This window comes from Abramis brama (assembly GCF_963993115.1).
Source record: "Abramis brama genome assembly, chromosome: 14".
Lineage (NCBI taxonomy): Eukaryota > Metazoa > Chordata > Actinopteri > Cypriniformes > Leuciscidae > Abramis > Abramis brama.
The window spans coordinates 26,939,504-27,007,408 of record NC_139976.1 but is presented as its reverse complement, the minus strand read 5'-3'; the positions used below and the strand labels follow the sequence as shown (position 1 = coordinate 27,007,408).

At 41.3% G+C, this 67,905-nt stretch overlaps 1 protein-coding gene across 1 annotated transcript; it reads right to left on the bottom strand.

The window, feature by feature from the left end:
• Positions 1 to 13,435: 13,435 nt before the first annotated feature.
• Positions 13,436 to 53,250, bottom strand: sult1st6 (sulfotransferase family 1, cytosolic sulfotransferase 6). The gene is made up of 7 exons (XM_084135951.1): positions 52,615 to 53,250; positions 21,602 to 21,730; positions 21,377 to 21,474; positions 21,018 to 21,144; positions 20,671 to 20,765; positions 20,359 to 20,539; positions 13,436 to 14,284 (listed from the first exon to the last, which is right to left on the bottom strand). Exons 1-7 carry the CDS (start codon positions 52,796 to 52,798, stop codon positions 14,166 to 14,168), a joined length of 933 nt encoding a protein of 310 aa, XP_083992077.1. The 5' UTR covers positions 52,799 to 53,250; the 3' UTR covers positions 13,436 to 14,165.
• Between the last annotated feature and the right edge of the window lie 14,655 nt (positions 53,251 to 67,905).

Below are 67,905 nucleotides of genomic sequence, written 5' to 3'. Positions count from 1 at the left end.
AAACTGTGTCTATTCCTCGTTTAGTGAGATCAAATAATAAATCTACTGCAGGATCTAGAAAAAATCTAATTGTTATTAAACCAGAAAATGTTGCTATTAGTAATCAAAAACAATTTCTAAAGCTAGGTCTTCTAAACATTAGATCACTCACACCTAAGGCAGTTATTGTAAATGAAATAGTCACAGATAATAGCTTCGATGTACTTTGCCTTACTGAAACTTGGCTTAAACCTAATGATTATTTCGGTCTAAATGAGTCTACTCCATCTGGATACTCCTATAAGCACGAACCCCGTCTGATTGGTCGTGGCGGCGGTGTTGCAGCGGTCTATAGAGATATTCTCAATGTTACTCAGAAAACGGGTTATAAGTTTATTTCGTTTGAAATACTTGTACTAAATGTTACGCTCTTAGATGTTAGAAAAAAATCCATATTATCTCTAGCCTTGGCTACCGTATAGACCGCCTGGGCCTTACGCTGATTTCCTAAAAGAGTTTGCAGATTTTCTCTCAGATCTATTGGTCAATGTAGATAAAGCATTAATTGTTGGAGATTTTAACATACACGTAGATAATTCAAATGATGCGTTAGGGGCTGCGTTTATAGATTTATTAAATTCCTTTGGGGTCAAGCAAAACGTCACCGGACCAACTCATCGTCTTAATCACACACTCGATTTAATTATATCATATGGAACCGATCCAACCGATATAGATATCATTCCACAAAGTGATGATGTCACTGACCATTACTTGGTAACTTGCATATTACGTACTGCTGTAATATGTCATGCTGCGCCGCGTTATCGATCAGGCAGAACAATTCTTCCATCCACCATAGATAATTTCTCAAATTGCTTATCTAATCTGTCTCAGCTGCTGCCTGAACCCAAACAAACAGATGAACTAGAAGAACTAACTAGCACTATGAGCACCATTCTCTCTAGAACATTGGATGTTGTTGCACCCATTAGATTAAAAAAGGTCAGAGAGAAAATTAAAGCACCATGGTACAATAATACTACGCATGTTCTAAAGAGAGAAACCCGTAATTTAGAGCGTAAATGGAAACAAACTAATTTAGAGGTCTTTAGAATCGCGTGGAAAGACAGTATGTCACGTTATAAAAAGGCCCTAAAAGCGGCCAGGGCTGAGCACCTCCGCAAACTAATAGAAAACAACCAAAACAATCCTAGGTTTTTATTTAACACCGTGGCTAGACTAACAAATAAACAGACGTCACCCGAACAAAATATCCCGTTACAGTTTAGTAGTAATGATTTCATGAACTTCTTCACTGAGAAAATAGAAAACATCAGAACCACAATTGTAAACGTTCAATCCTCAATCGCACCTTATAATTCAGCCTCAATTATCCCCCCGCAAGAACAATTACAGTGCTTTACAACTATAGAACAAAAAGAGTTAAATAAACTTATCACTTCATCTAAAACAACAACATGTTTATTAGATCCTATACCAACTAAACTACTGAAGGAAGTGTTACCTGTAGTGGAAGAGCCTCTCCTCAATATTATTAACTCATCTTTATCTTTAGGTCATGTTCCAAGAACATTTAAACTGGCAGTTATAAAACCTCTCATTAAGAAACCACAATTAGATCATAATAATCTAGCAAATTATAGACCCATTTCAAATCTACCTTTTATGTCTAAAATACTAGAAAAAGTTGTGTCCACTCAACTGGGCTCTTTCTTGCAAGAAAATGATATCTATGAAAAGTTTCAGTCAGGATTCAGGCCGCATCATAGCACTGAAACTGTGCTCGTTAAAATCACAAATGATTTACTCTTAGCTTCTGACCAAGGCTGTATCTCAATACTAGTTTTACTTGATCTAAGTGCTGCGTTCGATACTATAGATCACACAATACTCTTAGATCGACTACTAAATTATACTGGTGTTCAAGGACAAGCATTAAGCTGGTTTAGATCATACTTATCTGACCGCTACCATTTTGTCTATTTAAATGGAGAAAAATCGATCATAACTCCAGTAAACTATGGAGTGCCGCAGGGATCTGTGTTGGGCCCTCTGTTATTCTCAATATATATGATGCCACTTGGAAATATTATAAGGAAACATGGAATTAGTTTCCATTGTTATGCTGATGACACTCAAATATATATTTCATCACGGCCGGATGAAAACGCTAAATTATCCAAATTGACAGAGTGTGTTAAAGATATAAAAGATTGGATGACGCGTAATTTTCTTTTATTAAATCCAGACAAGACAGAGGTAATACTTATCGGTTCAAAAAACCGCCCACAGAACCTCTCACAATACAACTTTGACATCGTAGGATGTCCTGTTACTTTATCCTCTACAGTAAAAGACCTGGGTGTTATACTCGATTGTAACCTGTCTTTTGAAAATCATATTTCGTATGTTACAAAAACTGCCTTTTTCCACCTTAGAAACATTGCTAAGCTACGTAATATGCTATCAGTTTCTGATGCAGAAAAGTTAGTTCATGCATTCATGACCTCGAGACTAGATTACTGTAATGCTTTATTAGCCGGTTGTCCTGCATCCTCAATAAACAAGCTACAGTTAGTCCAAAATGCAGCTGCTAGAGTTCTTACTAGATCAAGAAAATATGATCATATAACACCGATTTTATCATCACTACATTGGCTACCTATAAAGTTCCGTATTAATTATAAGGTATTGCTACTGACTTATAAAGCCCTAAACGGCTTAGCTCCAGTCTATTTAACGGATCTTCTATCACCCTATAATCCATCGCGCTCTTTAAGATCAATAAATTCAAGGCTTTTGGTCATACCTAGGATATCCAGATCAACCAAAGGAGGGAGAGCATTTTCACATTTGGCTCCAAAACTCTGGAATAGCCTTCCTGATACTGTTCGTTGCTCGGACTCGCTCTCCCAGTTTAAAACTAGATTAAAGACGCATCTTTTCAGCCAGGCATTCATATAATATTGTTAATCTCACAGTTTCAAACTACAATCCGGCCTCTAGTTCATAAATGCCAGAGGAGAACTGGCCCCCGACTGAGCCTGGGTTCTCCCAAGGTTTTTTTTTTTCTCCATTAGGTCACCTGATGGAGTTTTAGGACACCATTAGGTCACTTGATGGAGTTTTTTCGGTTCCTTGCCACTGTTGCCTTTGGCTTGCTCAGTTGGGGATATTTTGGGAATATTTAATTTTATTCTATCAATCAATAAATTCCACTAGAAACAAACTTTGTTGTATTATTTTATTTTAATACTGTGAAGCTGCTTTGATACAATCTGTATTGTGAAAAGCGCTATACAAATATACTTGATTTGATTTGATTTGATTTAATAACCTTACTAACAGTAAATGTTGTACTTTGCAGGGATCTCGGTAAGCTGAAATACAGGTTTGAACAAGAATAAAAATCCTCCTGTAGACCTGAAAATCACTGAAATGCCTGGACCATCCACCAGAACAGAGGAAAAACACACGGAAATCGAAGCTGCGGCACCTCTTCACTTTTCTAACTCTTTAAGTACCTCACACCAACTTGGTCCCATAGTGACATTTTTGACCACAAACGAAATTGCTGACCATGTAAATTCTTATTGAACATTCACAGAACAACAGATCATTTTACTGCACCTTAACTCTGTTATAATGGAAAATGTTTTCTGCTTGTTGTGACATAAGGAATACTGTTTCCGGGTATCTTGTTTCATGAGAATACTCAACAACCATTTATGAACACTGTTGATTCAAGTCACACATTTAAGCTTTTCAAAAGCCATAGTGTACATTACAGTCTCCAGTCTCACGGCATCCCAGACTTCAACATTTTATGATTCAAAATAGCTGAATAACCATCTAAGATTTTGGTATAGAGATAAAGGTTAGGATCATAATTTTCAAGAATATTACAGCACAATGAGTGTATATTAGCACTGTTTGTTTGTTTTTGGCATCTGATAGAGCTTTTGTACTTGGAAACAGTGATGTCAGACTTACCATCGGACTGAAACACAAATGTTTTAAAGTTAAGTAAAGATGGACAATTTTAATTAATCAAAATGTAATTTTTTTTACATTGATTTATTTCGTGGAACATGCGTTTCCATGCATTTTGTTGAGATGTATTTTCTTGTCTATCTATTGTATATACATGGTTGATTATTCATGTTGCTTATGTATTATACTATTTTTTGTGTATTCATTGATATTAATCTATAGTTAGCTTTTTTTTTTCCATGTGCATGGAAGTGTATGTATAAAAATGAATATCAAATATGTAATAAAAATTCTTATTTTGTATTTGGTTCAATTTGTTTATTATAATAGAAGTCAAAGGTAACCATAGTAACAACATGAAATTAAATATTTAAAAAAAATGAAATTTGGTTCCTGGAGGCACCCAAAGTGGTTCCACACAGTGCCTAATATAAGAGTTCCTCAGGAAACCTGTGTGGTTCTTCAGAGAACCTCCCCTTTTAAAGGGTGCCTAGAGGATCTACAGACGGTTCCGCCGGTGTGGCAAAGTGAAGAACCCCAAAAAGGTTCCTCCAGGCACCTTTTATTTTTACAGTGCAGGCAATCAAGAATAGATTTTTGGCTTACGTCTAGGAATGTTGACTTACATATCTCTGTTGAGATAATTCCAACCCCTCTTACTGACCACAAAGCAATTTTTATCAATATGCAGATATCCACTTATTACGGTCCTGCAAAATCATCTTATTGGAAACTCAATAATTCTTTACTGAAAATCGAATCAGTAAAAATAGAGATTACACGTCTCATTAAGTATTTTAAAAAAAAAGGCTAATACAGAAAAATTATATTGCACTAATTGGGAACTTTTTAAATTTGAGGCTTCAAAATATTTAAGGCATGTTGGCAGTCATCTTGCTAAAGTTAATAAAGAACAGGAAGATATAATTATATTTGGAATTACCTCACTCCTAAACAAAGGGTCTAATAACTTTTCAGATATAGATAAAACAAATATGGCAGAATTACAAAGCAAACTAGACAACATCAAACAAAAGGCTGAAGGAGCCTTTATAAGGTCTAGGAAAAGATGGCTGGCGGAAGGTGAACAGAATACCTCCTACTTCTTTAGATTAGAAAAGAATCACGCTACGTTAAATACTATTCATCAATTAAAAATTAATGATAAAATATCCAAGGACCCTAAAGAGATTTCAGAGTATTGCTCCACCTTCTACTGTAATCTATATGCGTCACAATATGATGCTAAAGCCTCAAATGACTTCTTAAATTCAGTGGAAGTGAATAAAAAAATAAATAATTTAGATAAGGCTGTGTGTGACCAACCTATTAGTTTAGAAGAAATAACCATTTCAATTCATAATTTAAAAAAATGATAAGTCTCCTGGAACTGATGGTCTAACCTCAGAATTTTATAAGTTATTTTGTGAAAGCTTATCTAAGTCCAGCCTCCCATCTACCATGACTCAGGGGCTAATTACTCTTATTCCTAAGCCTAAAAAAGATTTGACTATAATTGATAATTGGCGGCCAATTAGTCTTTTGAATAATGATTATAAATGAATTGCCTCTATATTTGCTAAAAGAATCAAGTATGTATTAGAATATATTATAGATGAAACTCAGTCAGGTTTTATGAAAAACAGGCACATTTCGAATATTGTAAGGTTGGTTTTAGATACATTAGATTATTCATATTTGATTGATGAAAATAGTTTTATTTTATTTTTAGATTTTCGCAAAGCTTTTGACACATCTTTTTTTTATTTTCTTCTTTAAAGGTTTTTGGGTTTGGTGAGGTTTTTTGTGCAGCTGTTGAAACCCTGTATAATAATGCAAATTGCTCAATCAAACTCAAGCATGGAACTACATCTAGATTTGATTTAAAAAGAGGTATTAGACAGGGTTGTCCTATTTCTCCGTATCTTTTCCTGCTTGTAACTCAGTTATTATCTATGCATGTTAAAAAAAAGTATTCTTAAAGGTATCTCAATTGCAAATAGAAATATTTTTATAAGCCAATTAGCCGATGATACAACCCTTTTTTAAAAAAAATAGTGATCAAATTCCAATTGCAATTAATGTTATTAATAAGTTTTCTTATGCCTCTGGTCTCTATCTCAATGTCAGTAAGTGTGAGCTAATGGCTGTTAAAGACTGTGATTTAACAAGTATTAGTTAACATTCCTGTCAAGGAGAGTGTTACATACTTGGGTATCATTATTGTTAAAGACCAGCTGAAAATATGTTCTTTGAATTTTAACCCCATAATAGATAAAACCAAAAAAAAAAAAAAAATTAACTTCTGGCTTCAAAGAGATCTCTCCTTAAAGGGAAGAGTTCTCCTTACGAAGGCTGAAGGTATAGCCTGACTAACATATGCCTCCTTATCTTTGTATCTTGATAACCTTACTAGTAAAAATATTGATAAAATGCTATTTGATTTCTTATGGAAAAATCGAACACACTATGTAAAAAAGACTAATTATGAACACATATGAGAATGGTAGCCTTAATTTTTTAGATTTCACCACAATGAACCATACCTTTAAGATTAATTGGATTAAGCATCACTTAAAAAAACCCACTTCTGTCTGGAATTTTATCCCTCACTATACTTTTTCAAATATTGGTGGTCTTAGTTTTGTTTTGTTGTGTAATTATAATATAGATAAAATTCCAGCTAAGTTATCTGCTTTCCACAAACAAGTGCTCCTATCTTGGTCATTAATATATAAGCACAATTTTTCTCTGCATCGCTGTTTCATCTGGAATGACAGAAACATTCTTTATAAACACAAATCTCTTTTTTTAAAGAACTGGTTTGACAACGATATTAAATTGGTTAGTCGGTTATATAATAAAGAAGGAACACTTTTTTTCTTATGATGAATTCCTTTCTTATTATAAAATACCAGTCACTCAAAATGAATTTGCAATGGTTTTTGGTTCAATCCCTTCTGGTACACAAATGCTATTTAGAGGTATTGATAAAGACCATTCTCCCGGTTCAGTGTCTTTTGATGTTACTAAAATTTGTTTTTCATCATACCTCAAGAGTAATAATAGAGCTATTCATACTCTTTTCCAAAGAGAAATTGTTACTGTGCCTTATATCTTGTCTCACTGGGCCTCCTTATTAAATGGAAAATTGATTTGCTGGAGGAAATTTGCTGTGGTTGTTACCACAAAAATATCATCTTTGAAATAAGATTAAAGAAGTTTCTTATAAACGTATTCACAGATTTTATCCAGCAAGTCATTACTTACAAAAATTTAAAAAAGGAATAAATGTAAATTGTACTTTTTGTAATGAATATGAGGAAACTGCCTTGCACTTATTTTGGCACTGTACATACTCAGTTACACTATGGGGTAAGGTCCAAAAGTTTATTAGGGAGAATATTCAGTGTTTAAAACATTTTTCACTCTTATGGGAAAATGTACTTTTTGGCTTAACTGACTATCCTGACCAAAAAGAACAATACTTTTACTTAATTAATTTACTTATTCTGTTGACCAAATTTCACATTCATAAGTGTAAATTTAGCAATAAAAAAACCCAATTTTATGGTTTTGTTAACTAAAATATGTATTTATATTGACAGTATCAGAGACTCTGTGAATAAGAAAGCTGTAAGAACTTTGAAAATTTGTAAATTTTACAATTTATTTATTTGATTTTCTATATGCGTGTATAATACTTTACTCCCCCTGGCAATTGTTTTGTTTGTTGTAATTTGTATTTCCATCTTTTTCTGTTTCTTTTTTTACTTTTTTGTTTCTTGATAACATGTTGTATGTTATAGTTCTTCGGAAAAAAAAAAAAACTTTAATGTCCTCAAACGCTCGTTTTTTGGGGTCGACAGCTTATGAAAACTTATTTCTGGGTTTCTTGCTTTGTTTGCTGTACACCTTGTCACATAGCAGCTTTTAGGCATTATTCTGTCTTTTGTTAGAAGCAAGAAATGACAAGGAGGCAGCCTCTCGCAATGCAAAGTCAATGGAGACTGGACTGTTAGACTGTTTTCCCCCCGGTGGGCGTGGTCTTCAGATTATGACGCGTTGCGCTCTGTCTCTATTGACGATTTTTCAACCTAGAGGTCCAGTGGGGTTAGCGGAAGGGGCGGGACTTACCAGCTCTATAGGCTGTATCAATGTATTTTATTTACAAGTGCCATATGTGATATTAATTTGTCATGAATGACATTCTATTTATACAAGCTGCACTGCAGAGATATTCAAAAAGATTTTCTTCATTCAGTTGAAACAAAATTATAGCTATAATTAAATTGTAGGCTAAAAATTATTTTCATTATTTTATTTTAATTTAAGTGTCATGTTTCTGATTTTTATTAGTTAAGTAGACGATTGATTTATATTTAAATATTCAGAAACTGGTATACCATTTTTGTTCAACTTTCATTGTAGATTAAAATAAAAGACTGAGAAATCAATGTCACCATTATGTTCAGTTCATAGACTTTCAGTTGTTTTCATTCATCACCTGTGTTGGTGTTTCCCTGTCGGTTTCCCGCCACCAATCTGTTACCATGGTCACTGATCCTTCCTCACAGCTTGTTGTTTGTGTTCATCACCACTGTGTATTTAGTTCCTGCCTGTATTCAGTTCAGTGTCCGGTATTGTTTGTCTATGTCTCACCCGATCTCCTGTTCCTGAGTTTATATTATTAAAGCATTTGAGATTATCTTCTTCTTCTTCGCGACGAGCCGTGACAGCCTATTCCAAATGCTGAATGCATGTTTCACGTTTTTCAGTGTTAAATAAAATGATTTTTACGCACTATTTTAATGGAGTGAGCGAAGTACACTAAAAAAATCTGTTGGATTAAAAAAAAAGTACATCGGTTGCACATTTATTTTATGGTTTCTCAACATAATTTGTCTATGTTCTTGTTGCCTAATTTATGTAGGGCCTATGTCCAATGAACATGTTTTTTATGTTGTTTTTATGCTTTTTGTCACGTGACCTTGTGTTAATTTAACATGACTTATGTTTAAATGAAAGCTTTATCCAGTAAAGTGGTGTTTCAATAAATAAAATCATAATAAAATAATCCTGATAAAATAAAAAAATAAAAAAAATAAATAAAAACATTGACAAAAACCTGATAAAATCAATCCCAGATCAAATTAATTTTCCTAGTTTGGGAAACCATAAGCTGACTGATATACACACACACAAACACACACACACACACACACACACACACACACACACATATATATATATATATATATATATATATATATATATATATATATATATATATACATTTTTAGCAACATTAAAATGGTAGGTTTAAAGGTTAAAACCAGTAAGGCAATAAATTGCAAATAAAGAGAAGCAAGTTACACACATATCTTATTTGTCTGAAATGCATAATTATGTAAAAAAAATAATAATAATAATTTTTACCACAATCCAATATAAAAGCAAAAATCTAAGAATAAAGGCCAAAGTATACTTCAGGTTTTACATGTAGCCTATACTTTGGCCTTAATAGATTATCTCCAAAATAGAACCCCATTTACATGTACACTATAACATTCACTAGACTGGAAGAGAAAAATTACACTTTTTTAAAAAACATTTGCAACAACATTTGCAAGAGGATGAAAAGGAGGAGGAGGAACACGTTAGTTGGACATAATTTTATCATACCTCGTACCTTTCTCCTACCAAAAAGCAATAAACCTGACTACAATATGGTACATTTTATTTTTCAGCTTCCAGTTTGCAAAGATCTAATGTGAATATATAGATACTATCCTCCTACCCTTACCTCAGAAGACCCTGCCCTCCGCTGGTGGGGTAAGAAAGACACTCTTCCTCTTCTCTCACAACTCTCCACCATCTCCCTCTGCCTCCTCAACACTAAGATAGTTTTTTACACAGCTGAAGACACAGTCAGAAATGAGAGATCTCAAATTGTTCCTGCAAAGTCATCATGCTCATTTTCTTGAACAATGTTGATGTATTTTCAGGTGGGCCAAATCATACAGGAGATATGCTAGAAATCGATATATTGTTCTTTTTACATATCTTTACTCTTTATGAACATTATTTTTTTTATTTGTAAGCTTCTGAGAAGCTCAAGGACTATATATCTTGTACAAGCCTTGTACTGGCTTTTTCAATAGTAAAGTTTACAATAAACAGTCTACAGTACAGATAGATATCAGTGATTTTTTTGTGTGCATTGTCAAAGCTAAAGCCTAGCCTGTCCCGACTAAATTATGTGACACATTCCGTTAGATCCCCTAACTTTGCTTTTAAAACAATGTTGCGCGATATGACTAGTACATACAAAGTTTACCTTAGTGAAAATGTACACATTTAAATGGGCTATTCTCTACTCTCTTTGCATTTTAGTTATACGTTTTAATTACCTTCACTGTGTAGAGCTCCAGATCCTGTCCACAGCGAGAAACAAAATGGCGATTGCAGCGGTTGAGTTTATCAAAAGGAATTTATTTAATTAATCTGTTACTTCTTTTAGGTAAATTTAGTATTTGTAAATGTAAATTATGGAGAAATAAGATTTTGTTATTACTTTTAAAGACAGAAGTTCATCAATACCTAAAAGCAATATATGTTTGAAAAATAAGAAAGCTTAAAATGTGTTTCTATTTGTAAACATAAATTTTTATGTTTTTGTTTAACTTGATTTCTATCTTTGTCACTGTTTGTCACTGTTTTATTTATTTATTTGTTTTATTTCCTGTTTATTCAATTTACCACAGGCTGTATTTGTAATTCTTTAAAGCTGCAGTCCGTAGTTTTTCCTCTTTGTCGCTAGCCTAGAAATCTAGACACACCCTAGCGGCAGCAAAATTAATTTTGCTTCCAGGGTAGTCTAGCAACTCTCCGTTGACTTTCGAGCTGGAAAAACCAAACTCTGGTCAGGCCAATCACATCATGTATAGAGGAGGTGGGAGGGCTTAACATAATGACGACAGAGTTGTGACGGTTCCGTGTGAATTCCCTGCTACTTGAAAACAAAGAATGGCTGATGACGAACAGCGGCTTTGGCCGCGACTCTGGAGGACTTGGAATTAAGCTTTTCTTTGAGAAAAGAACAAAGAACGGCACTTAAGTCATTCTTAAAAAAGTAAGATGTGTTCGTAGTTTTGCCGGCCAGATATGGCAAAAGTTGAATCTATCAACTAACGTTAGCTCCGTTGTTGGGAAAATGCTCTGGTTGGTTGAAGCGCTGTCCTATTGCGTGCAGAGGGAATTTGAAAGACAGCCGTTTATCCCGCCCCTCGGATTGAGCCGTGTCTATGGTGAGTTGCCAGGCTACTTTGTCGCCATCTCTGTTCGAAATCTGCAATTGCAGTTATTCGCGGAATTATCAACTTTTCGTGGGTTGTGCCTCGGCATGGCACAGCGCGGATAAATCCAATTGTAACCCCTTTGAATTGTACATTAATATTTTATTTTTTATTCTTAGTCCTAAAGTAAATTTATTTGGAACTACTTTTGATTCGTTTACCACAAAGAAACTCCTATATTTTTGGTGTAGTACTATGACTATTTTTTTTTTTTTTGAATGCTGATTCTGTTTGAGTGATCCACCCTTGATCCACCCTTGAACGGCGAGCCAGACCCTTGATCTACGATTTAAAAGAATCATAGTGATTCAACACGGATTTGAACTGAGAGCTAAGCACATACACACTACCCGGGTAGAAAACACAAAAATTACAGTAAATTCAACATTGACGTCCAGGAACTGCAGGAAAAGCAGTAGATTACCGAACATACTCTCCATCTGCTGTTAGTCGACCTCACCAGCGGGTGGTGCAACAGCGCGTGTTGTAGACGAAGACATTCATTCATAAAATGAAAATGATTATCTGTGTCAGTATATGCGGAAAAGATGATAAACACACAAAAGCTGTGTTTATGTTTCATTCAATAACTTCATTGTTACTTTCCCTGTGTAGCCTACATGTCAGCAGCTTTCTCTACCATGAACAGGATTATAATCGGTTTCCCTCAATACCTCATACTCAAGGATTCCCCTTCCGTTGGGACAAAAAGCTTAATGGACTAATACAGTGATATGAAAGACCAATCTTGCACCTTATTATGGAAGTAGGCTGTAGGCTACTATATAGGCTACAGGCAAGAAGATGGACTCAGAATATGAACTTAACGCGCAAAGTTTCATGCTGAGCGTTCCGTGATATACTGGCATAAAATCAACACTTGATCAATTAATACTAACTCTCTCTCTCTCTCTCTCTCTCTCTCTCTCTCTCTTTCTCTCTCTCTCTCTCTATATATAGTATGCCTACATGTATTGCATTAGCTTAAACTGTCATAGCACTTGCATATTGTTGTCCTCCTATTGTTAGTCCTATTGTAAATCGCTTTGGATAAAAGCGTCTGCTAAATGACTAAATGTAAAATTGGCTTGACATTGGACATTCGCACATTTAGGGACCGTCTCTAAAGTTGCATACAACATTGGCATACACGTTTCTAACTTCAATAGCAAACTTAAATTTATTTGAATAAATATCAAAAATCCAAAGGGTGCGCATTATGCCTGACACTACATGAACACTTTACAGTTGGTTTTATGACTGTAAGTCGTTCTATTCAAATGCTATCGGAGTTAGAAACGTGTATACCAATGTCGTATACACTTTAGAGACGGTCCCTAAATGTGCGAATGTCCTACGTCAAACCATCTTTATGCCAGTCTATCACTGGGAAACGCTCAGCATTAAGGTTTGCGCGTTATTCTGAGTCCATCTGCTTGCCTGCGAGTTTGGTCTTTTACATCACTGTAGTCCATTAAGCTACGTTAAGTGTTTTATATGTCCAGCAGGGGAATCCTGAAGTATTGAGGGAAACCCTAATAGACTGCATGCAGCAAATCGCCACAATATAAAGTTAAGGCAACTAAACAACCAAGAGAAATATATGTCAACCTCAAAAATGTAACATTGGATCTGGATCCGCATCGGGGGAATAACATTATAATCTCGTTCACGGTAGAGAAAGATGTATGTAGGCTACACAGGAAAAGTAACAGTGAAGACACTGAATTTAACATAAAACCGCCGTCATAATAATCACAAATACACTTACATTGCTGTAAATGAGTTTTATGAATGAATGACTTGCTCTAATTTTGCTGGTCTTCGTCTACAACACGCGCTGTTGCACCACCCGCTGGTGAGGTCGACTAACAGCAGATGGAGAGTATGTTCGGTAATCTACTGCTTTTCCTGCAGTTCCTGGACGTCAATGTTGAATTTACTGTCGAATTTGAACCACTGAATTTGTGGAAGCGAATTTGCAAAGCGAAATAAAATGGACCGAAAATTGCCTGTTGAATATTATAGGTTGTATTTTTAAACAGTTTGAATATTTTGGAAGTGAAATATGAAAGGTGAATATGGATTATTGAATTTTTAATAATGAAACGGTGTTTGAAATGTTTTTAATTGAAATATTCACAGCTTAAATATTCAACCATGTTGAATTTCAGCCCATAAAAATGCAAGCCCTAAAAATACAATGCATTAAAATGCAAGCATGGTTAATGCAATGCCTATTTTTTTTCAAGTAGTGCAATTCAACAGGCTTTTTATTTCAAAAACATTTGACATTATTTTACTTCCATAATCATCCTCCAAAAAGCAATATCATTTTCAGAGAGGAAAACAACATAACAAACATTAATGGATTTGATTATTTATGTGAAGTTTAATATTGGTTTGTGTAAATTTAAAACTTTACATCCAGTTAGTTAACAATACAGAGTATCTGCATGATAATATCAACATTTCAAAAATGGTTATAAAGAAAATCTAAATAACCTTAGATTGGACACCATCATGTCCTCCATTTGTCAGTCCCTCACTGAACAATGCATGCTAACGTTAGCTCTTTATTTCCATCCTGTTAATTGTCTTGACCTTAACTGTAAATTAATCAAGCTATAAATTATAACGTTTAAGTTTCTAAGTCTGATATAGGTCTAAACTTTTATAGAAATGCTGAAATTTAATTTGCTCTGAGAAAAAAGAAAAAAGAAAAAAAAGGTTATTTTCTGTAATACATTATTGTAATTAGAAGAGATCAGTTGAATAGCATGTGATATTATATATTTAATGTTGCACAAATTATAAATGGATGCTAAAGCGGAAAGGAATGTCTGCATCTTTCATTTGGTTTGCATAGTCTTCATCAAACATCTTGGATTGAGCTGGGGTGAAATGGTTAACCCAGTCACCGACCTCTCCTGTGAAAACAAACATACTTATTCATTAATTTTGAACACAATATGCTTTATATCATTTCTTATTGCATGAGCCTCAGAATAATTGATTGCTCAACTGCCATGAGTGGTTTCTAATGACAGCTAAACTATATTTCACTGTTGTATTGTAATGTATTATAGCTATGGCTCTGGTGTGTTTTTAAATGGAAGTTGTTCAATCTTTTTTTTTTTAATACAGACACATTGTCTATTTTTTTTTTTATAAAAATGACATCACATAACCCATATAGAGATCGCACTCTCAGAGAGTTTGGGAATATTCACACATAATTTATACACATAAAACATGATATCAGAGTTTTAAAATCAAACATTTGAAAAGAGATCAATAGGCCTATATCACAGTTGTTTAAACCAATGAGCATTAAGCTGTGTCGTCAGCAAGTCGTTTCCCATCGTGCTTTTGATCAGCGCAGTCGGTGGAGATGATCAACTGCGCGCGACTGCAGAATCCGACAAGTCCACCTTGCGTCGCAAGAGTTTTTTGACATGTCAGCATGACATCTGAGCAAGTTGGACCTCGCTCGGACACATTTATAACCGGGGCTGCGTTCCAGTCCAAAATTGTCATGCCCTTCACTCGCTAACTTCCTTCCGTCTCGTTCACTCGGATGTACATTTTTGCTTACGTTGAGTGCCCACAGAGATACCCATGAGTGCCTACTACTGGCGGAACCTTTGTAATAGGCTGAATTGGAACGTTTGCTCACTTAGAATCCACTATGGGGTTGATTTTTTTTTTTCTTGTTTAATGCAGCATTCTATATGTATAGGTGTGTTTGAGTTTACATTTACATTTACATAAATAAATATATATATATCAGAGTTGTTTATGGTGGGGTAAATTAAACGCTGTGGCGAGGGGGGTGTGGTTCAGCGCGGTCTGTAATGGGAGAGAGAGTAGTAGTAGTAGTAGTAGTAGGTCAAGTGCAAATGACGAACACCTGTGTCTTATTACAGTAATTGGCTTGGAGAGACTGCTTATAAGCCGTGCTGGAACGAGAGAGAGAGAGAGAGAGATGGACTGAGGACTCGTACGAGACTGAAGAGAAAATTGGACGCAGAGAAAGAAAACCGGTGGATCCGAGCTCTCATTTTTGAACTGTTTTGTGCCGTGGCGGTTGCCACGGTGAATGCGCATTGTGCGCGACTTTTGTTTGTTTTGTTTTATTTGAATAAAGTATGAGTCCCAGTCACGCCGACCCCTGTCTTCTTCCTTCCTGACTCTTGAACCTCATCACACTGGTGCCGAAACCCGGGAAGGAAGAAGGGCACACCGCCGCCATGCAATCCCCGCCAGGAACGCCATTTGCAGACATCATCCAGTCGCTCGCGGCTCTTCACCAGGACCAACATCAAGCCCTGCTGGGCATAAAGGAGGAACAGGAGCGTCGGTTCGAGGCGCTCCTCCGAGCCCAGCAGGAAGACCGCAAGCTGTTCCAGAGCTGGATAGACCGGGAGGTTCGGGCCGCCCAAACCCCACCTACTTCAGCCACGCCCTCAGTCCCGCCGGTGCCTCTCAACAAGATGGGTCCCCGAGGCGTTCCTCGACCTCTTTGAGAGGTCGGCTGAGGCTTGGGGCGGCCCGCCCTCGGACTGGTCAATGCGGCTCATACTCTTGCTCTCCGGAGAGGCACAGGTGGCCACACAACAACTACCAGTCCAGAACCTCCTGGTCTATGAAGACCTGAAACGCGCCATCCTTCAGCGGGTCAGCCGGAGCCCTGAACAACATCGCCAGAGGTTCAGATCGCTGGACCTCGGGGAATCCGGCCGACCCTTCGTCATGGCCCAACAGCTCCGGGACTCCTGCCGCAAATGGCTGATGGCCGGGGGAAGCGACGTCGAGGGGATTATCGACAAAGTGATGCTGGAGCAGTTTGTGGCGCGGCTTCCGAAGAAGACCGTGCAGTGGGTCCAGTGCCACCGCCCGACGTCGCTGAACCAGGCCAGCCAACTGGCGGAGGACCAGATGGTGGCGTGCCCAGGGGTCGGCGAAACACTACCAGCTGCTTCTCTCTCTCTCTCTCTCTCTCTCTCAGCCCCTGCCCTTGTCTCCTCTTCTTCTTCCTCTAAACCTGTCCCACTCCCCAGGTCCCGAGAGGGATTCACGCCCAAACCGACCCCCAGATGGAAGACTGGGGCCACTGCAGAGCCAACCGCTGCGACCAGAGTGCCACCCCGGGGGGTGGGCTCGAATGCAGATAGCACCGCAGCATCTCCAGCACTGCTCTCTCCATGGCAATTCCTTGACCAGCTTCCTGCCACTAGGGAGCAAGCTGGCCTGTACCAGATACCAGTGAGTATTAAGGGGGGTACATATCGTGCTTTGGTGGATTCAGGATGTAACCAAACCTCCATTCATCAAAGCCTGATTCAACCGGGGGCATTGGATAATAGCTGCATGGTTAAGGTACGGTGCGTACATGGGGAGGTGATGAACTATCCTTTAATGTCGGTAGCTATTCAATTTCGGGGACAAAAGCATAATGTAGAGGTGGCAGTTAGTCCGCACCTCCGACATCCGCTAATTTTGGGGACAAATTGGCCAGGGTTTAGTATATTAATGGGCTATTTATGTGCGGATGTCTCTTGGACAAAAAGGGGGCGGGGAAGGGGGGCGGTCTCTCAGGTGGAAGAAGCTGAGCCGGGACCTCTGGGAGCTGAGCCAGGGGATCGGAGTGCTCTTGAAAGGAGGATCCTTACAGAGCGCAATGACTTTTCCCTGGAACAGTCCCAGGACGAAACGCTCAAAAATGCTTTTGAACAGGTCCGTTCTATCGACGGACAGCTTCTCCAACCAGGTTGACTGCTCTCATATCCTTATTTTGCCATTTTAAAAGATAAGTTGTATCGGGTGACCCAAGACATCCAGTCAAAACAAGATACAACTCAGTTGTTGATACCAAAAAGCCATCGGGAAATGCTTTTCCAGGCGGCTCACTGTAATCCTATGGCTGGGCATTTAGGACAAGCAGCAACACTTAATCGTCTAATGACCCGATTTTTTTGGCCAGGCATTCACGATAACGTGCGCAGCTGGTGCAAGTCTTGTCGTGAATGTCAGTTGGTGAATCCACCGGCCAATCCAAAAGCACCATTGTGCCCACTTCCCCTCATGCAGGTCCCCTTTCGAACGAATTGGCATGGACCTCATCGGGCCATTAGAACGATCTGCACGGGGGCATCACTTTGCATTAGTCCTGGTGGATTATGCAACGCGATACCCAGAGGCAGTGCCGCTCGGACAATTTGCGAGCTTTACGAATTATTGGGCATTAAATCGATCCGCACCAGCGTCTATCACCCAAAAACAGACGGTCTGGTGGAACGATTTAATCGCACATTAAAAACCATGATTCGGAAGTTTGTGCAGGAAGACGCCAAAAATTGGGATAAGTGGCTAGAACCCCTCTTGTTCGCTGTGCGCGAGGTCCCCCAAGCCTCCACGAGGTTTTCCCTCTTTGAGCTTCTCTATGGGCGCCAACCCCGCGGTGTGTTGGATGTCCTTAGAGAGACTTGGGAGAAGGGATCTTCGAACAGTAAGAACGAAATTCAGTATGTCCTGGACCTGAGAACAAAACTCCACACCTTGGGGCGGCTCTCTATGAAGAAAGTGTTACAGGCTCAGGACAAACAAAGCCGGCTGTACAACAAGGGAACTAGGTTACGTGAATTTGCACCGGGAGTTGAAGTGCTTGAATTGCTCCCAACTTCTAGCTCTAAATTACTCGCTAAGTGGCAAGGACCCTTCGAGGTCACACGGCGAGTTGGGGATCTCAATTATGAGGTAGTTCGAACAGACAGGAACAGACAGGCACATCAAATTTACCACCTCAACCTCCTTAAAAGGTGGAGGGAGGTGGAGTCAGTGATGCTGGCGACGGTGGTGAGCGGAGAGGAGGATCTCGGACCAGAGGCGAATGCAAAAGCTCAATCACTCGCGCTGGCACCGGGAGGAGACCACCTCTCGCCCTCCCAGCTCACTGACGTGGCCAATTTACAAGCAGAATTTGCTGATGTGTTCTCGTCCCTGCCTGGTCGAACGGACCTTATTCAGCACCACATTGAGACTAAACCGGGCGTAGTCAGATGGCTCCCCGGCCTGAGTCGGGCGGTGGGGGTATGTGGTGAGGGGGGCGTGGTTCAGCGCGCTCTGTAACGGGAGAGAAACGAGATGAGCGGACGTAAGTAGGTCAAGTGCAAATGACGAACACCTGTGTCTTATTGCAGTAATTGGCGTGGAGAGACCGCTTATAAGCCGCTCTGGAGAGAGAGAGAGAGATGGACTGAGGACTTGTACGAGAGACTGGAGAGATAATTGGACGCAGAGAAAGAAAACCGGTGGATCCGAGCTCTCATTTTTGAACTGTTTTGTGCCGTCGCGGTTGCGGTCGGTCAAAATCAAGGGAGCAAGGGTCTGTCCATATAAACTTCCCTCGTCCACTTCATAAAGTGGAACGCTCTTCAAAATGGCGGCAAGGATTCCCTCAAAGGGAAGTGCTTAGGGAAGTTTGCAAGTGCGCATCTAAAAGTGGACCCGGCATGCATCTTGCGGTGATCACCGGTGATCGGTTCTGCGCAGATTTTGCTCATCTCAAACAAGCCTAATTCCTTTCAATGGAATATGACGTTGTGGGTGGAGCTTGTCAGCTGTTGTGAATTTCCTTTTGCTTCCCTAATACTGAATGATTAAATAAGCTTAAAGGAGTAGTTCACTTTAAAATGAAAATTATCCCATGATTTACTCACCCTCAAGCCATCCTAGGTGTATATGACTTTCTTCTTTCATACGAATACAATCAGAGTTATATTAAAAAATTATCCTGGCTCTTCCAAGTATTATAATGGCAGTGGATTGCAACCAACAGATTGAAGCTCAAAAACGTGCATCCATCCAACATAAACGAACTCCACCCGGCTCCTGTGGGTTAATAAAGGCCTTCTGAAGCAAAACAATGAGTTTGTGCAAGAAAAATATTAATATTTAAAACTTTATAAAGTAAAACAACTAGCTTCCAGCCAAACAAACATACGGATTCCACTTAAGTGTAAAGCGCAACTTATGCAAGTAATGCGACGTACTGCTGATATTTACGCTACGCCATGACGCACTATGCTTCTGATGTCATATATTTCGTAAGTTGCACATTAGGGGCAAGTAGACTGTGTATGTTTGTTTGTCCAGAAGCTAGAATTTTACTTTGTAACATGTTAAATATTAATATTTTTCTTACACAAACTCATCGTTTTGCTTCAGAAGGCCTTATTAGAAGCCGTTTGGAGTTCATTTACGATGGATGCACATTTTTGAGCTTCAATCTGTTAGTTGCAATCCACTGCCATTATCAAGCTCGGAAGAGCCAGGACATTTATTAATATAACTCCAATTGTATTCGTCTGAAAGAAGAAAGTCATACACCTAGGATGGCTTGAGGGTGAGTAAATCATGGGATAATTTTCATTTTAAAGTGAACTACTCCTTTAATATGGAGATGTTTTTAAAATGTTCATGTATTGTCTGTTATATACCCTGAGGAAGGCTCTCAAGAACAAAACACATCAGTATTTTTTTTTAATGAATAATCTAATCTAATAATCTAATAATCTTCTCAGGCAGCCATTTAGGGGGTACATCAGTCTTATTTTTTGGGCAATATTAGGTCCTGCTCCTCATTCTATAACTAAAAACATTTAAACATTTAAATAACTAAGAATAGATATCATCTAATAAGTAGGAGTGTGATGAGATCTCGCGAGGTGAAAAGCTGTCTCGCGATATCAGCATGACGGAGTTGAGTTTGTAGCAAAACCTTTTACAGTGCGTGCATTATATTGTTTTGTCTTTTACAGCATATTATAATTCATACATAATTTCATTTCTTTCATCATTGAAGATTTCTTTAAAAATAACGTTAAAATATTGTCTCGTCTCATTCTGGTGAACCCAATATCATTTATCATCTCATCTCATGAGCTAAGTGCATTGTCACACCCCTAATACTAAGGAATTTCTAGTATGGTTTTATATTAACCTTTTCTCATGAAGGCAGAAATGGAATGATCAAACACAGGTTTTGGGATGTAGGAGTAGTTAGCCATTGGATTGTCTTTCATGACTTGGAAGGATGTCAACTGCACAATCCTTTCTATGACATCCTCCGAAACAGACAGGTCCAGATAGTGCATGATTCTCTTAATCTCCCTAAGAGGATTCTTGGTGAGAGGAAAAGAGAAAAACAGATACAAGAGAGTCAATAAAAAAAAGAAGGGATATAAAATAAAAGATAAATCAGATTTTAGCAAAATGACAGGACTTGAAAGGATATGCTGGACTAAAACTATACCTCCTTCATGTCCTCATAGAGCATGTAGAGAATATTCTTTTCCTTGCATTCCTTCCAGTAACCTTTGACATGCTCATACCAAGAGCCCCAACCTACTGTAAAAACAGTACAGAGTAACCAAAGATTCTAGATTATATTGCATTCTACATGATCGTAAAGGGATAGTTCACCACAAAAATGGAACACTGTCAGTTGAAATGGTTGAAACATTTGTCAAAATATTTTCTTTATTGTTGTTTGCAGAAAACAAAAAGTCACAGGAATGGAACAAAATGAAGAGGATTGGATGATGACAGGATATTCATTTTTGGGTGAATTATTTATTTAAATAAGTAGTTTTGTCTCACATTGCCCCCTCATGAACTTGTGAATGTATCCATCCCAAGGTCCTGGCTCTGGCTGGGTAAGATTCATACGATCAAAGTGGAAGTAGCTTACAAGATTGTCCTTAGCATTTCGGGCCATATAGATGACCTGGGGAAAAGCAGGCAGGGCAGCTAGTGGACATGATTTGTGGTACTCTGTGGTCAGAGGCAGATCAATGGGTTTTCACATTATATTGCTGAGTGCCTATTACCAGTACACTCTATAGACATGTCATTTTGTTATCTTTTGCTTTGGATAGGAAGAATGAAACTAAACAAAAATTTGATCTTGTATTTGAAATGATCAAAAGTATACTTTATTGTTCTAATTACATTATTACCTTGCATTTCTTTTCCCAGAATCCTTTAGGCACTAGTTGAATGGGCAAGTGAGTTTTGATTACTCTCGGTGGTTTCATCTGTCTGAGTAAGTCAAGCCCTATATGAAGCATAAAAGATAAATATGTTCAAGACATGTGTGGTGTAGACACAGGTGCACTGACACATTCTTCATATAACAAAAACCTTGTGATAAGTATAGATGAAGCATGCACAGAAATGTGTACCTGATGGTATAGGTGGAGGAGCACAAATTTCCAGAAATGGAATACGGACAGCTGTCGGCGCTCTCTTGCACACCTCAGCATCTCCGTTGTGCAGCAGAAGATCCACTATCTCTTGAGTCCAGGTTGTGCCTCAACACAGAGACAAACATTAGACAACTTGTTCTCAACCAGGGAGCTGGAGCCCACAAGGGGGCCTCAGCAAATTTCTGTGGGCCACAAGATGACTGTAATAATATGCAGCTCAGAGAGCACGACGGGAGAACAGTTATACACAAGTTAATTGATGCAGCAGAGAGAGAGTCAAAACAGACAGGTATCAGAATCAAACAGAGCACTGAGCGATGATGATATGGAGGCTGAAAGTAACAGTCTTTTCTTGAATATAGCTGAGTGGGTAATAAACGAAGGGAATGGATGGTATGCACACACCTCAGTTGCCGCTGATAGGAGAGAATCCACAGAGACGGGAAGTGCACGGAGATTAAGGAGGGAGACGATAGAGTGGAGGATTGTGGAACGCTGGAGTAGAAATTGGAATCTTCTTAGATAAATCATCCACAGATAAGTAGAGCATAGAGCGTTAGTCTTGTATCCGCTTGGGAGAACAGACAATGAATGTGACTGAGGTTTGTGTTTAAGTAGTCCATGGCTGATGAGTGACAGGTGCAGGTGATTAGTACTCAGGTGACAGTGATCGTTGTGAGGGAGTGACAGTGGAACCTGGTGTATCCGTGACAGTACCCCTCCGCCCCCCTCCACTGCCCGCTCAAGAGGGCCGAGCACCTTTGACGATGAGGCGGCCGGCCTCACCACGGGGGGCTGGACGATCTGGATGTGAGGTATGGAAAGAGGTGAGTAGATTGGGATCTAGAATGTCTTCTTTATGTACCCAGGAACGTTTTTCTGGTCCATAGTAGGAAAAAAATGCTATGGAAGTCAGTGGGTGCCATCAACTGTGTGGTTACCAACATTCTTTAAAATAGCTTCTTTTGTGTTCAACAGAAGAAAGAAACTAATACAGGTTTGGAACAACATGAGAATGAGTAAATTATGACAATTTTTCATTTTTGGGTGAACTATCCCTTTAAGTGATCAAACATAACTGTAACAAATTTCAAGTTCAGGGAAGAAGGAGGCAAACATTAAACATAACTTTAGTTGTAAAATAATATGCATAAACAACAAAATGAAAGGAACGGCAGCGGCCGACTGGCATTATGCATAATAAAAACAGAGAGGTTTACAAATTTCAATCGATTTTCTTTAAGCCCTGAGTTTGCAAGTTAGGGGTATGTCAGTGAGAAACATGGTGGAAAACGTACTCGGTTACTATCGTAACCTCGGTTCCCTGAGAGTTAGGAAACGAGTATTGCGTAGCTATACGCAGTGGGGGAAAGTCCTTTTCCTCAAAGTTCTGAAGCCTAAAATGTAAAACGCATTTTGCAGCTGCACAGCTAGCACAGTGAGTGTCTGGCTCACTGGCTGTGCTGCGGCAACTGCACATCCAATGGCGCGGGCGCCTCTGACATGTGCGCCAATGAGCTAGCATCACGCCATTACACGTCAGAGCCCGCCAAGGGGGCCTGGCCCGAGCCTATATTAGCCCCCAAAACAGCAATTATAGCAGGTTACATCGACTGAAGCGACATACTGCCATGTTACTCAGTGCGGCTGGCTACGCAATACTCGTTCCCTAACTCTCAGGGAACCGAGGTTACGATAGTAACGGAGTACGTTCCCTTTCGAGAACGGTCACTTCATATTGCGTAGCTATACGCAGTGGGGATGCCATGTAAAACGCTGCACTAACTGTTTGCTACTGCGGCTCGAGAACTCTGAGCCCACAGAAACAAGCCAGAACCCAATATATATTGAAAAAAACCGGACACCGTCGGGCCTGATAATAAATATATATATATATATGTAATGCCCATACATCCATACTCAACCTAATACACCAGTAAGACCAGACACTGTCGGGTCTTTTATGTATAAGGGATATCACAACCGGCCAGAGGCAGGTTTTATAATGAAATGAATGTCTGCTTATGACATTGACATAACATGTAGATAAGACCAGACACCTGTCAGGTATAAATCATACAGAAAGGACCTTTGCCTGCAGGGAAGGTACCTCCATATTATAGAATTTCATAAATGTAGAAGACGAGGACCAGCCGGCCGCCGCACAAATATCCTGAAAAGGAAACCCATAAGACCAAGCCCAAGACGAGGCCATGCCTCTAGTCGAATGAGCTCTAGTACCAATAGGGCAAGCCTGACCCACTGAGGTATATGCCAAAGAAATGGCATCTACTATTCATCTGGATAGCCTTTGCTTCGTGACAGGGGACCCCTTGGATCGACCACCAAAGCAGACAAAGAGCTGTTCTGAATGTCTTAAACGACACAGAACGCTCCAGATATATTCTCAGTGCTCTGACAGGATAGAGTAGATTAGCCTCCCCAACCTCCGTGAAAGGGGGAAGAGCTAATAATGTGATAACCTGTGCTCTAAACGGCGTTGAAAGCACTTTAGGCACATAACCGTGTCTGGGTTTGAGGATGACCTTCGAGTCACCGACACCAAACTCCAAACAGGAGGGGCTCACAGAGAGCGCCTGCAGATCTCCCACTCGCTTGATAGATGCCAGTGCCAGCAGGAGAGCAGTCTACAGCGAGAGTAGTTTGAGATCAACCGACTGGAGCGGTTCAAATGGTGGACCCTTCAGGGCCCGAAGGACCGTGGAGAGGTCCCATGACGGCACAGACGGAGGTCTGGAGGGGTTAATCCTCCTGGCTCCCTTCAGAAACCGTACCACCAAGTCATTTCTTCCTAACGATTGGCCAGCCACCAGAGCATGATAAGCTGCAATGGCTGCCACATATACTTTGAGCGTGGACGGGGTCCTGCCCACGTCCAGCAGCTCCTGTAGGAAGGAGAGCACCACTGGTACCTCGCATGACATGGGTTCAAAGTGTTTGTCCAAGCACCAGCTGGAGAACACTGACCACTTCAAAGCATACAGGCGCCTAGTAGAAGGGGCCCTGGCCTCAGTGAGCGTGTTTAGGACCTTGTCAGGAAGGTCCCTGGGTACCCGTTGAGGGGCCACACATGGAGTGCCCATAAATCGGTTCGCGGATGCCATATCGTCCTGTTCGCCTGCGTGAGGAGATCTTTCCTCAATGGAACAGGCCAGGGAACCTCGCCCGTCATTTGAACCAGCTCTGGAAACCACGGTCTAGATTTCCAGAGGGGTGCTATTAGGAGGACTGGGCATCTGCTCTTCCTCCCCGTTCGATGACCTGGGGAATCATTGAAACAGGGGGAAATGCATAAAGGGGGAGGCTGGGCCAGTGATGGGCGAGCACATCCCTGTCCTTCGAGAAGAACACTGCGCAGTGAGTGTTTTCCCTTGAGGCAAAAAGGTCGATCTCGGCCTTGCCAAACATCCTCCATATCAGACGCACCGTCTGAGGGTTCAGGGACCACTCGCCTAGGGGAGTGTTGCCCCGTGACAGCATATCCGCATCCGTGATCTGAATGCCAGGGATATGTGCTGCTCTCAGAGAGCTCAGGTTGGCTTGCGCCCACATGAGGAGGTCCCTCGCCAGGGTGTACAGGCTGCCCGACCTGACACTGCCCTGGAGGTTTATGTATGACACCACTGACGTGTTGTCTGTACGGACTAACACCTGGTGCCTCCTGACGTTTGGCAGAAACGCTTTGAGGGCCAAACACACTGCTTTCATTTCCAGGCAGTTGACATGTAAGCTCTGATCCATGCTCGACCAGAGGCCGGAGACAGGCTTGCCTTCGTGCAACGCTCCCCAACCTTGGTTGACGCCTCCAAAAAAAAAAAACACTGTGAAAACCACTTTCCATGTGGAAATCACCCCCATGCTCACGCCCTCGAGGTACCAGTCTTGAGCCTGCCAGGGAATCAGGGTCCGCAAACAACCGTGATTCACCATGACTCGCAGGCTGCCTGACCGCCATGCACGGGCTGGCACACGGAGCTTGAGCCAGTGTTGCAGTGGGCGCATACACAGTAGTCCCATATGGAGAACTGAAGAAGCAGCTGCCATGACACCGAGAAGTTTCTGAAACTTTTTCAGGCGTGAGCACTCGCCTGCCTTGAAGGAGACTGCCAGCTGTTGAATAAGAGAGCGCGCGCTATGGTGTGAGCCGCGCTTTCATATTCATATAGTCGATAACTGTGCACAGAAAGAACACACTCTGGCTGGGACTCAGTTTGCTCTTGGATAAATTGATTTTGAGACCCAGGCATTGCAGATGGCTGAGAATCAAAGCTCTGTGTCATAATAGTTTGGCTCTCGACTGTGCCAGAATCAGCCAATCGTCGAGATAGTTCAGCACGCGCACTCCCTGATGACTCAGAGGAGAAAGCGCCGCGTCCATGCACTTCGTAAATGTACGGGGTGCTAGAGACAGGCCGAACGGCAGAACTGTGTACTGACAAGCCTGCCCCTCGAAGGCGAATCTCAAGAATGGCCTGTGACGAGGGGCTACCTGAATGTGAAAGTAAGCGTCTTTCAGATCCACAGTAAAAAAAAAAAATCCCCCGGGCGAACTTGCGCAAGGATTTGTTTGGTAGTCAACATTGTGAATGGCCGTCTCGTGAGAGCCCTGTTCAAATGTCTTAGATCTTAGATCTGATACCGCCGTCTTTTTCCGGAACTAGAAAATAGCGGCTGTAAATAGCGGGGTGGGGGGGGTAGGGGGTACTAATTCTATCGCCCCTTTTGCTAACTCAAATCTTGCTCTATAGAGCTGTTGTAGGAGCAGTGACTATCTGTGGTGGCGCACGCTTCGTAGCGGGCGCAATGACTGCAGTGATAGTGTGCAGTATGAGTGGCGCGTGCTTGTAAATGGCCTAATGACTGATTTGAGAACGTTCCCAGCCACCTGTGAGCGGGGGCTGTGGGGGAACATTTATTTCTCACTCTGCTTGAGCTGCTGTGAGAACAGCGATAGTTTGCAGCGGTGCGCGGTTTACAGCGGGCCCCAAGACTGCAGCTATAACTCTGTTAGAATCGTTATTTAACATGACTAGCTGGCCATGCTTCGTCCAGTTGCACTCATGCTGGGTTTAGATGGGGGGGCGGGGTCAAACGTTTAGCCCGACCAACCCCTTTTTCGTACGTTGCCAAAGAGAGCGAGTCAGGCGGGGGCGGGGCCGGCGTGAGCATGTTCGCTTTGGTGAAAAGATTCAGCAGAGCCGAGATTCGAACTTGAGCATAGCTGCTTGTCCTCTTCAGAACCGTGCAACTGAGGGGAATAGCGGCCCGGCATCCTCCTGTCAGCGGCGTCACGTATGATTCTCCATTCCGGAACGCGGGTCTGGCGACTCACATCTTGGACTGCGCGGGAATCCCTCCACGCTTATTCCTGGACCCACGAGAACACCAGTGTTGCATGCATGGGAAAGAGACCGATCGAGAGGCGGCGTGATATCTCTGCGCCCAAGTAGCAGTGCTTCGCCTAAGCAGCAGTGCTTCGCCTGTGCTTCCCCCTAATATAGTCCCAAGTCAATATCTGCCTAGGAAATCGCCTAGTGTTAATCTGCATCGCTATTTGTACTCGTTGTGAATACGCAGGCCACAAGAAGTAATTAGGTGTTTTTTTTTGTTTTTTTTATCACTTTTACTCAGGACATGCTAGCTGGAAACAAAGGATTCCATTCATTAAGCTAAGTTAAGCTAGCGCCGACCCTGTCAAACTAAAACAATGCATGCACTGAGACAAAAATGCATTTGCCCACCTAAATGTAGGAAAGAAGGTGAATAAGCTCTATTTCAAAAAACGGTGGAGTGTTCCTTTAAATTTGCAACTGTTTGATATAACCATTTTTGTACACTGTATCAGGGTTTTTCCTGCCCTGAAAATATTTTGGCCAACACCAAAATGAATCTTTGTCCCCCCAAAGATTAATTTGATAATTTATTGAGATGATACCAACTGTTCTGCAGTACCGCTACCCGCTTATAGCCAGCTGCTTTAAAATGCACCCATGAGTCATGGTGAGTATAGTGCTCTGTGAAGAGCATCAAAGGTGTCTATTTACAATGTGTTGTTGCAGTTTTGAGCTTTGTATCCAATCCCAGACATATCTGTTGAGCGTGTGAACACAATGGCCAATCAGATGTGCTTAAGTTTAGTCAGAATCTACTCAACACTGCTCAAAAGGACAGAGTTTTTGTTCAGCATGAGCATAGCCGCGGGAAATGTTTTTATCAGGGGGGTGCTGGGGACGGTGCTTGACATTGCGGTGCGGTGCTGTGTTTTGATTTTAAACAAAATCCTAATACATCTCTAACAACACTTACAGATCACCATACAAATAAACAAGGACAGAGTTATGTGAGAACGTTCAGAACTCATGATTAAATAAATGTTAAAAACAACACTGCACATTTCACTACATGGTGGCAGCACACAAATCTGCATCTTACCTAATGATACTCGAATGTAGTTTGGCCCTCAGAAGTTAGAGCCAGTTCAAACAGAAAGCTAAAACGTTCAAAGCAAAAATGCAAGACGCAGGCAGTGGAATGGGGAAAAAACGTAAGGTCTTCTAAACTTCTTTCGAAGTTGTACTTATTTTAACTTGAGCACCGCATTTTTAGAATGCTGTGTCATCCGTGAGGTGCTGCAAAAACACGAGCACAACGGTTAAACATGTCCGTCTAGCCCGTTTACATAGGAAAACAATGGAAAAGTAGCACAGTGGAATGGAAAAATACATTCTGTGTGAACAGCCCCAAATGCCAATGAATGCTTTAATCAAGACCTCAATATTTAGTTTTTTCACCGATGTCTGCGTGAACATGCGTTAGTGTCGAATAAGTTCTGAGACATGCTGATCCTTAACCAGCATACTCCCAGAGCTGGTTGGAGCTGCTCTTCAGGAGACACTGGGCGCACCACTCTTTCCCGCAGAGGTGGGCAGGGTGGAGAATCATTTGTTGAGTTTGTTTGTTTTTTCGCTCCCAAGAGGGCACGCGCGGTTGACAGTGAACGACACTATGCCTTGCCACTTTCAGTCCCCTCTTTAATCGCCAGTAGTAGGCGTCTGTGATTTAAGGATGCGGCGCCTTCTCACGCGTCTCCTGCCATTCCCTCACGGGAACCATGAAGCCAGGTAAGTGTTGCATCACATACACAGACCCCACTCGGACCCTCAAGAGAGCAGACAGAAAAATGGAGCTCAGTTGGAAGAAAACATTTTTTTTCCGCATTTCGTGGAAAGACAGCACTATTGCATACAGAAAGGCTTAAAAATGGCGAGATCTGCTTATTTTTCTACCCTCTTTGAAGAAAACAAATACAACCCTAGGTATTTATTTGATATAGTGGCTAAATTACCAAGAAATAAAGCTTCAACCCCAGATGTTTCCAAACAGCACAGCAAGTAATGACTTTATGAACTTCTTTACTTGCAAGATTGATAATATTAGAGAGAAAATTATAACTATGCAACCATCTACTACAGAATCGCATCATATAGTGGATTGTGGTTGCAGTGAGGAAAAAATCCATTCATTCATTGCTATAGGAGAGGAAGAATTGTCTAAAATTCTATAAAGGTCTACTTCCTGCTCAGCTACTGTTCAGATGCTCTTGCTTACTGCTCTGCGCTTTGCTCTATCGCTTTTATATTTTTATATTTTATCTCCTTTTATCACCTAATTTTATCTTCAGCAAATCAGCACAGTGCTCAAACGACAAAGCTTGGATTACTACAAAAAAGCAGAATTCTTTTGTCCAACCAGCTTCCCACTGAAAACCATCAGCTTACATTCCGGGGAAGGGAAAACACAACTGCCTACATTCAAAAGGATAAGAGGGAAAATGCCTCTGGTTAAAGAATCTACTTGCTGCACAAACTGCCACAGACAAGCTTTTTAACAGAGCTTCGTCATGGACGCCCTCAGCATATATCCGGTGAGTCCCATGAATCTAGTGCTCCTCGACAGGCCATACTGAGTGTAGAGAAACAAGCCATAACTGATCGACATACAAATCGATGGCACAAACAGGGAGAGAGACCCAAAGGCACTCGAGACATCAGATTGTCACGAGCATCACATATTGCCGCAGTAGCATCCTCTACCCCAGATATGGCTCTGACAAGGATTGCAAACACTGGTTTCCTACCACCGCCTATAAATCTTGAGAACAGATTTGAAGTATTAATGAATGTAGATAAGGAATCCCAAAACGTGATGAATGTGATCAAACAAAGATCGAATCAGCCAGTAACTATCTCTGATGCTAACTGGCGTTCAAGGTCGACAGCGGCACTCAGCTCAGAGCGCAGCCGAGTACAGGACTCTGATAGTGGGAGACTCCATAATCAGAAACATTAGCAGCAGGGATACAACTACGTGCTGCCTTCCACAAGCAACAATTTCTGATGTAAACAGGGAACTTCAGAACATTCTGTTGAAACATAAGACTGCAAATCGACTTATCATTCATGTGGGGAAGAATGATATTCATAAAGAGCAGTCAGAACTCCTTAAGAAGACAACTCAACCCATCGAGAATAATAATCAAAAAAGACCAGCAGATATTCATTTTGATTTGTGCTACGTGGCAACGGACCCATGAGGTCGACTCCCAGCATTTGGTTTGGGCGGCTTGTTGTGATTTGCTGTAGTTTTCCAGCAGGCTTCCGGTTATCACTTTTCAGAGTTTGACATTTAACACAGGTCCTCACATGCTATTTCACCGCTGACCACATGCCTGGCCAAAATGCTACTTCCTGAAGTCGCTTATAGGTCTTGTAGATTCCTCCATGGCCACAGATGGGAGTGGAGTGATAGTACTGGAGAAGGGTGGATCTGAGACTGCTGGGAATGTAGATTCTGTAATGCAGTTGGTTATTTGTCAGGTATGTTTTGTGATACAATTTGTCCTCAGTTATTTCGTACTGGTCAATCAGACTGGCACAATTATCTGCAACTGCTTGCAATAATTTTGTAACTTCGGGGTCTTTGTGCTGTTCTTCCCACAGGACAACATCTGTTACAGGCAGTGCTGGGTCTTTTCCGCTGGTGTACAAGTTACATCCTGGGGTAACCGAAGACCTGGATAGAGCATCCGGAGCTACATTTAGCTTCCCTTTTCTGTACTCAATAACAAAATCGAATTTCTGCAATCGCAGAACCCAACGAATGAGACGGCTGGTGGTTTTAGTGGAGTTCATGACCCATTGCAGCGCAGCATGGTTGGTAACAACTGTAAAAAGCTTGTGCTCCAAGTAATGTTGCCACTTTTCCAGGGCCCAGATGACTGCAAGACATTCTTTCTCCGTTGCAGTATAATTGAGTTCGGCCCCAGTTAAGGTTCGACTTGCATAGGCGATAACCTCCTCTCTACCAGCATGCCTCCGTTGTGCTAATATGGCACCCAGGCCGGTGGCATCACTGGCATCGGTGTATACAATGAATGGCCGCTGAAGATCGGGATCGGTGAGGTGAGGCAAGACTTTAGCTGGTCAAAAGCTTGTTGACACTGAATTGACCATTGAAAACTATGTCCCAACTGTCAGGTACAACTGTCAGGGCTGAAGCACTAAAATTTTACTGATCTGTTTAAAAAATAACCAGTCTAATGACAGTCATTATTAGGCACATAAACAACACATACTCGGACAGGAGCTAATACCTTTTTCAATGTTCTCGTTTATAAAGCAGTCTGGTGAAATGATTCGCGCAAACATGAAAGCATTGACGTTGATCGTGGGGAATATTCCCTTCGAAAACTAAACTCAGTCACTGCGTCTTCAGCGGTTCGGATTTAGGAACATCAAAATGACTGCTGTGTTCGTTATTACACCCAAGAACAGAACACCACAATCGCTTAGACGCCATTCTGCTCCAGCGTATCAACAACGGCGGACTATGATGACAGCTCGCTCACGAGCGAGGGCGGGTCTGTGTTGAAACGCTGCTTTCAATTAATAGTTAGGGAAAGTTAGGCATTTTTTTTGGCAATCTGCAAAAAAAATTCTTAACAATAGCTTTTTTTACCATGTGTTCCTATAGGTGTCTAGTAACACCTCCCAATTCATCCACGGCCAAATCTTCGGGGAAACGCCTGGAGAGGCGATCAAAGTTGGGGTGCCCAGACGGCCTGGATAAAAATAATGCATTTTTAATTTATTTAATTTTTTACCAATATTACCTTTTGAGATGTCTAACTAGGGGTTTTTAGGGGTGCTGAATCTATCCCAGCCATTCGTTTTGAGTAAAAATGACTCCAAGTCCATACAAATCCATAAAAAGTGGTTTTATTGAACAATTACAAAACAAATGAGGTTTTATTAACAAAGTTTGGGAGGAGCACGTTCAGATAATTAACACAAGTGGAGAGCACTCGGCAATCAATGGTAAGAGGTATATATACATTCAGCTGTCTCACCTCAATCCATTGACAGTTTTGCAGCATCCCCCCACCACCCCTTCTCCACACTTCTAGTCCTAAACACTTACATACAGGGGGAGTACTCTGGGTTCGGGCTGAACTCCGAGCTCGGAGCCCTCCCTCCGGACAGCACGCCAAATACGCATTCAACTTTACCCCCTCAAATTGTATGTAAGTGTGAACCCGTGAAAACTTACTAAAACAGTTTAAAATTTAACAAACCTCATCCAACTCCCCTACATCTCCCTCACTTCTGTTATCATCTGGCTGGTTGATGTTCTGGCAAGAGTTACCATGACAGTTCCCACAAACAGAAATACGCTTGACGCCTTGCTTTTTACAGCAGCACCTGAGAGTGTCACAGTCCCCTGCACAGTTGCAGCTGACAAACTTCAGAAGGTAGTCTGGTGCAATAGGATCTGTTGTAGGGACTGGTGCATATAACCTTGTTCTCCTTGTTTCCATCTATACTCAAGGACATCCAGTGATGGACTTTGTAGCAGTAGCCAATCTCTGGTCTGGAGATATGGTGATATCATCAGCAAGCGGGCGAACATTGAAAATGAAAATCAAGTTGATGTCAGAATCCAACGCCAGATTGACATTTATCTCCAATGTTGGACAAACGGGTTGATGTCAGAAACCAACATCAGTCGAGTTCTGATGTCAACCCGACTTTCATTTCCAACCAATATGCAACCCTTGCAACCAAAACCATCCCCGTTTTGACGTTACTTTCTACTCAAGGACCTTGACAGAAATATTGTGGAGTAAAAAGTACGATATTTGTCTTTCAAATGTAGTGAAGTAAAAAGTTTCCATAAAAAATAATACTCAAAGTACAGATACTCAAAAAGTGTACAAAAGTACAGTACTCAAGTAAATGTACTTTGTTACTGTCCACCTCTGCTCGAGACCTAATATAAACAATGTCAGGTGACTGGCCTTAGGGGTTGGCTACATAACATCCAGGTGAACCAACCACCTCCTCTTGCCTTTCTCGCCTCACCTGGACCAACGAGGTAGAGCACATTTTAGATTACAGGATAGATTAGTTACAATCCGTCACGTTTTTGTGCAGGTGCTTCACGTCCCTGAGGATTGCGGGGGTTTTCTCCTCATTTAAATATCTCGACGCATCGTTGGTCCAAGGTTACCCTTAGCAGTTTCCAAAGAGAGCTGATCTCCTCTCCCAGGCGGAGGGCCAAATCTGGCACCCAAGAGCAGAGATACTACAACTGTGGGCATGGCCTTTGCTCAGTCCCTCTCTGAAGACTTAGATGAAGCTGTATTGAGGACAATAAATAGTTCTAAGGCACCATCTATGTGGAGTAACTACTCTAGCAAGTGGCGAATATTCTAAACATGGTGTCACGATTGACAATTAGATCCGGCCAAGAGTGACACCAGTTTGGTTGTTCGTTTTCTTCAATCATTGATGGATTCAGGGAAATCAGTTAATACCATAAAGGTCTACATTGCAGCCTTCTCCCACTTTCATGTTAGTGGATGGTGTAAATATTGGCAAACACCCTTTAGGTGTCTCAATTTCTTAAAGGGTGCACACCGTTTACGGGTCCAAACCTGTCATTTCTACCCAAGGTCCTTAAGCCTAGTAAAATAAATCAGGATATTGAGCTTGATGCTTTCCATCCAGATCGCCTTTGTTCGGGTGCAGGGTTGGATAGTTTTTCCTCTATGTCCTATTAGAGCATTGCACACATACAATGAGCGTACTCATCAATTGTGGCAGTCACACACGCAACTTTTCATATGCTTTGGCAAGAAGTTTGCAGGCAAACCTGTGTCTAAGCAATGATTGTCTCATTGGATAGTGGATATAATTTCACAAGCTTATGTAAGCCAAAATCGACCTATCCCTGGTGATCTGGTTGCTCACTCTACCAGGAGCATGGCTACTTTCTAGGCGGCACTCACTCTCAGACATCTGTGCTGCAGCCTCTTGGAGCAGCCCATGCACACTCATGAGATTTTAAAGGATTAATGTGGCAAATCCGAATTCTTTGGGGTCTGCTGTTTTATCTGTGGCTAAATAGACAGGGGAGGGACCCTGGTGGTATAAGTCATGCAAGGGAAGACCGTGGTGAGTGAGTGAGGTCGAAATAGATTGTAAGTTATGTCCATAACTATGGATCTATGAGACCTAACGATGTGACCGTCACCATCCCATGTAACCTTCGGGACGAACCAGGCAAGAGGAAGTGTTTGGCTCACCTGGATGTTATATAGCCAACCCCTAAGGTCAGTCACCTGACATTGTTGATATTAGGTCTCGAGGACAGGCGGAAGAATGGCGTCATTCAAGGGAAGACCCTGGTGACGGTCATCGTTCGGTCTCATATAACCATAGTTATGGACATAACTTGCGTTTTAAGGAGGAAATACTCAGCAATGGTGTTGACATGAATTTACACATGATTTGTCTTAAAGCACATTACAAACACCACATAGACATACAGTATAAACAATGATTAAAGGCACACTATGCAAGAGTTGTACCTTAATATAACAGCTTCAAAGTAATTTCGGTGGTAAACAAACTTATAGTAGGGCGAATCATCCTGGTAGTAAAGCTTGGGGGGACGCTGCTGGAAAAAACAGCAATGCAAGTTTGAGAGGGGCGCCCCCGACAAATCTCGCGAGAATCACAAATTGCTTTACGGCAACGACGTCACACACATCAACAACAACATGAAGCACGAAGACACTTGCGCGCATGTATTGCTCACTGTTAGTTAAAGCTGCTGTCGGCAACATTTTTTTTTATCATATTCAGTGAAATTGACACTATAATCCGACAGAACAACATAAATAAGGTGGTTTTAGAAAAAAACCCGAGCTTCTAACTACACCTGGAGCGTGTTATTTGTTTTGCAAAAATCCACCGCTCCCGGATCATCGGGTCCAATCAGCGCAGGGGGGTGTGAGATCTGACTGTCAATCACAGGTCGTGCACACGCCACAGATCCCCCCTCCCTCGCGCACGTTACAATATCACATCACATGCACACGACACGCCTGAAGTTCGCCTGAAGATTGCATGAAAGCGTGATGGCGGAGAGAAAATCTACTAACAAGCTTCCAATTCCTCGGTTATTGCTATCTATGGATAGATTAGCCAGGGCAGCCTACCTCCGAGTCCATGGTGTTGATTGATGCTGAAGAGACGGACGTGTTCACAGAAAATCAGGTACACACGCTAGGGCTGTAGTACTCGAGTCCGGTCTTGGACTCGAGTCCGGACTCGAGACCGCTTTTCTATGGTCTCGGACTTGTCTCGTACTCGGCCACTGGTCTTGCCAAATATGGCTTTTGGTCTCGACCGAGTCCAGGTTTCTTTAATATGTTCCCAGTAATCACAGATACGTCGCCGCGATATTAAAACAATATATTATTGGAGGGAAAGTGAAAACTGGCCACCTAATAAGTATTTCGGCTCTTTTTCGTGAGCCGGCTCGTTTCACTCAGCTCACTGAAAGAGCCGGCTCTTTTGACTCACAAACAGCACTTTAAAAAATAAATGTTTAAATAAACTCGCTGAAAGTCCACCGCTAGTGCAACGTGAATATTCACATTTTTAATTGTCCATAACAACCCGAAAACTAGCCTGCTTGCCTTGCACATCTAATTAATGGGCAAAGTTTTCCGACTTTTTTTCTTACCTTTCTTTCTATTCCATGAGTGGTAGGCGCAATGACTGGCTGTTTTAAAATATAGCTAATATCGAAACAAAATAACCCAGCTCATAACTTGCAGGTTTGCTTAGTGGCAAACTTTTTTCATTTGATTGCTTCAGCCGCCACCCGCCCGAATTTAATTAAAATATTATTTTTCGTCACGTCATCCGCCCGATCCGCGGTTTATCCGCATCTCTTGTGTGTGTGTGTGTGTGTGTGTCTGTGAGTTGTCTCGGTCTTCCCTCATGCAGTTTAATTGGTTGACATCGCGTGTATGATTGACAGGAACAGAATGTAAGGCTGATCAGACAGTCGAAACGAATGTGTTAGGCCTAGGCTATATAATTATTATTTTTTTGTTGTTCTTTGAATTAGTCAATTATTTTAAATAAAATTAAAATTATTCATTATTTCATAATGATTTAATTTCTATAGGCTAGCCTATATTTTTTAGCAGACTTTTTTTTTCCTGTCCTGGACTCGGTCTTGACTCGGACTCGAACCTTTTTGGACTCGGTCTTGACTCGGACTCGAACCTCTTTGGACTCGGTCTTGACTTGGACTCGACTAGTCCTGGTCTTGGACTTGTCTTGGACTCGACAAAGGTGGTCTTGACTACAGCCCTAACACACGCACAGTGACGCACTGACGAGCACGACCTCGATGGGAGGGTGCTCGCTGGTAGTGGGGGAGGGGCATGAGAGTTGTAAACATTCAAAATTTTGGCTAAGTCGACCCAATCTGCCAGACTTGCCGACTGCAGCTTTAATATTAGTTATGCGTTTTATGTTCACTTGGGAGTTCATTGTAAATTGTTACCGAAATATTATGTGCAAAAACCAAATTTAATTAATCAATGCTAAGTGCTGAAACTCATTAATCATCCATTAATAACCCCTAACCCGGCCCTGAATTGGGAACTTTTAATATTGGTACCAATTCACAGCCTAAGTAAAGCATATCAACACCAGTCTTTAAACAGAAACCCCTAACTGACCAGACTTATCTAGCTGATAAGCTGATACAATTGCTAACAAAGAATTCTTAATTTTTGGTGTTGTTATATTGTAGATTTCTCTTATTTGCTATTATTCGTTTGGTGTAACAGTGTTTTGGCAATTCTGTATGTCAACATAATGGCAATTAAGTACAAAATTGTACTTTTGGTATGTTTAGATAGGTGCTAAAATATACAAAATGTCCAATGTATTTTATAGTGTATCTTTTTTTTTTTTTTTTTTTGAAACCAAAGCATATTCATAAAATTTCTTATATGTCCCACAGCAAACATAATAAATATTGGATGGCAATTAATGGTTAAAAGAAATGTTATTCATTTTAAGACTTTAAAGTGTCTTTGAGATTTTTAAATGAAATGTTATGATTTCAAATTAAGTAAATAAGGTATGTGCCTTAAACTGCACTTAATTATTCTGTTATTCAATTATACATTTAATTATCAATTATTTTCTGTACGTTTGCTAAAACGTCTCTTTCTAACAATAAATAAAATGAAAATCAGTTGTTCATGCCTGTGTGTCACCACTGTGTGACCGTGGTGACAGTCTGAGTGAGGTCGAAAAAGATCTGCAGTGAACCAAAGACAGTCTCAAAAACGCGGTTTGAAATCACTGGTGTTTCTGACATCACAAACTACCTTAAAGACACATCTTACAATGTCGGAAAAATCCGGGAGGCCCTCCCAGAGAGATACCGTAAATAACTGATCTTCCTACACAGCTTCTCTGGCTGCGATACCGTATCAGCAATTTCTGGGTTTAGCAAACCAACTTTGCTTACCAAGCTCTGCAAGACTGACAAAGCAGAGGGGGCCATGGATGTGTTCAATGACATCAGAGCCAAGAAAAGTGACATAATCAAAGCTGGCTGCGAACTGTTCAAGCTCATATTCTGCGGAAATCCACCTGAAGATTCGGAAGACTTAAGATTTGATATCATCAGCAAGTGTTTGCTTCCTTCTTCTCTGAGAAAATCAATAATATCAGAAAGGTGATCAGCACATCCTTGAGTTGCGCTGGGGTCAGACAGATCAGACCACAACCTGAGAAAGTAGTCACCATGTCTGATTTCGAAGAAATTGATGGCAAAATTTTGGAAGAAACCGTACAGCACCTTAAAACATCAACCTGCGCCCTTTACGCACTTCCCACATCTTTTTTCAAAAGTGTGTTTAACTGTTTAAAAGCAGATCTCCTAGAAGTGGTAAACTCCTCACTTCTCTCTGGGAGTTTTCCAAACTCCCTGAAAACTGCAGTTGTTAAGCCCCTCCTGAAAAAGAGCAATCTGGATAAGACCATATTAAGCAAATATAGACCAATCTCAAATCTTCCTTTCATAGGGAAGATCATTGAAAAAGTTGCCTTCAATCAGCTGAACAAATTCTTAAGCTCGAATGTATACTTGGTTTCCGACCGCATCACAGCACAGAGACTGCGCTCATAAAGATAATAAACGATATTCGCCTAAATAATGATACAGGCAAATTATCAGTGCTGGTACTACTTGACCTCAGTGCTGCATTTGACACTATCGATCATAACATACTTCTTGACAGGCTGGAAAACTGGGTCGGGCTTTCTGGGATAGTCCTAAAATGGTTCAGGTCATACTTAGGAGGGAAGAGGTTCCCTCAAGGCTCAATTCTTGTGCCACTCCTATTCAACCTGTATGAGCCAAATAATGAGAAGGAACCAAATTGCTTACCACAGCTATGCAGATGACACACACATCTACTTAACCCTATCGCCTAACGATTACAGCCCCATTGACTTCCTGTGCCAATGCATTGATGAAGTAAACAGTTGGATGTGCCAAAACTTTCTTCAGTTAAATAAAGACAAAACTTCATTGCGTCATTGAAAAGTCATTGCGTTTGGAAACAAAGATGAAGTTCTCAAGGTGAATGCATACCTTCACTCTAGGGGTCAAACAACTAAAAATCAAGTCAGGAATCTTGGTGTGACTCTAGAGTCAGACCTTAGTTTCAGTAGTCATGTCAAAACAATAACTAAATCAGCATACTATCATCTGAAAAATATTGCAAGAATTAGATGCTTTGTTTCCAGTCAAGACTTAGAGAAACATGTGCATGCTTTCATCACCAGCAGGGTGGATTATTGTAATGGACTCCTCATTGGCCTTCCCAAAAAGACCATAAGACAATTGCAGCTACTACAGAACGCTGCTGCCTGGATTCTGAGCAGAACCAGAAAATATATCACACCATTCCTCAGGTCTTTACACTGGCTGCCAGTTACATTTAGGATTGATTTTAAAGTATTATTACTGGTATATACACTCACCTAAAGGATTATTAGGAACACCATACTAATACTGTGTTTGACCCCCTTTCGCCTTCAGAACTGCCTTAATTCTACGTGGCATTGATTCAACAAGGTGCTGAAAGCATTCTTTAGAAATGTTGGCCCATATTGATAGGATAGCATCTTGCAGTTGATGGAGATTTGTGGGATGCACATCCAGGGCACGAAGCTCCCGTTCCACCACATCCCAAAGATGCTCTATTGGGTTGAGATCTGGTGACTGTGGGGGCCATTTTAGTACAGTGAACTCATTGTCATGTTCAAGAAACCAATTTGAAATGATTCAAGGTTTGTGACATGGTGCATTATCCTGCTGGAAGTAGCCATCAGAGGATGGGTACATGGTGGTCATAAAGGGATGGACATCGTCAGAAACAATGCTCAGGTAGGCCGTGGCATTTAAACGATGCCCAATTGGCACTAAGGGGCCTAAAATGTGCCAAGAAAACATCCCCCACACCATTACACCACCACCACCAGCCTGCACAGTGGTAACAAGGCATGATTGATCCATGTTCTCATTCTGTTTACGACAAATTGTGACTCTACCATCTGAATGTCTCAACAGAAATCAAGACTCATCAGACCAGGCAACATTTTTCCAGTCTTCAACTGTCCAATTTTGGTGAGCTCGTGCAAATTGTAGCCTCTTTTTCCTATTTGTAGTGGAGATGAGTGGTACCCGGTGGGGTCTTCTGTTGTTGTAGCCCATCCGCCTCAAGGTTGTGCGTGTTGTGGCTTCACAAATGCTTTGCTGCATACCTCGGTTGTAACGAGTGGTTATTTCAGTCAAAGTTGCTCTTCTATCAGCTTGAATCAGTCGGCCCATTCTCCTCTGACCTCTAGCATCAACAAGGCATTTTCGCCCACAGGACTGCCGCATACTGGATGTTTTTCCCTTTTCACACCATTCTTTGTAAACCCTAGAAATGGTTGTGCGTGAAAATCCCAGTAACTGAGCAGATTGTGAAATACTCAGACCGGCCCGTCTGGCACCAACAACCATGCCACGCTCAAAATTGCTTAAATCACCTTTCTTTCCCATTCTGACATTCAGTTTGGAGTTCAGGAGATTGTCTTGACCAGGACCACACCCCTAAATGCATTGAAGCAACTGCCATGTGATTGGTTGATTAGATAATTGCATTAATGAGAAATTGAACAGGTGTTCCTAATAATCCTTTAGGTGAGTGTAAATCATTCAATGGCCTAGGACCTCAATACGTTGCAGATATGCTCACTTAATGTAAACCCAACAGATCACTCAGATCATTAGGATCACATCAGCTAGAAATACCAAGGTTTCACTATAAGCATGGTGAGTCCGCTTTTAGCTATTATGCCAGCCGCAGCTGGAACCACCCTCCAGAAGAGATCAGATGTGCTCCTACAGTAGTCACATTCAAATTCAGACTCAAAACAATCTGTTTAGCTATGCATTTACTGAATGAGCACTGTGCCACTGTTCGTCCGACTATTTGTACTGAATTTTCTTTTTCTTTTTTTTCTAAACTGTTTCAATTATTCTTATTTCTTTTGATTATTTTAATTTATTCAATGTAAAGCACTTTGAATTACCATTGTGTATGAAACGTGCTATATAAATAAACTTGCCTTGCCTAAAATTGTTAAATCATCTAAATCAACAACATGTATGTTACACCCTATACTGACTAAGTTTCCAGAGGTCATAGATCCTCTTCTTAATATCATTAATTCATCAGTTGTCATGAGGATACTGTCACTGTTATGTTCTGTTAGTTTCTGTTCTCGTGGACTTTCAGTTTGTTTTCATTTGTCACGTGTCCTTGTGCAGATAGTGCTGGAACCTGTTGTTTGGAACCTTCTTCTCCTGTCTTTGTCTGTTCACCTGCAAACACCCTGTGACAGATGACCGGACCAAAAATGGACTACGCAGTGCAATTCGCTGCTGTGGCTCGTGAGAGCCAGAACTTTTTTTTTTCACCAAAAGATTTTGCCGTCTTGCACTCACCTGCCCTTACGATGACGAGACTCTGAAGTCCCTTTTCTGGATCGGGGAAAACTATTATCATCCCGTTGACCTCCCAAACACCAAAGGACTAAACTGGAGAGAGGCCGTCATTGGGTGTTTGGAGAGCGTCACATCCTAATCCAGAGAACAGCCAGACCCAAAGCAAACTTCTACACGAACGACTGTTGCACAGATTGAGCAGCACCACCCGCCGCGATGAGTGAGCCAGAGCCCGTGGACAAGAGGACAGAGCTTACCATCACCCCGGAAGTGGAGCCCCAGTGTGGATCTGACCAGGGGTGTGAGCCCGTGACACCAGTGGCCGAGGGAACGGAAGCGGAGGACTGGCTGATAGACTTCGATGGGGACTTGTCAACTCCCACCCTCCTATCCCATCCAGTATCTGAATCATCTTTATTATGCATAGTGAACTGTGATTCATCTGCCTGTACAGACGACTGTAAGGACAACAATATGAATTGGGATTTATTCTTTGCGCTAACCTGTGTGGAATGCGTCATAATTACGGTCATCCTCTCAAGTTTGGTTACATTAGCACCACCACAAAGCTCATCCAGTCCTCCTGCCCCATCGCTACTGGACGTTTACAGCCCTGCGTGTCTCTGGGGTCATGCAACCACCAGCAGCACCTGTTTAAGAGGATCCTGCGGCTCCGCCTCCGGTCTCGAATCCCTTTGCTCCATCTCGGCCCATCGACCTGTCGGCTCTGTATTGGCTCCTCCCAGCTTTGGCTCCATGAGAGACCCTCAGCCTAGTGGCTTCTCCGGGTTCCCTCATCCCACCGGCTCCCCCTTGATCAGTCGTCACACCACTTCCGCCACGGATTTACGGGCCATTCGCTGCAATCCGTCCCTCCACCCCTTTATATGCAGCAGGTTCCTCATTCCCGTCGGCATCGCCTCTGTCCTCGGTCACACCGTCATCGCCCCAAATCCTTGGGTTAGTCAGTCCACATGTGTAACTCCAGGTTACCTCCCTACAGGCAGGATGTTGCCTCTGTAGCGTCCCTTTCCATTGGAATAGGCACACTTTCCCAGTGTTATCCAGTAGTCTCACTGTATGGGTAAGTAGGAACAGCAGTGATCAACATTCTCTCTGTAAAGCCACTGATGGATACAGGGATGGGGTGGATCTCATTGCTGATCTACGTCAATTCAACCCGAGTAAACAACAATCATTTAAAGATGTGTGTTTATTGCATGGATGGCACAAGAGCATAACATAAGTGTCTAAAATGAATGTGCACAGTTCAGTTGAATGATAAAGTTTGTGCTCTTTAACTTAACACTGTTTAACCTACTTTACAAAGCCTTGAGCTAAAATAGGAGTGTATGGTTAATCTTTAAAACAGGTGCGATTAGAAGATGTGTTTGTTAGCCTAATATGGCAATGTTTGGTTCCAGTCTCGTTTTCTTTCAGAATTATCAACAGGTAGAAAAAATATTTTGTTTAAAATTAAAGTAAGATAAAGACACTCACGTTACATAGAGGTATGTTAAAATGTTTGGTTGAAAATGAATGTATAGTTGTCATGAATAATTCACTGAAATTTCAATCAAGACATGAGCCAGGAAGTGAACAAACAGGGCAATAATAACACTAATACTGTTAGCAATTAGTACCGTTTCATACTTTAATTATCATTAAAGCTGAATTCGATTATTGCTGTAATACTCAAACCCAGAGGGCTCCCTCGCACAGAAAGTACAAGGTAGACTCATAAAAGGTGGACTCATCATCAGGTATTTTCATAAGAATAAAGTGTAGAATACTACAAAATAATGTATTTTTTTGTCTCAATCTGTAATAAGAAGCCTCATTAGATCGTAAAAACGTTTAAAAAAAAAACAGCAACTGCATGCTTAGATAATGTAACTATTTGCTAGCATTATGGCATATAGATTTATCCTCAGATTTGAAATAAAACATGGTCAGAACAACCTTAAGCTATACCTGTTATATTTTATCATATGCTCATGAATATTTTTGTTGGAACCCAAAACACAACAAAGTGTGAAAACAGAACTCCAAATTTGCACAGAAGCTTTTTTTTAAAAATGTTTTATATTTTATTATATGCATTATTCTTAATGAAGAAAAAATCAAATATGGACGGGGTGCTGGAAGGCGCAGTGATTGTGGCGTTTTTCTTAGGGATCCTAATTCGTCAGTCACTGAAATAACTTTCAGGTTTAGAGAAGACTCAAACAGGTGAGTAAATATAAATAATGTTTATTGAGAACAGAAGCACGGAACCAGCAGATGTAATGGTGAGTAGGTCATGCAAACTTGAGATGAAGATAGAATAGCTGAAGATAGCTGAATAGTAATATGAATGTCTTTGCAGGTGGAGTGGAAACCAGAGTGGAGAACGGATGATGAAGATGATCAATGGAGAAGGCAGATGGCAGATCGGAATGAAGATTGAAGATGAGTATCTCAGGTTGGTAGATCAGGTAAGTAACAGGTAGTGAGTCTTGTGCGCGTCCATGTAAAGACGAGACCAGACACTGAACAGAAGGTGAAGGGTTGTATATAAAGGGAGTGAATGATGAGGTGATGATGAGGTGCAGGTGTGGTGAATCAGTATTCCGGGGAGAGTGAACGAGTGGGCGGAGTGTGAAGATGTGGTGGATCCCTGACAGTACCCCCCCCCTCCATGGGCGGCTCCTGACGACTGGGTGGAGAGATGATGACGATGACAAGGTCTACCACGACCTCTGGGAGCTGGTCGGTCAGGGTGTTCGGTGTGAAACTGGGTGAGGAGTCCTGGATCAAGGATATCGTCCCGTAGGACCCATGAATGTTCCTCGAGGCCGTAGTCCTCCCAGTCGATGAGATATTCGATTTGGGAACCTGAATCCAGGATGGTACGAACCCCGTAGATAGGCTCTTCTTCAGCTAGGTTGGGAGGAGGAGGTACGTCGGCCACACCAGGATCTGTGGGAAGAGGAGTGACAGGTTCAGTGTGAGGTTTTAGGAGAGATATGTGGAAGGAAGGTGAGATACGGTAATGTGGTGGTAAGTTGAGTCGATAGGTGACCTCGTTGAGCTGCCTCTGCACGGTGAATGGACTCATGTATTGAGGACTCAGCTTACGGCAAGGCAGACGGAGGCAGATGTCCTGTGTCGATAGCCAAACCTTCTGTCCAGGTTGGTATTGAGGGTTGAGGTGTGACGACAGTCGGCTTGGATCTTGAGCCTCCGCACTGCCTGCTGGAGATGCACGTGAGCCGAGTCCCATACCCTCTCGCTCTGCTCGAACCAGTGGTTGACAGCTGGAACCTCCGAGGGCTCACCCAACCAGGGAAACAGAGGTGGTTGATATCCCAGGATGCACTGGAAAGGGGTGAGCCCTGTGGTGGATTGGCGGAGTGAATTCTGTGCGTATTCGGCCCAGGGAAGGAATTGGCTCCAGCTGTCCTGGTTCTGGTGACAATATGCCCTCAGGTATCTCCCGATCTCTTGGATCTTCCGCTCAGTCTGGCCATTAGTTTGTGGGTGATAACTGGAGGAAAGGCTTACGGACATTCCTAGGAGTTTAAAGAAAGCTTGCCATACTCTGGATATAAACTGGGGTCCACGGTCAGACACTGTCTTAAGTGATGCCGAAGTTGTGAAACACGTTTTGAGCTACAGCTTCGAAGGCAGTGGGTAGTCCTGGAAGAGGTATCAGCTTGCAGGCTTTGGAGAACCGGTCAACAACGACGAAGATGCAGGTATGATTTTGTGATTTAGGTAGATCCGTCATGAAGTCAATGGCAATGTGAGACCATGGTCGATGTGGAATAGGCAGTGGAACGAGCTTGCCTTCAGGGAGTTTCCTCGGGGTGTTGGTAACGGCACAGACTGAGCAACCTTTGATGAATCGGGAGACATCCTGAGGCATGGAGGGCCACCAGTAGCGTTGACATAGGAGCGAGAGGGTACGCCTGCTACCTGGGTGTCCAGAGCCCGGAGAAGTGTGAGCTGAGTCCAGAACGGCTGGACGGAGAGGAGGTGGTATGTAGAGGAGCCCTTCTGGACCTCCCGGCGGAGCAGGATCGGTAAGGTTTTCTTGGGAGATTTGCTTGTCGATGCTCCAGGTGATGGGACTGACAGCAATGGCTGGAGGGAGAATAGGATCCGGATGGGTTTCTTCAGGAGATGGTTGATGAATACGAGATAGAGCGTGAGCTTTATAGTTCCTGGTGCCAGGACGATAGGTGATGATGAAATTGAAGCGGGTGAAGAATAGTGCCCATCGAGCCTGGCGAGGATTGAGCCTTTTAGCCTCCCTGAGGTATTCTAAATTGCGGTGATCGGTGATGACTTCAAACTGATGATTTGCTCCCTCCAGCCAGTGTGTCCACTCTTCTAAGGCAAGCTTAATTGCGAGCAGTTCTCGGTTACCAATGTCGTAATTCTGCTCCGCCGGGGACAGCTTCTTAGAATAGAAGGCACATGGATAGAGTTTAGGAGGATCACCCTGTCACCGGGATAGGACCGCTCCGACCCCAGTAGAAGAGGCATCAACCTCAACGATGAAGGGATATCTGGATTCGGATGAGCCAGGATCGGAGCAGTTTGAAAAGCTTCTTTTAGCTGTTGGAATGAGTTGGAGGCTTCTGGGGTGAAAGACAGAGACTTGGGCCGGCCTTTGAGGGTGAATGTCAGAGGTGAACTGATGAGGCTGTAATTGTTGATGAATTTCCTGTAGAAGTTGGCGAATCCTAGGAAATGTTGTAGCTCTTTGACGGTAGTGGGTTGAGGCCAGTTCCGGATGGTGTCCACCTTCCTCTGGTCCATCTGGATCCCATGTTGGTCGATGACATATCCAAGGAATTGGACTGAGGTGGTGTGGAACTCCCACTTCTCCAGCTTGAGGTACAGTTGATGCGCACAAAGTTTTTCTAGGACCTGCGTGATGTGGTGCCGGTGTTCAGTGAGGTTTCGGGAATAGATGAGGATGTCATCGATGTAGACCACTACGAATCTATTGAGGAATTCTCGGAAAACCTCATTCATATAGCTTTGGAAGACTGCTGGTGAGTTGGACAGGCCATAGGGCATCACCTGGTATTCGTAGTGCCCAGAGGGTGTGATGAAAGCCGTCTTCCATTCATCACCTCGACGGATGCGGATAAGATTATAGGCACTACGCAGGTCCAAATTCGAGAAGATACGAGCTCCTCTTAGTTGCTCCAGAGCGGCCGGGACCAGTGGAAGGGGATAGCTGAACTTGACAGTTTGTGAATTGAGATGACGGTAGTCGATGCACGGCCTCAAGCCTCCGTCCTTCTTAGAAACAGAAGAAGCTTGAAGCGGTCGGATAAACTGTTGTTGCAGGGCTTCCTCAATGTACTCCTCCATGGCCTTCTGCTCCGGGATGGACGAAGGGTATACTCTACCTTTGGGTAACGTGGCTCCAGGTAGCAGGTCGATAGCACAGTCCCATGGCCGATGTGGTGGTAACTTGGTAGCCAGCTGCTTACTGAAGACATCCTGGAACGCCCGGTACTCTTCAGGAATCTCTACTTTATGGATGACTTCGGGACTCTCGACGGATGTGGAGTTGATGGAGAGGTTCTGACAGTCCCGAGTTGATGAAGAGGATGATGAGTTCTTAAGGAATCTTTGAACAGTAAAAAGACAGGATTTGAAACAGTTTTCGCTCCATTGGATCATCCACGGGCGTCCCAGGATGAGGTCAGCAGTGGACTCTTCCAGCACCATGAACGTTATCTCCTCGGAGTGTAGACATCCAATGTGGAGCGTCAGAGTGGGGGAGAAGTGACGAATACGACCCTTGCCCAGCGGTTTTCCTTGAATGGTGTGTATACGAAGATCCTGAGAACATCGTTGCTTAGGTGCATTCAGTTTCTGAAGGAGATGGGTTGAGATGAAGTTTCCTGCTGAACCGGAATCGATGAGGGCTTGCGCAGAGACACATATATCAGAGGTTAGGACATGAACAGTAGTGCATGACAATGGTTCAATCTTTGGTGGTAATGGGATTGTACTCACCGCCGGGCGTTGGGGTCGTACGGGACAGTCATTGATGGCATGATTTTCTCCCCCACAGTACAGACATAGACGATGTTGGATCCGGCGTTGACGCTCCGCATGGGTCAGGTGGTAAGCGTCGAGTTGCATGGGCTGTGGTGCTGGAAGAGCCACAGATGGTGACGTGGGCGGAGGACATGCAGCGGGAGATTGAGATGTACAGGTGGTGAGGCGTTGTGATACACGGATGGTCTTTTGTATGAAGTTTTCGAGCCCCATCGAATCGTCATACACTACCATTTGTTGGCGAATGTTGGCATTGAGCCCGTGGCGGTAAGCTGTGAGTAGAGCGGTTTCGTTCCAACCGCTAGATGCCGCCAGTGTGCGGAACTGGAGAGCATAGGCACAAACAGATTGTTTACCTTGACGAAGATTGAAAAGCTGATCATGGATTGATAACTCAGACGCTGTTTGGCCGAAAACTTCTTTGAAGTGTTGGATGAAATTGGAAAGGGATTTAGTGACTTGAGCATTAGAATTCCATAAAGATTGAGCCCATTGAAGAGCACGGCCAGACAGTAATGAAATCACAAACGCCACTCTGGCTGAATCGCTGGGGAATTGATGAGCTTGCATTTCGAAGTACAGTGAACATTGTAGAATGAAACCACTGCAGTCCTCCGCCTCACCGGTGAATGTCACTGGTCGGGCCATGGGACTGGCAGAGGCAGCTGGTGGTGCAACGGGTGATCGAGGAAGAAGTGACTGACGTGCGGCATGCAGGACATCAGCGGGAATGGTGGGTGGGTTATCCGGGTGTGATGGAAGTAATGAGAGTCGAACAGCATGTACCAGCTCAGCGAATGGATCGCTTGGTGGATCCATCGCTGATTCCGTGGGGTTCTGCATATGGTCTGGTCTTCTGTCAGGTTTAGAGAAGACTCAAACAGGTGAGTAAATATAAACAATGTTTATTGAGAACAGAAGCACGGAACCAGCAGATGTAATGGTGAGTAGGTCATGCAAATTTGAGATGAAGATAGAACTTAGCTGAATAGTAATATGAATGTCTTTGCAGGTGGAGTGGAAACCAGAGTGGAGAACGGATGATGAAGATGATCAACGGAGAAGGCAGATGGCAGATCGGAATGAAGACTGAAGATGAGTATCTCAGGTTGGTATCTCAGGTTGGTAGATCAGGTAAGTAACAGGTAGTGAGTCTTGTGCATCCATGTAAAGACGAGACCAGACACTGAACAGAAGGTGAAGGGTTGTATATAAAGGGAGTGAATGATGAGGTGATGATGAGGTGCAGGTGTGGTGAATCAGTATTCCGGGGAGAGTGAACGAGTGTGCAGATCTGGTGGATCCCTGACAGTAACTTTGAACATGACTGACTGATAGGGAACGTCTAGGTTACCTATTGAGGGAACGGATGCGTTACTTCCCGTCCATCGCTGAGTGACCGGGCACTGGTTTGGCTTCTCAGCAAAAACTTAATGAGTGAGTCCTGCATGCTTCATTATACACGTGGCACAGGGGGGTGGTTTGCGGTGCAAATCTCACTTGCCAATGTCCGTCTGTACCACTTGGATGTGATTGGGCTCTCAGGCGAGATCCTAATTCATCAGTCACTTACGTAACATCTCCGTTCCCTCCTTCAGGATAATTAAGGCCGTGAGAGAACGGCGTGAGGCCGGTGCCGTGATTGATAATGAGTAACACCTGCGCAATGCACCGGTCTCGTATCTCTCACGGAGGAGCGGAGGCATAAAAGGAGGAGTGACGACAGTGAAGGACGAGACAGGCCAGGCCTGGATTTTACGTTGTTTTTGTTTTATTATATGTGGCAGCAGTCATCCATGAGGGCCTTTACTTTCGTTTTGTATTTGTTTATTTATTTATTAAAGTCTTTTGAACGTTTTCCGGTTCCCACCTCCTTCTTCCCACAACAACGAACTGTGTTACAATAACCAACAAAGTATAAACACGATGTCAATAAGAGATTCATTGCACAGCTTCATTGATTATAATGGGAGTTTTCGCAAGAGTGCAGCTTTGTGTACCTCGAGTTGTAATTGACAGCTTCAGTGAAAATAATGGCAGCGATCTTTGCTCGCTTTCTGTATAGCTATATATTTTTCATGCCACTAACTATACATTGCAATGTTTCTGGATTGACAGCCATATTTAAATGTAAGATTGAATCCAACTGACAGTGATATCCACAGAACTGATACTGATACTGATATCTGTTACTGATATGTCAAATGATCTGTCCATTAAAGGGCCCCTATTATGCTATTTTAAAAGTTTCCTAATGTTGTTGTGGAGTCTCCTACAACATGTTTACATGCATCAAAGGTAAAAAAAAAAACTGTTTAATTTCCTCATAATATACATTTGCACATCATCACATTTTCAATGATTCTCAAACGACTCGTGAGATGAATCAATCTCTCTAAATCCCTCTCTAAATCCACAAGCTACTCTGCTCTGATTGGCCAGACAGCTCAGTCTGTTGTGATTGGCCTACCGTGTACATCGCGCCGAAAACAAAAACGGCCATTGCCATAACAACATCAGCTTTCCTGAGGCTTCCTACACTGTAAACTAAACACAGTAACGAACAATGACGTCGATTTGACCATATCAATGTGAGCGCGAGTCCGATAATGAAACACTGGAAGAACTAGTTATTCAACCAGAACCTCCATCACAAGGACGACTCGAGCAGGACTCAGTGTTTCTCAGTGATACACTAGGCCTACTCAGTTTGAGGTACATTGTATGGGATGTTGCAACTGTAATTCCTCACCATCAGCATTAACAAGTGCATGTCCATCAACAAACCGATTATTTTACTTATTTATTACTAATTTATTTACCGTGAATGTTTCTAATATATTGCGGTGAATACGTGGAAACTGTATCAATAACAGTGCATGTATGCAATGTATACATTAGCCGAGCACTAGAGTGAATGATCTGATGTAACTTAAACGTTTGGTAAAACAAATATTTCCTCAAAGTAGTGAGAATGACAGACAATCTGCATTAATAGACACAGTTAAAGGTAATAGTGGTCCACAACTGATTGAAGTATCACACAGCAGAAGTATTTCAGTAAGATAGTGATAACGTGAGTTAGCCAGTTAGCAGGAGACCTACACAATATAAAACTCAAAACTACGTTTTTTGAACACCATCTTTCAAGAGTAAAAACGAATCCTGCATTGAACTTTGAGATTTGAGAAGCAGTCGTCAGTAAAATAAAGGGAACACAGCAAAAGTTTAGGATTATACTGCTGTGATATCGTGGTAAAGATTAATTTTAACCACTGATTCTTCACATGCTCGTCCTTGGGCAGTGAAAAAAAAAACTGTCTTTACCTTCACATTATAAAGCACAATGCCATCTTCTTGACATGATGCTATCCAGTATCCACAGGAATCAGCTGTTGGTTTGAGGTTCAAGTTTTCCCTGGTGTCTGCGTGCAATAAGTGAGTGGGCAATATACTAATGTTTTGTCTTGACGTCACAACGAAACAGCTTATGACTCGTTTAAAAAACGATTAATTTAATTTTGAAAGACAATAACTTTATATATGGTGCACTTTCAGATTTAAAACTTTGCAGGATGTTTTCATTCAATTAGAGCTATGTTACACACTACATGAAAGGTCATTTTCAAAAATCCATAATAGGGGCCCTTTAAGTCTTGGAGTGTACATGCAAAATAATAGACCTGACACTTCTTCAATGTAATGTGTAATGTGTTACTTTGTTGTTCACTTTTCAAATCAGTCACTCAGTGACTTTTTACATTTAAATCTACAGATTGTTATATATAAAATTGTTCTAAGCACATTTGTTTTATGATCTGTTCTGACTGTGATTATTTTGTATTTCATGAATAAATAGGATGAGTTAACTGTTTTTTTTTTTTTTTGTTGGATTGATTGTCAGTACTGGGCTCGCAGTTCACAGGGGTAGGGTACTTTGTACTGTGTGTGTGGATGACTGTGTTTGTCCACCACCACTGATGACCATTTTTGACCCAGGAAAATCCCTGTGAATGATATGAGACGTTTGCTTAGAAATGAGAAAGGTTTTGCTCAGGTTTTTTAGATTGAACTTTTTTTTTTGTTACTTTGTTACAGGTTTTTTAATATTACTTCTAAAAAAAAAAGAAGTAAGTGTGAAAAAAAGAAGTAACTAAAACAAAAGAAGTGTTTTTGCGCAGCGCTTCTGTGTTATGCGTCACACTCATCACACACATGACCAGCGTCGGCCAATAGTGAGCCTACGTGGTGACGTGTAACACAGACGCGCTACGCTTAAACACTAGGTGAACCAACTCGAGGCCCAGAGAGAGGGAAATGAATAGTGGAATAAAGTCGTTATTTTTGTTTTTTTTTGCGCACAAAAAGTATTCTCGTCGCTTGATATACTTAAGATTGAGCCACTGTAGTCACTTGGACTATATTAACGATGTCTTTAATAACTTTTCTGGGCCAGCAAGTTTCATTCCCTTAGAAGCCTATGGAGGAGTGATCAGCTCTCAGATTTAATCAAAAATATCTTAATTTGTGTTCCGAAGATGAACGAAGGTCTTACGGGGTTGGAACAACATGAGGGTGAGTAATTACTGACAGAATTTTCATTTTTGGGTGAACTAACCCTTTAACATTGATTAACAGATGTGGAATATAGTGCTGATGTCACAATAACTTTTCTTTCTTTGCAACCCAGATATCTCTTCAGCAGGATTCATTAAAAACGTGCTACTCAAAAAAACAAACTTTTTTTTTTATAAAAATAGGGCTCAAAAGGAATTTTCCGTATTTATTTTTTACAGGTGTTTTACCTGTATTTAGAATTTTACACTGCATTGTGTTGTGTTTTAGAGTTAATGGAAAGGTCCGTAACTATGGATAATGTCCAGGTAATGAGCTGCCAGTACTTTTTCTGCTATTTTATTATTACTTCAGCCTCAGAGATGACTGCTTTAACCAAAGCATCTAAAGGCAACACAGGACATTACCCCTGACTGTGAGATCCAGCAGATCTAGTCCCTGGTCATGGGAAATAGAGACATGTCAACACATAGTTTGACCCTCAGTATGAAGAGACTGGCAGAACCCCTTGAATGGAAACTATTTAATCTAATCATTAAACTAATGCCATTACGTTCAGCTTGAATGCCATGTATAAAATAGTTCACATTAGTTTTTTTTTTTTTTTCATGTGATGTTATGTCAGGACATAGAATCAGTGGATCTTAGACAGATTCTTTAATTTGTATTCCCACAACAGAAGACATATCCATTCATATTAAGGGTGAGTAAATTTTTATTTTGGGTGGACTGTTCCTTTAAATCCATTGCTCAAATTGTGTCAAGAAAGAGTGCAAAGTACACAGTATACAGTGTAGTCTGGTCTTATGGGCATTAAAAAGCACAAGACCTTAGGATGATTATCAAGTTATTTTTTAACAGTTTTTTTTTTTTACCTGCTTTAGGATAAGTAGAGATGAGTAGGTCTGATGGGTCAGGACAGAATTCCCAGATTGATTTCCAGTTGTCTGCAATGGTGCTCATGAGAGGGACACCCTGAACATCTATTAAAGGGAACCGATGAATAGCATCACCTGCCCTCTTAATGGCTTCTTCATAGCTCAGCAGTACCTCCTCCATCACCACAAAAAACGTTCTCCAGAATATCCTCTTATCCTTTTTAGTCCAGCTTTCTGAAGTTTTCCTCCCTAATTTACTCTTGTTGAAATCTTTCTTTTTGCCTTAAAGTATACTGAGTTATTTCTTCCTGTCTTGTTCCTTTATGCTTTTGAAATGTCACTTGTATTTTTTCTTAAATGAGCTTTGGATTAGTAGCCTTAAATATACACTTTGAGCCCCTCACTGTCTTTGCCTACTACTAAAGTTATTTGTTCGCTTGACCTCCTTGAATAGTTATCGTGTTCTGTTAGCTGTCCAAAGTTCCTTTCTTAGACTTTTAGCATTCTAAAAGTATTCTTTTGATGTTAGTGTGCTCTCTCTGCCTATTTCCCTTTTCTAACTGTGTCCCTATATTTCTTTCTACTCCTTGGGCATTACTGTAATACATTCCTAAAGTGCAGGGTTGCTTATATAACTCTTGGACAGCCAGGGCTGAATTCCAAACTTTCAGCAGTGTTATCTTAACTGTTAATCTGAGTTCAAGGGAGTGTCTGACAAGTGACACTTTAAATGAAAAAAGTTTCCAGACCAGATTTCCTCTTAAAGCACTGAGAATTAGACAACACTCAGAAAGAAATATCTCAAATGATTTATGTGACCATTTATAAAACTAAATTTCAGTACTGAACCCGAAGCAAACCTAAGCAATTTAGATATACAATAAAACGTGGCAAGTTTAGATAACACATTTGTTTGTCAGTCATTAAATAAGCAATACATATTTGTTTGAAATCCATCCATTTTCTACACCTGTTTATATGTATGGCTATGCTGATGTTTTTTTACATCATGGATTTAAATTGTTTTTGCAATATTTCAACATAATTTCCATTTTGCCATTAAAATTATGTTGCTACTTAGAAGAAATGTTATCTAAACCAAAGAAAGACTAAATATCATGTGACAGAGTTTCAACCTCCTGTTTACTATTAACTTGCATGTAAATATCATCTACAAATGAAGAGTGTCGACTTACAGACACTCCCTCATCTGGCATCTGTTAACTAGCCACAGCAGGGAATGTCAACAAAGTCAAACTCCCCACACAGTTTAGCCCCACAGGAAACCCACAAGACCAACCACAAACACATACTGTACAAAATTTGTTCTCCTTTATTCAACTTGCTCATTATGTATAAAATAAATAAATCATTTAATTAAACCCTAAAAACTTTGAAGTCTTCTAACCTTTCAGTATATAGAATGTGAATCATCTAGTGCCGTATGCACTGAATCATTTGAACATTTATTTGCCCCTGGTGAGATATTTCTGACTATGAACACATTTACCCTGATACCTGAAAAATTTCATTTTAGAGATCACTGGAGACAGGGAGATAGTCTGCTGTGATGAAAAACAAGACCAGACAGTGAGCTGAGGTGAAGAGTGTGTATAAGTAGAGGCAGTGATGAGGGTGATGATGAGGTGCAGGTGTGAGTGATAGGAAATGACGTGCAGCTGGGGACCAGGATGGATGCTGGGAAGTGTAGTGAAGAGGATGGTGACTAGGCTGATCTGTGACAGATATGAGCTGCATTTTATTTATCATTAGCTAATTTCAAGAGTGGCATCAGCACTGGTAAGATAATTTCGTAAGACCAGGTAGCTTACACATGAACGGAGTTTCCACTGCATCACAGTCATTGTAATATGTGTGGAATGTTTAACAAGGCCTCTATATACTTGGTTGAAATGTATAGCATTAACTATTTACAGTGGAACGAGCTGTAAGCTGTCAGTAGGTAACTTGTGTGCGCTGATGCACAGTGGTCGCGCTAATAGTAACACTTTAATAGTATTTATAAATCCTAACTTAATAAAACAAGCTGTTACTACGAGGAATTATTACTTCAAAATGTAGATCTGTATGCAGGAGGGAGGTACTTTATCTGAATGAAATACATACACGTCTCTCGCGTTTGCTTGTGTGCCAGCGATTAACACTGGCACGCTTACTTAGGTTGCCGACCCCTGGTCTAAACGGTCTCTATCAGTCTCTGGTGGTTTATGTATGCGTGTTGGATAACGTTTTTCCTCACAGGGCACCCCCTCACTGTTGGCTAAAAGTACTGGTTTCAGTAAAGGATGCAGATGGAGGTGATACTGGGAGATGAGGACAATGACTCTGAACATTCTTGGAGGAGATGATGGTAGCTCTATCGGAGTGACAGAAGAATCAGCAGACTGTTGGGAGCTATTCTGCCCCATTCAATCCACTTTTACTTAGCTGATCAACATAGCGCCGCCATAATGTGCCACCCGGGAGCTCAACCCTGTACGTCTATTTTCCAAGTCAAGTCAAGTCAAGTCATCTTCATTTATATAGCGCTTTTAACAATGTTGATTGTTCCAAAGCAGCTTTACATTGATAATAGCAAAATAAAGTAACAGAGATTGTTTTGGCTTTATAGCAGCGCTAGAATAAAGTTATTATCCAGCTAAAGTTAGTTTTGATTGATTCACTTCCGTCGCAACGATCATTAGTTATTAACTTAGGGGCCACTAACACGAAACCGGTTTAACAGAAAACTCTCAAGTTCTTTCTGCGCAAACTTTCAAAAATGTGAACCTGTGAGAAAGCTGATGGCATGCACATGTGTATTACGAGTTCAGTCTATAGGTATGCGTGTTTGAATATATGTGTGCATGCGTGTAGTCCTTCCTTACAAACCAACCCTCAACAAACTACTTGTCTGGCCTTAAAAAAATTTTTCGCTTTCGTGTAGCCACGCGAACCGGAATTATCCCGACAACGCTTTATCTGTAGAGAGGTAAAGGGAGGGGAGGAAGGCCTTCACAGGGGAGAGACTAGTTGACACTTCAGGACTGCATTGTTGTCGCGTCCAGGCACAGGCCCTTCATCAGATCTGGGTACGCCCTGGATCCGGCGGACTGCGGTAAACCTCGGGATAAACAGAGAGACTAATATTAGCGTAGATTATATTGGGGTCAATTCGACCCCAAGCTCATTTTGCTGTATAAAACATAACAAATATAAAAAAATTTGTTGTTCACACATTGGTGATTTGACACAAATCACACATTTGTTTTGGTTGTTTTGGATGATATTGATATTTGATATTTGGATGTCATTTTAACTTGAGATTTTCTTCCTTCTGCTTTAGGGCCGTAACCTAACATTAGCATATAGGCCTACCTGAAGTATTGCGAGAACCACTGATAGTTCACACAATATAGTGGAAGAGGGAATCATAATTTTCACAAGAAATTAGATATTTCTAGTTCCAGGGAAGGGAAAACATAATTCTTGCAAGAACTTTGATATTTTGTGCTGTGGGGGAGGGAAAAACATAATATAGGGGAGGGGCAAATATATGAAAGCTTCCACAGAAGCATTATAAACCATTTCTCTTTGTGTTCTGTGAGCTCTCTCTTTATGCTCTCTCTCAATTGAAAATGACCTCAAAGAAAAGGTTTACTGTCAATTAGATTTTGTCATAGTTCTATGGCAGTGACAGTGACAGAGGGGAATGTGTCTGAGATAGACGATAATGTCGAGTCGGGCCCTGATTATGAGGCATCCTCCTCAGATGAGCATGAGACTCCTAGTGTTGACCCTAATTTTGTCTAGCAGTTAAATTACCTTCCAAAAATGGTACCTTAGTATGATCCCACTTTTCACTTGAATGACAGTGTACAGCTGTGGCCAAATTTGAAAATTTTGCTGCTTCAGTTGTTATGATGTTGATTCACATTTTTCTAGATTATTGTGCAGAGTGATCAGAGGCATTTTACATATTTGCAAAAAGCTTTATCACAAAACCCCAAAATTGGTGGGGTTTTATTTAAAGGGCTTTTTAAGTAGTCAACAAAGAAACATAAGGTACCTGACATAAACCTTTGGGAAAAAAAAATCATATTCTGGGGGTTTAAATTGCTGGGGTCAAATTGACCCCAGTGGGTAAAAAATGTTGGTAGATTTGAGGGTAAAAGGAGGGTTAAGTTGTTCGAGCGGATAATGGTGGTATTGGTAACCGAGTAACCAACAATAAATAAAACACCATCAGTGGAAACAGCCAATTAGTCATGTAGGTTTAATGTTCGCTACGTCAGAATTTATTCTGCAAATGCGTTTCCATCTCCCATTATTCGCATAAACACTTTTTCGCAGAAGTCAAAAACCACCTGAAACAAACGTAAAAACTTTTTAGCGAATTATCTAAATTTGCCGTTTCCATCAATCTTTTCTGATGAGATACTTCAAAATGTGCATAAAAACAGGGTGATGGAAACATAGCTACTGTTGTCACGGTTCTAATATGTTTGGACTTTGTTTGCTGTTTTCCCACCTTAGTTTGTCACCGTAGATATTCATTTGATTTCATCATTCTGTTTAGCTTTCCATCATTAATTACCTCATTTGATCTGTGTATTTAAGTCCTTGTGTTTCATTTTAGTTTTGTCTGGTTTTGTCTATACTACGGTTGTGCGTTCTTACCTGCCTTGTGTTTAATTCCATGTGGATAGTATTAAAGACTGTTTGCATCTGATTCCTCATTGTTGTGTGTCTTCTTTCCATCAACAGTGACAGAAGAACCGACCGTAAAAATAACAATGGAAAAGGGAGCACCGTTCATTGCTCTTGCCTGAGAAGGACTTACTTTGTTTGAGAAGGACTTCCTTTTTTGAATTGTTCAGCCCGGTTTTGTGTGTTGGCACAGCACTCCTTTCTGGACCATTTAACACTTAAATCGATTTACTGGATGGGAGCAAATTATTACTGGAGCTGCCAGTATTGGATAACCTCACATGGAAAGAAGCTATTCTGTGATGCCTAGAACCTCTTCGCCCATAAACCCTGCCGATCTAGACCCAGAGCCCAGCCAGCCATCACCCCCATGCATGGATAAGAAGCCAGAGCCCACCGTAGACGGGGAGTTAACGCCTGCCACGATGGATGTGCCTGTGATAAGGACAGCACTGACCATTGTCCCAGAGCCGAAGCCCCACAGTGAGTCTGACCAGGTGTGTGAGCTGGCAACATCTGTGCCAGAGGGAGTGTTGGTGGAGCTGGACACAGATGAGAGGCTTATTGACTGGGAAGCAGAGGTAGCACATCCCACCCTGCCCAAACTCTTTTCACCACCAGTCCATACCAGGATGAGTGTATGTTAGGCATGGCTGGTCCTATCCAGCTCTGAATAGTCTGTGCCTTCATTGCGGCTAGTCCTTGCCAAGCAAAAAAAAACTGTTTCATACTGTGTTGTCGTCACCGATCCTACTCCGCCTCTCTCTCCTGTCTCAGATCCCGTCATTCCACTTCAGCCCGTCGCCCTGATTCCTCCGCCTTTGGTTCTTCCTCCCTCGGGTCCACCAGGCTCCCTTGGACCACCGGCTCCGCCTGGGTCAGACAACCGGGACTTCCTCCTCCACCAGCCTGACAACCACCTCCTCAGCCATTTTATGGCGTGAGACCGCGGCTTCCAAGATGGTGGCGTTCTGTCACAATTATGTTCAGTTAGTTTCACTTTCCTGGAATTTTAGTTTGCAATCATCAGTTTCCTTTCTCCTTTGTTCCCAGTTTCCCTGTACAATCAAATAGTATTCCTTACTATAAAAATTAGTTTACCTGATTTTAACCAAAATTTTATATTGTTGCTGAAATATTAGAATATATAGCTCCCATAACTAATGTAATTTAATTATAATCACTAAAAATGTCCAAAACGTGCTGTTACGCATGCGTACTGGACCACAATTTCCCCTCCCCTACACAGCACAGAAGCGCACAAATTGAGGATTCAACGCTGCTTCAATAAATTCAAGGTAAACTCTTTTAATTTAAACCTCATTTTCAGATTTTTTTTTCTTTTTTCTAGTTTTACTAATCGTTACATTTTCTGCACTTTGTTTGCATTCTGTTGTTTGTTGTTTGCATTCTTGCAGTTTACAATGAATGTAACCAATTTGATTAACTCTTAAGTAGTGCTGAGTTATTTGCTGATATTTTCATAATTTATGAAATACTTTTTTGTACTATGTACTGCAATGTCACTCACGGAGTAGAATGCAAGTATAATTGTTTTGGGCTTTTTACTAAACTTGAGCAAGTTTTTGAATAATATATGGATGCGGAATTTGTCACGTTTTTGCACGTAACTTCATGAAACATACATTGATCGTGAAAAATTGAACATCATTATTTACAGCATATACTCTTGAGTAAAATGAGTTTAAACTCAAAATGATCCATCAATTAGATCTAAAGATATTCCTCATTAAGTTGTAACACACAAACCCACACAGGTGAACATAGAGCCTTGTAGATGGAGCGCATTGATGTCGCATTTTTGCTCATTACTCCATGAAGCATGCATAAATTGTGGAAAATTGAACATCATTATTTAAAGCAGATTCTCACGACATAATCAACATAATCCATTGTGATGATTACAAGATATTCCTCATGGAGTGATGTAAGATACTTGGCTAAATACATGTCTCATCTTTCTGGGATGCAATGTGTTATCCAATGTTCCCGGAACCGTCCATGCTTGTTTTTCAACATGGAAAAAATGCATTTCCGGAGGAACTGCAAAGTGTGCTTGCTCGGGTGCAGTGCACTTACGTTAGCAGGTAGTGGATAAGGGTGCGTTGAAGTTTGCTTGATCTGAGAATTTCAACAATAGTACTTTTTTCAAGATTGTGCAAAAAGGTGAAAAGTTATGTGCATTAAGAGACATGTCTGCAATGTAGACTAGTGCCAATGGCATTGTTTATGTGGCTTGGTTGTTGGTTTTGAAATAATTGGTTATGAATATACAGCAGAGAGTGGGAGTGTTTTGGGTGATGAAATAGTAGCCTATTGAAAAGAAGTTGACAGTCTTCATTTACTGTATCCAATAAGCCAATACAAAACTCACCCAGCTGTTCTGTGGTTGAGTGTTCCCTTTGATTAGGAACAAATTTACTATCTCAAATTAAGGTCTACCGTAATTAGCGATGCATTGATTGCTGCTGTCAAGATGGTTGTCATCACCTACACAGAAACGCTGATTTTTATAGCCTACCGTCAGTTCTCATATTGTAATTAAATGAAAAACGCTATCAGTTTCACTATTAGCTTACTCTAGCGATGCAATCGCAACAACATGGATAACGCTGTTTGGCCTTGTCTAACTGTATATGACATATGCGCCATATGCTAGAGTTACACATCCCGCTGCCATTTCAGGGCTTGAATTTCGGTGCGGGAATGTGGGGATTGCGCATAATTTAAACCATTTCCGCAAGGTTAGCTTTTATAGTGCGAGAAAAAAGTCTCAAACTGTCTTTTATTTTCGAATTTAATTCCTCAATCAGCGCTGGACCGGCATTTTCTGTCTTCCGCTGAGCCCTGGCCATAGACAGATCATGTTTCACGCTGTCAATGCAGTGGTCTGCGTTGCGCTGATCTTATTCACACTATCGAGTGTAGGTGCAGCATTCTAACATTGAGTCATAATGAGCTGTTTGTGAAGAAATTATCCGCTTCCAAATTATGTCATTTTAATCACGAAATTGAAACATTAAAAAACAATTTGCTCTTTATGGTGTGCGAGTGATAGAGCGCGGCAGCAACGAACCAACTGGTCAGCTCGCAGCGTAAACATTGAATGCTCGGCCGAACAGCTGATCATAGCTGTACAGGGCGCCTTATTATTTTTCATCTCCATAAATATATCTAGTAGTAAAGCTAATGCAAGGGCTAGAAATCAATTAATCTTTTGCTGATACTTCCTTGTCATCATGGAGAGCGCAGTTCATGGTTGCATAGCAACGACAGACGCCACGGGACAGCAAACGCTTGTGGAAAGGAGAGAGTGGCGCGCTCGCGCTTTCCACTTGTTTTTACACATCTAAGTTGCGTTCCATTCGACAGGGTCCATACGCAGTGTTCACTTATCCCCTACTCCCCCTGAGCACGGTATATCAGTTGAAGTGGACTTCACTGACAATAACCGCTCATTTGAAACGGCCTGCAAACGTCATCAAAGAAAGTCAACGACGGGGTCGCGCAGATTATGATATAACATAAATATATATAGGACTACATTCATATTTTAATTTTTATTATTATATTATATATTTACAATTATATTGCACTATTTTACAACTACCTAAAATAAAATCACTTTACTTCACAAACTAGCTAAGCTGGCTGCATTCACTGAGGTAAATTATAATCATCAAAAGTAGTATATGTAATATTCACAACAATAACCGTTAAAATACTGTCATTTGTATAACAATGGCGAAATGTATGAATACTTACACACATACGTAAACTCCTCCATCGTTAGTTATGACCGTTCTGACGGGTGATGACGTGGTGCGCGAAATGACAGTTGGGTGATCATCGCTCTCCACTTCCTGTGAAGTGATGTATCGATGTTCCCTTATTCCCTATGCCGTGCGCAGTGCCCTTCGAACTGAACATGTTCGCTCCCTTCGGATTGGAATCTCACTTAAGATCATAGACTGTAAAAAAAATATGGACGTAGTGTCCGTGACGTCACCCGTAGGTTTCTGAAGAGCATTTTTGAAGCCTAAAGTGGGCGGAGCCGGCCGTCGCCATCTTGGCCTTGCGTCACTCCCGGATAACAGAAAATGGGCAAAGAGGCTGAGAAATCACGCCCAAATAGCTCGACGTGATCGAGTTAGCTCAGGCTGTTAACGGCTCTGGGTAATGCTATAAGGTTATGCTACTGACAGTACCAAGTCTGCGACTGTACAGTGCCTCACGCTAAAGTGACACTTGATGATGTAAAGCCAATTAAAAGTTCCTGTTTTTGCCCTTCGAAATATTATAATAGTTAAAAGACATGGCTACAAGTGAGACTGTGTATCGTGATTCTGTACTATTCTGCTAGTTGAAAATGTAGTATGCAGTAACTTAATATTACTCTGAGAGTGTGTGTGACAGTGATTTATGTGTATACATATCAGTCACTTTTTTATAGTCTATGGTCCGTCAGCGCGGCATCGCTCAAGTTCGTAGAGAGCTTTTCAGTCCATTTTAAATTCTGATTTTGGCCGCCTCTCAAATGGGTTAAACCATAGATGTAACGTTATTGCCTATGAAGTTCAAGTAAATGCGCTATAAAATCCGCGCTCATTCATGGATGTGCATTTATTGCATGGACGGAGAAAGCGCCGACGCCTGCATGATTTCATCTGACGGTACATGAGCATATTATAATCTATCTGTTCCGTGAGAGCAGAACGAACAAGCCTTTATTGACGTTTTTAAATTTGAAAACTCCAAAAAGCAACGAAATTGTCAGACATCCATTAGTGCATGTCCACAGAGGAAAACAACTGAAATACAGCGCTGGTTGTTCTCTCGAACGATACTCGACGACAACGACGGAATCCAAAGCCGTGGGCTTTGTACCCAAGTAATGGGTGTATTAAATTGTATGAAATAATCCCCAAAAAAAAGCACAAACACTGCAGAGAAAGCAAGTTCAGCAGCTAACATTTGCTGAGGTGAAGTGACGGCTAGTAACAGCAGACAAACGGCTAGCATTGACATCAGCGACAACCCACCTGTCACTCAAGTGGCCACACCCTTAAATGCAGAAATTTAAATATTAATCAACTAAACGGATGAGTTATAAAAAAATTCACCCCCCTCACAGTTGTTATGAAGGGCAAAATTAGCTGTATAGACCAAAGCCACATAGAGATCCAGGCTGTAAACATGTTTTTTTCTGCTGTAAAGTTGGTAATTTTAACATGGGGGAGATACAGATTTGACTCACTTCTGCAGCCAGCCCAAGCGGCCAGTTAATGAATTGCAGTTTAACTCACTTCCGTGTTGGTTTCAAGAGAGAGAAGGGGAGGTTGCCGCTTGCTTAAGATGGCGGAAAAACCTGTGAAGTCCACTTCGCAGTCCACAACGCACCTCTAGAGCGACGTTGTTGATTGTTTGAGCATGTGACTGCGCATTTCTCCTTGTTTTCTATTGTTATGCGCAGCATATTTCCCGTGCGCACAAACACAGCCACAGACAATGAATTGTTTGTTCGGTTAGCGAAGAAGAGCATGTATTTTGTATAAAGCTTTTTTTTTTTTTTTATTAACTGTTTTGAGAACTGGAAATGCAAAATCTGTATATATTAATAAATGAAGATGATTAAATTAGACCGATGCAAAAAACGAAATTCATGCCTGCATTTATTAAGACAAATCTAGTAAAAACGAATGCAGTCTATACACTGACTTCGCAGCTCTGTGAAATGTAATACAACAGTGCCACCTACTGTCTAAATGCATTAACATTAAAAGTGTGAGGTGAAACTCTTGCATAGACATAGGTAAATGGGTTTGTCTATTAGCCTGAAAACTCCAAAAAGCAACGAAATTGTCAGACATCCATTAGTGCATGTTCACAGAGGAAAACAACTGAAATACAGCGCTGGTTGTTCTCTCGAACGATACTCGACGACAACGACGGAATCCAAAGCCGTGGGCTTTGTACCCAAGTAATGGGTGTATTAAATTGTATGAAATAATCCCCAAAAAAAAGCACAAACACTGCAGAGAAAGCAAGTTCAGCAGCTAACATTTGCTGAGGTGAAGTGACGGCTAGTAACAGCAGACAAACGGCTAGCATTGACATCAGCGACAACCCACCTGTCACTCAAGTGGCCACACCCTTAAATGCAGAAATTTAAATATTAATCAACTAAACGGATGAGTTATAAAAAAATTCACCCCCCTCACAGTTGTTATGAAGGGCAAAATTAGCTGTTTAGACCAAAGCCACATAGAGATCCAGGCTGTAAACATGTTTTTTTCTGCTGTAAAGTTGGTAATTTTAACATGGGGGAGATACAGATTTGACTCACTTCTGCAGCCAGCCCAAGCGGCCAGTTAATGAATTGCAGTTTAACTCACTTCCGTGTTGGTTTCAAGAGAGAGAAGGGGAGGTTGCCGCTTGCTTAAGATGGCGGAAAACCCTGTGAAGTCCACTTCGCAGTCCACAACGCACCTCTAGAGCGACGTTGTTGATTGTTTGAGCATGTGACTGCGCATTTCTCCTTGTTTTCTATTGTTATGCGCAGCATATTTCCCGTGCGCACAAACACAGCCACAGACAATGAATTGTTTGTTCGGTTAGCGAAGAAGAGCATGTATTTTGTATAAAGCTTTTTTTTTGTTTGTTATTAAAGGTGCCATAGAATGGATTATTTTATTATTGTATAATGTTTCCTGGGGTGCCCTTATAATGTTAGTATGTTTTTTAGATCAAAATTTGTTATAATTTAGAAATAAAAGGCATATTTCCTAGCCTGATTTCATCCATTGATTTGAACACTCTGTTTGAAGGGGCGTGTCTGCTGTGAGACTTCAGTGTTGTTGCCCACTGCTGTGATTGGCTGACATGCTTGCATATGAAATATCTGGCATTACATGTAGAGCTATCTGGAAAACTTTTACTATTACAGCTTTTATATGTTTTTACTATTACAGCTATCGGGATTAACGAATCATGAGAAGTTTTTTTTTTAAGTATTTAGATCTATTCCCATCACATAAAAGGTTTCAGTGATGAGCACTGAGCAGATGACAGCCTGTTGATCGCGTGAATGAAGATCGTATCACTGCAACGCGATATACTGATGCATAAACAGTGTTGAACGACTTTGAAAGAAAGATTATCTGTCTGAATTTGAACAATTACACATCAGAAATTCACATAACCCACTGGTTCTCCAGAGGCTCGGATGAAGGAGCAAAAAAATATTTTTGTGTTCATTTGTACAACCAAACACTGAGCAACTGCCATGCTTCGTTCGCTCGTTTGCAAGCCATGATGTCTCTCGAGGAAAAAACAATATCGCGCTGGATCTAGATAACACAATGTAAATTATCGTTAATAAAAACCCTACTTGCCGCTTGCGGGAATATAACGTTAGTTGAAATTGCCCCCTTCGTCCGTTTGAGACGCCGAGAGAAGCCTGGCTGCTTGATATTGTTGTAACAGTCCGTGGTGAAATGGGCAGAGCAACTAAACAACTTCGAATTAAACTGTAGCGGTATCCGATTATAGATAGATAGATTATAGATAGATCTGCCATTTTCCCTATGATCCTCCTCCTGCTTGTTTCTTCACCTGCAGAACTTCTGATGATTCGGCTGTGCAGTTTCGCCTGGCACTGAGCATGGGCTGGCATATGCAAATTTTTAGAGGCGTACATATTAATGATCCCATCGGTTTCGTCACAGTTGGTGTTATGTGGAGATTCGCCCGTTTTTCAGGGGTGTTTTTCAAAAAACGAGATTTAAATAAGAAAGAGAAAACTATGGTGTTTGAGACTCACTGTATGTCATGTCCATGTACTGAACTCTTGTTATTTAACTATGCCAAGATAAATTCAATTTCACATTCTATGGCACCTTTAACTGTTTTGAGAACTGGAAATGCAAAATCTGTATATATTAATAAATGAAGATGATTAAATTAGACCGATGCAAAAAACGAAATTCATGCCTGCATTTATTAAGACAAATCTAGTAAAAACGAATGCAGTCTATACACTGACTTTGCAGCTCTGTGAAATGTAATACAACAGTGCCACCTACTGTCTAAATGCATTAACATTAAAAGTGTGAGGTGAAACTCTTGCATAGACATAGGTAAATGGGTTTGTCTATTAGCCTGAAATAAAAAAATGTGTAAAAAAAATAATGTAAAATTTTGTAATGTTTTTTTTATTTTTTTTATCTTGTACATCCTCACATTGGAGTCTCGAGTTAATGTACAAAGTTTGGTTTCGATACGTGACAGCGTTCCTGAAATATGAACTACTTCCTGTTTTGGCGACTACGCCGCTGATTTCGTTTGGCTGTGACGGGCAAACGCTTCCGAAAATCAAAAATCCTTCTAGTAACTTTTGTGAGGCTTGGTCCAAGGATCATGGACGTCTAGTTTCGTGAAGTTCGGACCAAATTTGTGACCTGTGAAACTTTAGTTTCGCTTTCTGTTCAATCCACTATGGCGGACAAACGACATGGACTCGTGATGTCATCTTTGCGAGCAACTTACACCGGTACTGACCGTACGTTTTAAAGTTGGAACGGTGTCTCTGTCTCAAAGGGCCTAGGCGCAGGAGCTGGCCAAATTTTTTCTCCCGGGAATAATAATAATAATAAGAAGAAAACTTAAGAAGAACAATAAGTGTGCTGCTTTCAGCAAGCACACTTAATAATAAGAAGAAAACTTAAGAAGAACAATAAGTGTTAATAACACAAAATAGGTATCATGTTAAAGCTTAGAAAAGCTCAGCTTTTAATGCATGTGACCATTTCAATAAACTCCCACCTAGCTACGAAAAAATTCGTAACCACATTTTTCAAAACTACTGCCTTGATCAACTCAAAATAGGTGTCATTTGAATAGAGAACTTTACAATGAATGTAGCCAATTTGATTAACTCTTAAGTAGTGCTGAGTTATATGCTGATAAATAGAAAAAAAATCATCATTTATAAAATAATTTTTTGTACTATACTGCAATGTGTCAATACAATCATACAGCTCATGAAAATGATCGTAGAAAATGGCACAGCATTATTTACAGCAGATTCTTACAATTAAAATGAGCCCAAAATCAAATCCAATCATAATCCATTGCGTTGATCACAAGATATTCCCAGGGGGGCAGGGTTTCATAAAATATTGAAGCTTCCCCGGGCGCTGCCATTGATTAGCGGACCATCACCTGCTGTTAGCATTCCATTGACTCCCATTCATTTTGGCGTCACTTTGACAGCGAATAACTTTACATCTGAGGCGTTTAAAGACTCCATTTGTCCATTATTTATTTCTAAAGAAACACGAAAATGTATAAAATGCTCCATTACCTTGTATCTTACGTTATGGCCCCGTAGATGCAGTTTTTGTAAAAATAGGCTAACGATTGCGTCATAACCACGCGACTCTCTGTCGCACAGTAGAGAAATTACCGTATGGACAGGAGGAGAAGCTCGCGCGCAATCGGGGGGACGTGGAGGCAAAATGACAAAGTAATTAATCAGAATACTTAGCAAAAGTTGCTCCTGCTCCTAGCTCATGGACACCTCTTACTCACGCTCTCCGTCTCTGCAAGTTTCAGAAGGGAATGATTCAGATTTCTCTTGGCACAGCTACTAGAAGACAGACGGGTTGCTCACGTCACATCTACGTCGTCAAGCTCAGTTTGAGTCTGCGCAGTACGCTCGACCATCAGGAAGTGAGAGCTTCTAATTGACTTCACTTTTCTCCGTTGAAACCTATGGGGTCGCTGTGTCCAGTTTATATACTGTCTATGGATATTCCTCATTGAGGAACAATTTAAAAAATGTCCATTAGGGGGCTAGGTGCAGATGCATATCCAGATGCAGCACACATGTATGAGTTATTGCATGTCAAATAAGAAAGATTAGCAAAATCATACTAAAAGTATATATATATATATATATTTGTCTTTTATCAGCAGTTTCTCAGCATGAGAATGTCCAAATGTAATGTCATTTATATTTTCGAAAAAGTGAAAAGTGATACCTGCCTTTTGACTCTCCTTGCTAGTTTTGGAGTTATGAGTCTTTACTTTTGTGTATGTTGCTCTGAAAACAACAACTATAAAAATGGCTTCACGGCTTAATGGGATAGTAAATTATACCATGACTTACTCACCGTCAAGCCATCCTAGACTTTTTTTTCTTTCAGACGAACACAGTCAGAGTTATATAAAAAATTATCCTGGCTCTGAGTCGGGTGAGATTTTGAAGCCCAAAAAATGCACCCATCCATCATAAAAGTTGTTCCAACGTAGCGTGTCATCCAGGAGTAAACCGTACCAGTTTTTTGATTAATAAACGATTCTGGTGGCCGTTAATGGCTCGTGACATTCTGAGTTTTGTTTTGGCCTCGGTTTGTGCTACTGGTAAGACTTCCAATCGACCCCCAGATGGGTAACTCAAACCGCTGTCTGTCCCTTCAAGACCCTGGTCCCACATAGCGCTCGATTTTGTTACCGCCCTCCCAAGGCAAGACGGTCGTTTTGACCATAGTGGAC

What these genes read in the sequence shown, in the direction of transcription:
- sult1st6 (XM_084135951.1), bottom strand. Translation starts at nt 52,798, where the DNA reads ATGGAGGAGGTACTGCTGAGCTATGAAGAAGCCATTAAGAGGGCAGGT. An exon ending in CTCTACTTATCCTAAAGCAG is followed by an intron (nt 21,731 to 52,614) that starts GTAAAAAAAAAA and finishes CTCTGTGTTGAG; the next exon opens with GCACAACCTGGACTCAAGAG. An exon ending in CAAGTTCATGAGGGGGCAAT is followed by an intron (nt 20,766 to 21,017) that starts GTGAGACAAAAC and finishes CTGTTTTTACAG; the next exon opens with TAGGTTGGGGCTCTTGGTAT.